At 43.2% G+C, this 71082-nt stretch overlaps 3 protein-coding genes across 5 annotated transcripts in view; 2 read left to right on the top strand and 1 right to left on the bottom strand.

Annotated features, from left to right (window-relative positions):
* Positions 1-238: 238 nt before the first annotated feature.
* BAG3 (BAG cochaperone 3) lies at positions 239-17307 on the bottom strand. The gene is made up of 4 exons (XM_075717804.1): positions 17137-17307; positions 5202-5558; positions 2670-3050; positions 239-1012 (listed from the first exon to the last, which is right to left on the bottom strand). The coding sequence occupies exons 1-4, from the start codon at positions 17305-17307 to the stop codon at positions 239-241; spliced, it is 1683 nt and encodes a 560-aa protein (XP_075573919.1).
* Positions 17308-37649: 20342 nt separating this feature from the next.
* On the top strand, positions 37650-58676 carry TIAL1 (TIA1 cytotoxic granule associated RNA binding protein like 1). 3 transcript variants are annotated; one of them, XM_075717503.1, is made up of 12 exons: positions 37650-37702; positions 44725-44844; positions 48262-48352; positions 48667-48721; positions 49032-49119; positions 51006-51081; positions 54279-54387; positions 54693-54788; positions 54874-54958; positions 55250-55373; positions 55859-55998; positions 56944-58676. In XM_075717503.1, exons 1-12 carry the CDS (start codon positions 37674-37676, stop codon positions 57059-57061), a joined length of 1131 nt encoding a protein of 376 aa, XP_075573618.1. In that variant the 5' UTR covers positions 37650-37673; the 3' UTR covers positions 57062-58676. The 3 variants fall into 3 exon arrangements, with proteins under 3 accessions (XP_075573618.1, XP_075573615.1, XP_075573617.1); XM_075717500.1 differs by having other exon boundaries at positions 44725-44821; positions 48203-48352; XM_075717502.1 differs by having other exon boundaries at positions 37651-37702; positions 44725-44821; positions 48254-48352.
* An 11284-nt stretch (positions 58677-69960) lies between these two features.
* Positions 69961-71082, top strand: part of RGS10 (regulator of G protein signaling 10) — a 20074-nt gene continuing 18952 nt past the window's right edge. The window contains exon 1 of the mRNA XM_075717721.1: positions 69961-70009. Within this exon, the coding sequence (XP_075573836.1) occupies positions 69961-70009 (49 nt within the window). The remainder of the gene's footprint in view (positions 70010-71082) is intronic.

Consider the following 71082-nt stretch of genomic DNA (forward strand, 5'->3'; position numbering starts at 1 on the left):
GTGATTAATGTACAGGGTTTATTTTTGAAACATGTCTTTTACATAGTGTAAGAATAAAGGATAAATGCATTACTTTCTTTCTAACTCCCTCCTTCCCCCACAAAGTGTTTACTGTGTCCCAAGCTGCTATGTTGATTAAAAACCAGTTGAAAAGAGCTCTGGAAATGCATGCAACTTAAAATTTACTTAAACACACTTTAAGTTATAAAGTCTGAGAGATTTTAATTTTGGCATGGGGCTACGGTTCAGTTGGATTATTAGATGTGTTTGTCGTCGTGGCAAGATTGGTAAACACTTCTTCCTTGGTTTCAGGCTGATGTCCTTCCATTTTGGTTTCATCTTTAGCATCTTTATTACTGGTATCTCCCTTGCTCTTGACTACCACAGGTTCAGTCTCCATGATTTCCTGTGGTGGTTTAGGCTCTGGCAAATTTGGCTGAAGTCCATCAACTTGAACTGGTTCCGGGACATCTTCTGCTTTCTGTTCAAGTCTTTCCAAAATGTTCTGGACCTTCCTTACACCATCTCTCCTGGCCTGACGCACATCCGCACGACCCTCAGGGTCCACTGAGTCTAGGGCTAGCAACTCTTTGGTCAAATACTCTTCAATCATCAAGTATTTTTTGTCAGTTTTCTTGCCTTCAAAGGAGTCGACTGCCTGCTCAAGCATTTGTACTTTCTCCAGAATTGCCTCCACTTTCAAAACACCAGGATGCTTTTGAGGTTCTCCTGTTTCCATTGTCTTCTGTGTCGCCGCTTCTTCAGGAGGAGGCCTTTCCTGTGGGGGGACAATCTTAGCTGGGCAGGGAACTTTTTTATCAGCTTTCTCTGCCATGGCTGGAGGCTTCTGGGGGGATAGTTTAGGATCCGGTTCTTGGTGGGTGACCTGAATTGGGATATATGATGACGGCACCTCAGTTTCGGGTGGTGGGACTGCCTTGTTTTCAGGTTTCATTTCAGGTGGTGGGGATGGTCTTGGTGGCTCTTGAGGTGGGACTTGTTGCTGAGAAACCTGGTGAGCAAGGCAAGTTTGTGTTGAGATACAATGAACAATGCTCCTTATTTCCTTCTAAAGAACAAATAATCGAACATCCAATTTGCTCTACTTCTAGAATTGCCATTTTTGCACACACCAGATGATTAACCTTTCCTATACATTGCTGAATTTTACTGTTTCAAAATAAAAAAAAGCACTGTGCTGAAGAGTTCAGTTACTGTTGTCAAGCTATTGCAGATTACAAGCACCAATCTACTCTCAAAGACATTAAACTTCAACCCACCAAATCCTGCCCACACTCACTAAAATCAGCCCTACGAGCAGCTTCCTAAGATAGGATCTCAGAGCAAAGCCCTCACCTGACTTAAGTCAGTCAGATTTGTTGCAGCTGACCGCAGCACGGTCAAGATTTCCTCCTCAGTGTGTCACTAGCTGAGAGGTGGTGTTTCTCAAAAAGCTAACTACTTTGCTGAGTTTGAATCACGTTTTGGCCGCATCCCTTTCCTGTTTTCAGGACATTCCTTTTTTTGCTGGTGCTTCTTTTTACTGATCTTACCTTTAGAGTATTTACATGCAGGGCTACTATGTCAATCTTATTACACTGTAGCGATTAGAGACAATCCCTGGGATTACTGTAGATCTAACAGTCATCAAATCAGAAATCTCTTGAAATTGAGAGTAGTTTTGAAATCTTAGCAGAAAACTGGAATTCGTGAGATCTGTATTTTCCTTCCCCTGCCACCTTCTTCACTTATTTGTGCACATATACAGTGATTTTGGAAAGGTACTAGATCCAGCTCTCATGGATTTAGATGGTTGAAGTAAAATACCTAAATTTATATTTAAACCAAATCAGTAACGGCCTGCACTGACAATCTGTTACTGCTTTATCTATTAAATGTAAAATGGTTACATTTGGTTAGGGAGCTCAAATTCTCACCCATAAAAATAAATTAGCATTATAACCTAGAATATGCCATTAAATCTGAAGTCTTCATTGTTTTGTCCTAGCACCTGGGTTTTCAAAAATATTAACCTAATTCTGCTCCTGTCATTTTCAATGTGAAATCTCTCCAGAGAGGGAAACCAAGGCTTTTTTTATACATACCCCCTTCCACACACTCACAGCTGTCAAATTCCCAGTAGTCTTTAACTGTAGTTTTAGTAAGGATTTTAACATGGAAAAAATGTTCAATGAGCAACATGTTCTATGAGCAAGAGCATGCTTCATGTAGGAAGAATAAAAAGCTCTAAGACTTTCTTGATAACTAAAATTACTTTGTGCATCTGATGCTATCCTAAATGGTTCTGAGACATCAACAAGGTGTATTTACATAGATGCCACAAATCCTGCAGACCCGATTTTCTTCTCACAAACATAACGCAACATCAGTGACCTCAGTGTAATTACACCAAATTATACCGTGATGAGAGGAAAAATCAAATCGTGTGTTAAGTCATATTTCAGTGATCCAAAGACTCCACAATCCTGACAGATGGAACGGGCAGCTTGCTGCCGGTATATTATCAGAGTATCTCCCCATTTGTTTAAATACAGAAATGGAGACTGCTTTATGTGCTTTCATGGACCTGTTAGCATGAGCCAATTTTTCAGCTCTAGCCACACTGCACAAAATACCTGGCAGGCAATTCCCTTCCCCATTCTACGTACCTGGGGTCTGTCTACAACTGTCTGCACTCTGATGGGAGCTGGGGGCTGTATCTGGGTGGTAACTCTGGCCGGTGAACTCTCGCGGCTCGAGGAGCCTCTCTGAGACACCCTGAACGGAGACTGTGCTCGCGTTGTCTTAGGCTCCCTCTCCTCGGGTTGAATTTTGTGAAACACTGGTTGGTGGGCTTGGTATTCGCTCTGCTGGGCAGGGTAGTGTGTCTTCTGTGCCTGATGGTAGACTTGCGTCGGTTGCCGTTGGATATTTTCGTGGATCACGGGAATTGGAATATAACCGCGAGGAAGCTGATGGCTTCCTGCGTTGGGTCTGCCAGAGGACTGAGGGGAAACCGTTGGAGAATCAGAAGCTCCAGGAGATTGAGGCTGCCATGAAAACAAAATCCATTATTAAACTTTAACAATTTTTGTGCTCCAGTACTTTTCATTTCCAAAGAGAAAAGGAGACGGTCATAGAAGCTGAACGTGTTTCCGGCATGCAAGGGATCCACTTCCGTGTTTTTGGCCAAGGGCCTCACTTAGACAAACCACAGAAGTTGTGAGAGCGCATCATTTTAACAAGTAGAAACCTGAGCTACAGCATTCCCAGCCCTCAAATGAGCAGGGAGTGGGTGCTCCGTCAGAATGTTTGCTGCTTTTGCATGGCTGCTCCTGTCTAAACCTGTTAAATTTGAGGCAAACTAAAGTTAAGCAAACAAATTACATGCTGCAGACAAAAACAAACCCTTAACAGAGGCACACAACATTTAGACTTCTGATCCCCACTGTCAGATTTTCTTTGTTTTGGTTTGTTTTCTTTTTTAAAGCATGTAATTTCCTAGCAGGCTATAGCAATGCACATACAGCTAAAGCCTCCTTTTACCCCCAAGGCCTTCTAACACCTTGGCCCCTTGGCACGAGCAGTGAGAGCTGCACTAGCTCAGACGTGCTGTTAGCAGGAGCAAGCACCAGGCTCGCTGTGGAATCCTGCTCCCAGTGCGTTCCAGGTTGTGGGGCTGCAGTTTGGGGAAAGGGCTGCTGCTCTGCTCACAGCTCGCTCCCTCCCTCCTGCTATGCCAATCCATCACCTCACCTACTTTGCACCAACTCCAGCAGCTGTCAGGCTATTCTCTGACCAGTTTCGCTCACTAAGTAAGAGGAGGAAAAAAAAATTACTTCCCTATGGGTTTGTTATACAGCTCAGTGAAAGGCCAGGTCAGACTGGAGCAGGACAACACAGCCAGAGGCAAGAGAAGGGCTGGCAAGGCAGGAGAAGGGGAACAAGACCCCTCTTTTGGTGCTGGTGAACTGCTCAGCTCAGCTGCCCACGGAACAGCAACCTTAACCATGAAACAGCAATCTTCAACAAATAAATCAATAAATGCTGTTTTTTATTATGGTACCCAGCACTGCCACTACCGGTGGCCTTGTCAACATGGGGTTTAAAGCACAATCACAGGCTCTGGTCGGCTGATAGCCACGCTGCGCTGCCTGAGTTCCTAACAGCGAGTTCTGAGGTCCTCAGCAGTTATCTCAGAGGACTTTGGTAGGAGGCACAGAAGGCATGTTCCTGAAGCCACTCTGCATACAAGATAAAGCGTATTCCCAACTGTACAGTGCCAGGAGAAGGAAAAGCCAAGCCTCTTGTCCCAGCACTGCGTGGACAAGGCATTGTTACTCAAGACAGCTGAGAAACCTGCTAACAGAATTTTAATTACATTGTTCAGACTCCGAACAGGTTTCAGAGCCACCACTGCAGAATTACAGACCTGATGATATACTGTCAGCTTGGTGAAGGCTGAATTTCCTGCTCACCTTACTTTGAATAAAAATGAGGTTGATATTTCCATGTATTACAAGAATACCAATTCTGCTCGTTCTTTAGAGAGAACAGGCAAACCAAAATCCTACCACCTTCCGGAATGCAAAGCAAGCAGGGTGACTTTTTGTTTTAGAAGTAGTTTGGAAGCATTTTAAGATGCCACTAAATGACAAAAATACTTTGTAATTAATTTTTAAAGCTGTATATATGTAAATCTATACACTTAATAGAACTGAAGTATTAAATTGGAAAGCAAGGATCACAGCAGTACAACTTCTAAAATGGCCTGGGTTGTTAGCCAACTGGCCACTTTGGTTTCTTTCTCTCTTTGTTCTCTGTAGTTTCTGACTCATGGTGCAGAACACAAGAGACTTGCCTGTATCCTCTGCTTGTGGGGGAACCGGTATAAACCCTAAAACGATCCTCCCCTGCTGCAGGACCTGCACGGCTCAGAGGCTCCCTTCTTGCAGAAGCCATTTACATGCATTTGTTTCTGCAGAATCATTCCAGAACGAAAGCGGGCAATGCTAGAAAAACCTTACATATTTACGTTGCCGTGACTCTGCACTTTTGCATTTTAATACTCTGGAAGTATTGGGAAAATGTAATCCAGTGGCAAGTTTGGCTTTCTGAAGGATAAACTACCCGCGTGACATTCAGGTCGTAAATGCTGCAAAGACCAATGCAAACACACCACAGCAATACCGACAAGTTACCTCGGGTCCGTGTGTGGCCGGCACTTGGGCTGCTGCAGCTGCCGTTGTCTGTCCGCTCTGTTTATCTGTCTGAGAAGCCTCCGCCGGTCCCCGTGGAGGGGACTCGGGGCCAGCATAGGCCCCCCTTAGAGGTGGCTGCGCCTGCACCGTGGTAGGCACCGCTTCTGTCTTGTATCGCTGCACCCCAGGCTGCGGAGCAGAAAAGCACGGGTGCTGCCGTCTGCCATCGATGCCCTCGTGGATGACGGGAATAGGGATATAGCCAGCCCGGAGCTTGGGGTATCCCATGTTTCCTTCTCTGGCCGGTGGCTGCTTGGGGCTATCACGAGATGGACCATTTGCTGACGACTGGCCTTCCTAGAAGTTAAAAACATCACACAGCGCTTGCTGGTAACTCGGCTCAATACACCTGGTGAGAAAAAGCTGCCCTAAAGGTCTGTCCTAAAAGCAGTGTCAGCTGCGTATGAGAAGTTCAGACCCCCCTGGGTCTGTGCAGGGCAGCTAACAGCGGGTGCTAACGCTCCAGATCTGCAGGCAAGGGAGGACAGTAAGCTGAAAAATCTGCTTATGTATGAGTCTTTCACCCCCACTTCTCGTAAATACCAACTCAGCCTTTAAAATACCTGCCTAATTACAACAGGATTTCTTACTTAGCATACATTACTCGCCTTCAGCCACCAGCCCACCCCCTTCAGAAGAGCTCCTCCAAACAAGTGCCTGTGGGACCGGAGACATTTCTTAGCACCTCTCAGAACCCACCCAGGGCTATAGAACATCTGACAAGGAAGCCTAATCCCATCAGAAACACAGTGTTTGCTGGTGGTGTTCTTCCCACTGGCTATCTAAAGAGTTACTAATGCTGCACACCGAATATATTCACTTTCAGCCATGGGAGGATCCAGTTCAGTAAATATTGAAGGAGAGGAGAGAGGAAGACAGGGTAGCGTAACGAAGAGGAAAAGCAAGATAAAATAAATCCCTGCGTTGCCTGAGTATGCTCACTGGACAATGTCAAAGCTCTGGCAAGGGTGGAAGTGGTTTGTACTAGGAGCCCTCACAAGTCCTCTAGTAAGTTCTTCCTGCATCGGTCATTCTATTTTGAGGCCCTGCGAGGGCCAAGTTCCAGATGTATCTCTAAGTCAGATCATATAACAAGCACCTCTGTCATTCAGAGGGTAATGTCATTATTCAGTAAGAGGAGAATTTAATAAGGGGACATATGGTGCAAGTGTTGGAAACCCTATTTTTAAAGAGGTGTTTAAGCTGCAGAAATATTTAATGTCGCTTCTGTACACATGAATATACTAATTCATTAAGAATTACCTATTTTACCAAGCAGATTTTCAGTGTTCTTCCTATACAACAGTATCCCCTTAACAAGTAATTTCTGAGAATTCCTATAAGCAAGGAAACCGCAGAGAATAAAGACTATTTAGATAAGCTAATAAAATAAAGATAACAAGTACTGAAAAGAACAAGTTCAAAGTCAGAGCCCTGATGTCGCATTTCCTTTTACGCATTTAAAAAAAAAAAACCCTCCACAAACAAAGGAACAATTCTGACAGAGGCATAGAGGAGAGCCAGGCCTAGAAAGTTCGCACAGAGAAGTAATTTGCAGTTGGCTTTCCAGTTGCAGAACAAGGATGATTTCACGCCAAGGTCTGCACCGGGATCCACTGCCGACAGATGACTCATTTGCAATTCACGCTACCGGGAAACCACATTGCTCTGCAGGTTGCCTAGGGGCTTCAGGACCCCGCGGACCAACGAGCATTTTGGCCAGTCCACCTTCTACCAGCACAACCCCGAACCCGCAGCGCTCCCGGCAGCCCCCTCTCCTGGGATCCGGAGGGACGCGCAGTTCCGCCAGCAAACCGCGTTTGCCGGAAAATAAATTTGAGGTGTGCTCAGCTAGCAACAACGTGAGGCCGCGTCAGGGCCAAAAGTCTGCCGGGTGAGCGGAGCCGAGCGGGCTGCCGAGCAGGGAGGGACGCTGATGATTCGACAGTCGGAAGAAGCGCCTCGCCGCTCGGCGCTGACTCGATGCATTCTGCGCCCGGCGCACGCCAGCTGCTCGGCACAGTCTCCCTGACGGAGGGAGCAGGCTGCGGGGGTAACCCGAGAGCTGACAGCCAGCCACCCCACCTACAGGCACGGCTCCCACAGCTATAAAAAGGAGATTCACTCACTTCCAGCGCTGTCAGACTCCCCGCGGGAAGGGTCGGTGCTGGGAAGGGTTGAGGAGCTGGGTGGCCCAGCAGCACCTACAGATGCCCTGACAGGAGAAGGCTCTGGGCCACGCTTGCTCCGCTCCACCCGGGCATACAACAAACCTGCCCTAAGGGATTAGTTGCGGGCTCCTCTCCCTTGGCATTTGAGGGGTCTGCAATGTTTTGAACTGCTCCATCTGGGGATAAGCCCTTCAATCTCCCGCAGTAATCCACGGCAATGAATCCTTGCCGAGGCTTCAACACGGACAGCGTCCCATTCCCCCCACCCTCCATGAACCCCCTCCCTCCTAGAAGTCCGACCCCAGGCTTCCCCTCCCTGTCTTCATTCTCAGCCCCCTGAGGCTGCCCTTCTTTTGAACCGTCTTAGCAACCTGAGGAATCCGCCGCTGCAACTTAAGCCCTGGTAAGAAATACAAAAGAAGCAGCCCAAAACCAAAGAAAAAGCAGGCTGGACTGCTTTTTCAAACCATTCAGTTTATATCTGAAGTGAAACTTTTGGCAAGTTTAATTTTTTTTTTTTTTTTTTAATAGAAACACTGGCCCCTCTAAGAACCACAGCATAAACTATACTCTCATAATCTGTCATTTATTCTTACAGCTTCAGACAACCTGTGCTGCCTCTGCGGCAAGTTAGCATTTCGAGTTAGTCCTTTGCTCCAGGCTTTTTTATTTCTCTGTAGTCAGGTCTGCTAACCACACAGGACTTTTTTTGTGTGTGCGTGTCTCTTAACAGTGCAGTCATATCGGAGCAGTCCTCAGTAAAGGAACAGATGCAGCATTCCTTTTTCCCCCCCCACTGTCAGTAGCTCTGAGGCAGACCGATCACAGATTTAGGAAAGGTGCTCTCATCACAACCGCTCTTCCTGATCCACGTTGTTCTCTCCAACACTTAATGTTTAACTGTATAAACAGTTTCTTATGTTAGCCAGTTTGTATCCCCACATCCTCAACATTCCTTCTTCCTTCCTGTTCCCGTTCTCCCCACCGTTTCGTATGTCCATGAACATGCACAATCCGCGTGCTTCGAGACACCCTGTGCCGAGGCGTGACACCGCGGCACCACGACCAAAGAGGCCTCGGAGCCAGGCAGACAGCTGCAAGTGGTTCAGGCTCATTTTTAGTGAGGATCCAGCACAACAGCGAGCGCACGTGGATCCCAGTACCTCCATAGTCAGACTTTCGGCCAAGGCAGTTCTGTTTTGTGCAAGGGAGCCTATGTTTCCAGCCTGGACAAACAGGTTCTGAAAGGCTTCAGGAGAAGCTCAGGTGTACCTGGGGACACTGTGGCAAGGGGGAGGAATGGAATCCAGCTCTGGCAAACTCTTGTGGTAATGCTACAGAGAAGAGATTTGTGGATTCCTTCTGAATGCTTTAATTCCTGTCTCACAGGACAGCCAGGCAGGAGACCAAAAATGGCCATTTTTTATTTGCCTTCTATCAAATACAGTTCTTGCTCCTTCTATTAACAAACACGTAATCTGAAAAAGCCCAGCGCTCACATTTAACATAAATCTGTACAAAGAGATACGACCAGTAAATGAATGACAAGCCTTAGTCCATCATCCTTCCCAGTTTAAGTATAAAAAACAGGAACCCAACTCAGATTTCTGCATTAAAAAAAATGAAGTAAATTTCTCCTGCCCTCATCCAAGGGAACAAGAAGTTCTTTGACAACAGAATTGAGAGTAATTATAAGCAGCAGAATATCGATGAATTTGCCCCTAAGTAGCAGGACTGACAACGAGCACTGCAGGAATTCCAGCTGTGATCACAAGCTTATTTTGCACTGAAGAGACAGAATCCCCAAAAAGGAGGGAACACAAAAATGCAAAAACCTCCCTCGAGCAGTTCAGAAATTTTGACAGCATTCCTGGCCTACACTTCAGGTAGCCTGAAACACCACCAGAAACTCAGACCCGATCCACCATTTCAGGAGGTGCTGAGCAAGAAGAAAGGAGTCATCATTGCCAGTCAAATGAGGAAAAAAAAAAAGCATCAAAAAAAAGCATCGCCGTGTTTTGAACAAGCTGCAAGTGGGACAGCCGAGCCATGCCAGGAGATCCGCTCAGAAGGAATGACAGCGCTCCCACCTCTCGGGACGAGGACATGCGTTTCTGTTGTGAGGCCATCACCATGATAAATAAAGGTGCAGCCAGCACAAGTTGTGCAACTGGAAAAAACACTTCATACCCCTACATCCTCCTCTTGGCTTCCCATGGGAAGGGCACGGTCAGGAGTGACGCTAAAATCCTCAAACTTGCTCAGATTTTGAGTGAGTTCTGACACTGTGTGCCATTGGAATGAAAAAAGTGACAGCAGGAGGGAAAAAGCATAACCTTGCAACAAACCTCCCGGTACAGCTGTACTATCCATCCGGAGTGGATAATGGCATAACTCCTAATGTGCCCCAGGGACTGCTCAAGTGTTACTCCAGACTGAAACACAGAAACCTGCAGATTCAGTCGCTGCTGATGCTAGCAAACTGCCACTGAAGTCATCCAGATGGCTGTACCAATAGGATGAAATTCGGCAAAATATTCTGTATGCACGCTAGATTACTTGAATAGTTGTATCGAAATTGTAATCTCCCTTTTGAGACTGCTTGCATAATGAATTTTTCACTCCTCTTACACTAAAATGGTCTACAGAAAAAGAAGTTAAAAAGCAAGTTTTGCTGTCATCACACTCTTGCATTTTTCTTGACCTGTACTGATATTATTTGTAGTACAGTAAATTCAGTTCTCTAAAGCATGTATGTACTATACGCACACGTAGCGCCTCTGTAGCCCTTGCAGAGCAGCAGTGCAAGTATTTAAATTGTACTTGTTCTGTAAACATTATCTAGAAAAGGAACACAAATTTCACAAACATTACCCAGAGATGAAATATCTCTTACTGTATGCAAACAAAAGGTCTACTGACTTCAGTACAGTTCTGAACTTTCAAGCTGCTGCTGTAAAGAGCATCATGCAAATAAAAGTATTCTGGTTGCTCAAATTGACTGAGAAAATGCCAGTATGTGACAAAATCTGACTTGAGAGCACACTTCCCATGATTTTAAGCCTGGATCCTATGTATTTAGGAAGAAGGGAGTAGTATGATTCTGTTCTTTCACAACAGTATACAACAATATAACTAAAATGAATGACTGGAATACAACAACCAAGTTTTCTTTGCACACGTACTCTAATTTTTATCAGAAATTGCCATGAATAACCAAAAAAGCCAGTAGTACCTAATATTCAAATCGAAGAATGATGTACTAATTCTATTTATTTAAAAAAATATATAAAATGGTGTGTGTGTGTATATCTATGTCATGGAAAGGCAAAACTTTCACCATTAGAACTGGATCCCACACCTGCTCGTATTTTACTTTTGGCCAGACTTTTTTTTTTTCTTCTTCTCTGTTACACTAACTAGACAAATCAAAACTATTACACTAGCTTTGCTACTGATAGAAATCAGCATATCCAAGTATACCTTGTAACTTGATTAAAGTACTAAAAAGTTTCTCAACAGTGCTTTGTGTTTAAGCATATTAATAGCACAACATTACCACAAAGTATGATTCATTAATACTTCCCAGAGAAGTATACAAGTGAGAAGGCGGAAAGTGATTTGCTCTGAGCGCTGGCCCCTAACTTCCTAGTGGCCGTGCTTCAGCCACGGAAGATTTTTACATTCTCACTCTTTTACTCACAATTTGTGCTTAAATATACACACTGAGCACATAGACATTTGAGCAAGATATCATTAGCTAATGACCGAAGGAAACCATGAATAAGCTCAGTCGCATGAGCTGTCTCAGTAGAACTTCGTGTCGGTCACATCATGTAACCCATTTATACGCCAAGCTGCTTTTGATGTTTTACTTGTTAAATGCTGAGTTTTATTTCCTAACGTACACATGTGTAGGCAATAGGCCTTTTGTTCTCTCTTGTAATTATCATGCTGTATTATACAAGTATTACATTAACGAATGCTCTAAGCGGTGAAGCGCAATGATGTCATTAGAAATAAATAAACACTATTAAAAATTGAAGGAGAAATCTAATCCTAAGCTTTCCAGAACAGAGCGCCTTCCTGGAGCAAATATGTTGGCCATCTTGCAGACCAATCTTGTTTCAGGATCGAAAACTGGTTTTGGTCACTAAGATGATTCTGTCTTAGGCTAAAACGCCTTGGCACAGACGTGACGACACTTGCCCTTTATGCCCGCAAGCAGAAGCTGGCCCGTGCACCGACAGCATCCACTGGGCCAAACCGAGCACGTTCAGAGAAAGAAGCAACGACTGCTCCGAAGAGCAGAACGCTCTCAGGAGAGAGCTGCTATCACCACCCATCCCGTCAGCTTTAATGGACCGGGTTAAAAAACCAGCCCTTTAGAGCGCTAACAGAAATATCCTTGTCAAGGGTGATGAGAATGACGTGCTTCATTCAGTTCTTTCTGTTCACTGCTTTCTGTAGTCATTTAAACTGCATTGCTAACTTACCCAAGAAGCAGGTGGTCAACCTGTCACCTTCCTGCCCTTAGCTGTGAGCCAGAAATTTCTAACAGGGAAGAAAGTACAAGCCTCAAGAATTGGCAAAACAGCGCCCCATGCAAAAGGAGACTAAGTAGCTAACAATTGAAGAGGCGGCTGTGAATTTCACAGATTATAGTCAGGGTCGACATTCCCATCGAAATTTCACTTTGCACACAGCAGTCTTCTGACTTCACTTCCTTGAACAGCAATTTTCCAACACTATAAGAACACTTGCTACACTGCACCCTATTTATTAATTATAAGGCTTTGCCATCAGCCATAAAAATGTACTTTCGTGTACCTGACCTACTGGGCAATGTTAGACAAGTCGCTTCACCACCCCATGTCTCATTTTCCTGTCTGTAAAACCAAGGAGGAGGGGGGAAGAAAAAAAAAAAAAAAAATCAAACTAACAGCTTCTGCAACTGCAATCAAATATGAAGATACAGCATTTTTTGTCTATAATTAAGTAAGGTAATTTGTGTGAACAAGCCATTTCTTCTATTTTATATTTATATTTAGCTTGGCATTAAGAAAGGGCGTAGCTGCCACAGAAGAAGGTGGAGACGGAGCTCTACCTAGAGAGTGATACTGTCTATATACCCCAAAGCGCGTTGCATTGTTACCTGCCTTATCATGGTTCAAGTGGGGAGAATTCTATTTTTGCCATGCGGTTATGGAACAGTCCTGCCTGTGTATATGTTGAAAGTGTTAAAAATATAACTCCTAGGTAAGAATGCTGCCACCTGGCACAGGTATTCTTCTTTTCTCCTTTAGATAAGGGGTACGCTGTGTCAGGAGTTACACGGAACCACGCAAGACCTTCCTTGCTTTTCCTCTTCCATGATTGCCCAGACACAGCCGCATTATTTCCAGTGTCATTTCTTCATGTTCCCTTCTCTTATGTCTGATTTGATCCACTCCTTGTTTTCAGATTAATTGGTGTCTTCATAAATTAACTCCCTGCTTACCGTGTTCTATCAAGGGGGGCTTTAAATAACTGCCCAAAGCAGCTCCAGGGAATCTGGACAAAGCCAGTACACAACCCTCCAAAAATCCCCTGCTGATAATTTTACCACTCCTATGTATTATGCCTTTTATATACAGTACCTTTTAAATCCAGTAACTATTTTATTAACCTGACTGTGACAGAATGCACATCAGCAGAAGTAATGTAAAAAACCACCCCAGGTTAGAGAGACCTAAATTGCTACCTAGTCTTACATTCCCTTCCACTGATGCGAACCACTGCAAAAGACGCAGAGTTTCAGAGAAGCTGTATTGAACTTTCAATGTAATTTCTAATTTGGTCTACCAAGAATTTTTCAGTCAACTCGAACGTGAGAAGTCAGCGCTCAAAAATAAGTTCACTGCTAAAGAGATGGGAATTGAGTGACTTAAGACTTATTTGGGGAAGCGGAGAGAAAAGAGATGCCACAGTCATGAAGGGTGAGGATGGAAACTTAGGTGTAGTTAGTTGTTCCCCAAATACCAACGGCGTAGTTAGTTGTCCCCCAAATACCAACGAAGCCACCAGTAAGAGGGTAAGATGGCCGCTTCTTCCTTTGTTTAGGCCTGTGCAGTCATTGTTGCAACCAATAAATCTATCACTTTTATGAGTGCTCCCAGACTTTGTGGCTGGCTGGTACAGCTTTTATCTCAAACCTAAGGCATCAGTGAGCTATCGATCATCGTAATATTAGTTCAGCGAAGCTCGGCACAGTCAATTCCTTTGGTCTATTTTTAGTTGCAGTATTTCCCATTGGGTTTACCGCATGTGAAAACAACATATGGAAGGGGCATCAATAAATACTTATACAAGCCTTGGTTTTGTTTTCTTCTTTAAGTGCAATCTATTTTTATCAACACTTTGGGGAATACCAAGTAAACAATTTAACAGTATATGACAATCTTGCAGAAAGTATGCTGAGCTGTGATGGTGTAAGTTAACACAGAAAATACCAACACCAGATAAGCATAGGAAATCAGTAATTCTACCAAAGAAAAGGTAGGAAGAAGAGTGGCATTGCGAGTAAACACTTTTTTAGTAAAAGTATGCATATACATGCTTCATTATATTGATGGTACCTTATTCTTTGAATGTCATACTATGATCTAATTAGACACCTGGAAGAAAATCATTAGTCTACCAACAGGCTTTGTTAATAAATGTTTTTCAGTCATTTGCAAAGTCATGGCTTGTTTCTCACTGGAGTATAGTAAGAGATTTTCTGTTCTTTCTCAGGCAGGTCTCCCTGCTCCAGCCTTATTCTGCAATGATTTCATACAAGTGACAGAGCTAAACGCGCAGAGGAAGGACACCCATCCTTCACGTGGGTAAAAAAAGGCCAGACTAAATGAGAAAATGAGAGCCATCTGAACTGATGAACGCATAGTTAAATACATAGTTAATACAATAGTTAATTAGAATATATAGTTAAATACAAAATCAAGGTCTGGTTCCGTTGATTTAAAATGGCTGTGTCATGGGTTAAAATTTTAAAAGAGCCATTTCTCCCTTTACCTGATTATGTATCTGGTACACTTTACTAGCCAGCACAGTTACACTGATGTCAAGCCTAGAGTACGTGAGAAGACCAAGACCAACCACTTGGCAAAAATGGGACTTCATTATCAATACTGTCTCAGCTATATTCCTCAGCTAAAAAAGCTCAGTTAGCTTTAGACCTGTGCTCTGTTCATTGGCCACTTACAGTGCAATACCTCATTTCGTTGCCTAGGTCTCTTCAGAAAGGGAACAAATATTTAGAGAGAGAATATTGATACATACAGTGTTAAGGGTTACTTAAAGACCATCAACAAACCCACTAATTGTGATCAACAAAATCGCTAGGGTCACTGGCTGATTTCAGTGGAAGCAAGGCAGTGGTAAGTCAGTGCAAGTTTGGTCTTTGTACAATTACCCTTGAAAAGATGAAGTCTGACACATATGGTCAGCTTTTGCAATCCTCTTATCACTTGCGAAAGTGAACCCCAAGTTCTCACTGGAGCTAGACTAACAATGAGGGAAATCAGGAAGCTGTTCACATCTAGTCTCTCTGCCAACATCTGTGATTTTGTCCTTCCTACCTGTTTAGGTGTTGTTTTTTTTTTTTTTAAAAAAAAAACCAGTCTAATGCCTTCAAAAATCACTGCTGGATTTGAAATTCAATGTCAGTGGGTAATCTGTCTTCTTTGGCATTGTCTAGCTAAGAAAATATTATTTAGGAAGAAATACTTTCACTGGATCTGATTCTGAGGCTCTTTTGCTAAGTACTACCAGTTCTTGTGAAATACACTGGCACTTCACACTTTCAGAAGCTGTCCATTAATCCCAGCAGATACTCCTAACTCAAGGCTCTGATAAATGGCTGCATCAGATCACAGTTACACGCAACTTCCATCACCATAAACCGGAGGGTTTTTTTTCTTTTTCCTTTCAGCAGCATTAGAATGGAACTCCCCAAAATCAACAATTTTCCATATTCATCTCTGGAAGCATTTCTCTCTCTCTCTCAATGAATGATCCCAAAGCATGCACACATTCCTGCTTATAGTGAACAGTAAGAGGTTTTCCCGTTTGGAAAAAAGTGTCTCCCACAAAAGCCGTTCAAAAGCAGGTGCAACGTTTTCTAGCTGTAATAACCCTTGCAGGCTGGCAGAAGAAGAGGCACTTTTCATTACCACAGATTTCACATCAGATAGGGGCGAAAATTGGTTTTGTTTCAGGCACCCACTCAGACAGAGTACTGACGCACCGGGGTACTTCAAATGCTCTTTTCACACAATTAGCAAAAGCCGATTAAAAGTGACTTTTCTGTTAAACGGGTTAGTTTCAAGTGCTATTTCCGTAACAAAAGCCTTGGAGTAAACAGCGCACTTGTCTTCTCAAGTATGTTTTATGGTTACACAAAAAACACACTATTTATTATTTTTATTGCCGTAAGAGCCAGCGTTAACAGGTGCCTCGTTATACCAGGAAGACGGTGTCTCCAAAAAGCAGTTAAAGCACTTTTTCCTCTGCCAGTCTCAATATTCCTATCATCAAATTACATTTTTCTAAGACGTCTTTGTATTAGCACCAGAATCGCGTCGTTTATTTACAGAGCAAATGAACCAGCCCTCAAGAAGCCGAAAAGGGGGTTAATTTGCGTCCCCTTCATTTCTCTGCAACACCAGGCTGCTCTGCTATTCAAGTTTTCTTTCAGTCACGGCCTGCACTCACGAAGTGGGCAGTTACTATTTTAAGAAACATTTAAGTTCTTAAAATAATAGCACTTATCGAGTGCTTTGATCCTCACGTTTCATCTAAGGCTACAGGAGGAAAAAAAGTTGCCACAGCTAGGGCCGAAGAGGCGTGGGGCAGCCAGCGGCTACCTCCCGGCTGCCGCATTTTGGGGACGCTCGGCAGGAACCCAACGGGGGGCGGCGGAGCCCCCTCCCCGGGGGCCGGCGGAGCCCCCTCCCCGGGCGGGCGGTGCTGCCCGGGCCGGGGGGAGGGGGGGGGGCAAGGAAACCCCGCGGGAATCCTCTTCCCCCCGGGCAACTTCGGTTGAAGTTTCCAGCACTTTCTGTCTCCAGCCATTGCGTTGCTCAAATACCAGCGCGGGTCGAAGGGCTGTATTCCCCAAAATCCAGGGAATTTGACCCGAAAGGGCCGCGACAACAATCACAAGGGCGCTCTCCTCCGCGCCTCGCCTTCCATGGACATATTTGGACTAAGACACGGCTTTCCTCGGAGCACGCTGAAGACAAAAGCGCACCAGACAGCTACCGAGAGAGTTTGTGACTAAACAAAAGAAAAAAAAGGGAAAAAAAGAAGGAAAGCAAAACTTGACAAGTCCGGGCTGTGCTTCTTCTTTTTTTTTTTTTTTTTTTTTAAGGGCAGTCACTGTTTGGGCTGTTCGCAGCTGAAAAATAAATCAAGGTTGGCGTCTTCCCTGGCAGGGCGGGTGGACTTCACCAACTTTAAATAAACATTACAGGGCCGAGGTATCAAATGATTTTAAGGCACAAAAAAGGGCCCTGCAGTGCGTCAGGGACAAAAGGCAGCTCCTTCCCTCACTGCATCGCCACGCGCCGGGGGCAGCGCCCGCCCCCCCCCCCCAAAACCCCCCGGGACGGGACGGGACGCACGGACAGGGACAGGCGGACACGGGGGTGCCGCCGCCGTACCTGCGGGGCTGCCCGCAGGCGCGGGTCGCTCCAGGTGGTGGTGCGGCTGTTGTGATCCACGAAGAAGGGCCAGCCCGTCTGCGGGTCGATCTTGATCTCCCAGCCGGGGGGCAGCGGCTCGGCGCTGCCCTCCATCTGCGGCGGCGGCGGGGACTGCGCGGCGGCGCTCATGGCGGGGCGGGCCGGGCCGAGCCGAGCCGGGCCCTGCCGTGTGCCCAGTGCCGGGCGGGGGCGCCGGACCGGCGGCTTTATCCGCCGCGGGGCGGGGGGGGGCGGCGGCGCGGGGCTGGAAGTGTCTGGAAACGGCGGCGCTGGGGGAGGGACGAGGGGAGGGAGGCGGAGGAGGAGGAGGCGGAGGGAGGCGGAGGAGCTGGCCGGCTGGAAACTTCTGGTTGTCTCCAGCACGGCTGGGTTACCGGACGCGTCTCCCCGGGGCCCGGCAGCCGCAGCCGCGGGCGGGGACGGGCGGCGCGGTGCCCGGTGCCCGGTGCAGGCCGGCTCCGCGGGGCAGCGCTCGGGCAGGCTCCGCGAAGAGGCGCCGGAGGAAGGGCCGCGGGAACGCGCTGCTGCCCCGCCCCGCCCGCTGCCGCCTGCGGCTCCGCGTCGGGCGAGGCGTGTGCGTGGAGAGCCCAGCGCCCGCCCGCCCGCACGCAGCTCGGGGCCCGGCCGTGGAGAGCCCAGCGCCCGCCCGCCCGCACGCAGCTCGGGGCCCGCCCGTGGAGAGCCCAGCGCCCGCCCGCCCGCACGCAGCTCGGGGCCCGCCCGCACACGGCCCGGGGCCCGCCCGCACGCAGCTCGGGGCCCGCCCGCACACAGCCCGGGGCCCGGCCGTGGAGAGCCCAGCGCCCGCCCGCCCATCACCGCCCGCTCGCTCCGTCCGGCGCCCGGGGCGGCCGGCGAGAGCGCAGAGCTCCTCCCCAAAAGCTGCTCGCCCCGTGACTGATAATCCGCGGGGGTGACGGCCGAGCACCAAAAGCAGTGCTTCTTCCCAAAGAAGGGTGCGGGCAGGCGTTCCTCAGATGCAGCTGGTTTGCACTTTCTCAGCTCTTGGCAAATATGTCACTGTCGTGGTTTCGGCTGGGATAGTTAATTTTCTTCCTAGCAGCAGGCACAGTGCTGTGGTTTGGATTTAGTAGGAGAAGAATGCTGATAACACACTGATGGTTTAGTTGTTGCTCAGCACTGCTTAATGCCAGTCAAGGACTTTTCAGCTTCCCATGCTCTGCCAGGGGCACAAGAAGCTGGGAGGGGGCACAGCCAGAACAGTTGATGCAAACTGCCCAAAGGGCTATTCCATACCATACGGCGTCATGGGCAGTATAGAAACTGGGGGGGTTGGCCGGGGAGCAGCGATCGCTGCTCGGGGACTGTCTGGGTATCGGTCGGCAGGTGGTGAGCAATTGCATTGTGCATCACTTGCTTCGTGTATCATTATTATTATGATACTGTTACTATTATCATTACTATTTTACTTTATTTCAATGATTAAACTGTTCTTATCTCACCCCAGGAGTGTTTCTCCCTCTCACTCCTCCGATTCTCCCCCCCATCCCATCGGGGCAGGGGCAGCGAGCGAGCGGCTGCGTGGTGCTGAGCTGCTGGCTGGGGCTGAACCACGACAGTCACTTAGAAGCACATCTCAAGGCAAAGAATGTGTGAGCTTTAAAATCATCTCTTTCTCCATGGGTGCTCTACCAGTGTGTCACGCACCTGGTGCGTTTAGTTCAAGGTAACTGTACTTTGCAATGACACTGCTCACAGTCATCTGGCAGTCACACGAACAGCCACAGACGCCTGTTGATAGTTACTTTAAGTAGAAGACTGAATGCACGCTGTCCCTCCAGTGCAGAGGGACACTTACTGCTGCAAAGCTATTTGCTTCAAGGAATTCAAGGTATGCATTCCTCGGAGACGGATGCTCGTTACCCGAGTATCTCTTACTTCAGAAAAACCTGCCTGTTCACACCCCTGGGGACGGTCAGGATCTGCTCCTGCTTGGGGCAGGATCAAAGATCTCTCCACACTGCTTGGTGCTGATGGTCATTCGTCTTTTGACAGAGTGGCTTTTGTTTATCGCGCTGACAAACCTAATAATTGCTCAAACTTGCTCCTTCATTCCCGCAGCTCTTCCATCCTGCACATCCCTTACCTTCTGAACCGCACTGTGATCCAGCACGGACCCGGTTTTCTCCCTTTCACTCAGAAGTATTGGAAACGGATCATTTTTTGCTGGAGCGCTTGCTTTCAGATGTCTGTACTATCACCACCATTACTGGCTTAGCTGTTTCCTACCGCAACAAGTCATGCACCTCGCACATCTCGCGATCCGTCCTGGACCGGGGTGGCTGTCCCTGGGCGCATCTCCCACCTCTCCTACCTCTTGTGCTCTCTCAGTGACACAAGACCTCTGCTCAGCCTCGCTAATGTCAGCGGTTGCCTCAAAGGACGTAATGTCAGAGATTTATTCCGCTTCCAATCTGTAGAGATCTGCAGAGGAATTTCACTCTGCCTCGTAACAGAAAGGCACGCTTAGACCATATGTTCTCTGTAGCATATGCCAGAGTCTTTGCCAAATCAACAAAAGCAGCTGATTCAGACGCAGGGGGGACAGATGTTAGAAGCTCTTGCAGGAAAATTACTCTTGTAAGTTGAGGAAGTGATACAGATGGGGTTTGTAGCTGATAGAGCGGCAACAGAGGCATGAAGAATGGGGTTTCTTTGTTTTGCTGCAGCTGACAGCTAAGCGTATATTCAGCAGAGGTAATGAGTAAGGTCAGCAAGTAGGTGAAAAAACAATAAAAGTAAAATTCAACGGGGTATCTAACAGGCTTAAGTTAGATATTTTTGTGAGGGCACGCCCTGCTAAGAAACAGAGGGGATTATATTTCACAGAAATTAGTATGAGCTGGTGGTTCAGGATTCACTTGAGCTGCGGCAGGAGAGAAACCCATGGGTGGACAAGCAGCCAGCTGGAGAGAGAGCAGCCTGGGCGGGGAAGGAAAAGCATTTTAGTGATTGAATTTAGCTGGCTAGACCTCGTGCTTTTTCTGTTAATTAAATTGTCTTCCCTGACAGGTAGGTTTTAGCCTGGTTTCTTGTGAAGGTCTTCACCTTCCCAGCTATGCAGGACAGCAGTACAGGGATTCACTTCTTGTTCTCTCGTACTGTGCTGTTGCTGGGTCATAACTGCAACCCTGAGGCAATATGGCTTCTAGTTTCTATTGTCATTAGCCATATTTCAGATCAGAATGATTTATGGAAATGTGCATGTAAGGAATACTGCCAAGCAAAAATCTTGGGTTCAGGAAAATTTGTTATTAAGATAAGTACGTCTCTGTAGTGGCTGGCTAATCTCAGATGAGACGCCAGGCTGAAGGTCTATATATTCCATTTCAGAAGGGAAAACAATCATGAAGCATTTGCTATTTTTTGCCTTCTTCATATAGGTGCAAAGACAGCACTCCTGACTTCTCCAGGTGCCTATCTGCGCGGTGCTTTGCACACCCAGGAGTACCGGCCCAAGCATTTGCTCCAGGGTGTTCCAATACAACTAGAAACCGTGTAATTGTAGTTACCCAGAGTTAAACTCTACAGGGTCTCATGTGTTTCTTTCTCTTGAAAATGGGCTGATTCTAGGTAAACCAGCTAGAAAATTATTAGGCTTGTATGCACAACTGGATTTCAAAGGAATAACCCAGGACCCCAAATCAAAGCCAAGCCGTTCCTTCCTCAAGCCATCAGTTGCATCATTTCTCAATTTTGACCTTAGAACTGTGGAGAGAATCGGCCTCAGCCTCTGAGTTATACGATGACCTGTGGCTACTTGAGTCCGTAGGTACGGCTACTTCCCAGAAACCTCGGGGCAGCGTACTAGCTAGGCAGAGCAGGGACCCCCCGGGGAGATTCTTCACTGCGTGCTGCCACATCTTCTTTGGTGGATGGATCAGTAGATGTCTGCAGAGGTGATCTGCTTCATCTACGGTTCACATGAGGTCTGTGGTTCCAGATCTGTCCGCGGTGGTCGGGCACGTTTGTGTGAACTGTCCTGCTGCAGACAGCTCCCTCCTGGATGCGCTCCAGCTCTAGCTCAGGTTGTACGAAGCAGCACCACTGTAGCAATATAATTGTTATTCCTTGCATAAACAAGTAGATATCTCTGGTGTGTCAGGAAACAACGCGTCTTGCGGTAAGCTCTAAATTGGCTTTCGACCTGCTGCGTACCCGTGGCAATTTAGCAGATCACCCGAACAGAAAAGGCACTGTTAATCAGGACTGTGAGTTGAAATGTTTGTTCTAAATCAGGTATTGTAGAACGCTGTTATTGATGAACCTGTGGGTAGGTGATGCATATGGCACATGTCTAGTGCTGTATTTCTAAGCAGGCGCCAGTCCAAGTTCTCTGCTGGATGCATTTAAGATTGAGTCATATGAAAGCTCTGTTAATGAATGCAGCAAGCACACAGACTTTCTCAATCTTCAGATTCGAGAGACATCATGAATCTACCAGCGTGATTTCCATAGCCCGATGGTCCATCCAAATCCAGAGTATCAATAATGAATAGCCTGGGACTTCACTGGTTGCATTTTGAATATCCTGCTCCAGGTGTACGAATCATTTCAGCTAAAAGCAAAAAAGTCTCAACTACAGATTCTCTGCAAACTATAACCAGAGAAGGGGAGATGTTTGGCTTCACGGTTTGTGCAGAATTGTGGACTTGTGTGTATCAACAGTATAAAAAAAGAGCCACTGATACAATTGGGCCCTGTATTTCAGAAAATTAAAGATGCAAAGTGACTGATAATCTTGTACCAATCTGCCACTTATGCTGCAGACCACTTTTGACTTGATTTTCAATGTTTGTTTGGTCCATGATGTAGTGTAACTGCTTGCTGAAGTAGATAACCCTCCACAAATGGTCTGATCTCACGCTGACTGCTGTACCGGTACAGACATTGCGTGGTTCATATGGCTTGATCGTGGCATCTGCGTATTGGAGTTACAGTAATAATATGCAAATTATTTGATAGATAAACATAGTTCCTATGAACTTTATCAGAAAATGCAAAACATTAATGAGAAAATAGAGTGCTAAGTGTACTGTCTAAATGGAGAAAAGCTTTTTAAATGTACCTGTTGTAATCACAGTGCAACTACACTAAATCTGGGCGTTCACAAAACACATACTCAGATTTCCAAATTTCAGCATTTTTGCCCCTGAAAAAGACTCCAGAAGCTAAATCCAGTACAAAAAATTTTTTTTTTCTTTTTTCTTTTTATTTCCACCTGGAATGCAACCCACCTTAAATAAGGGAGCGAATCTGGCTGTGAACACAGCGAAAACAGCTTTAATGCTGTTTTTTTATGTCTTTAATGCAGAGAAAGCAAAGTTCAATCCAGAATATAGGCAGCAGAAGACAACTTGGATTTTTAGAGCTCCTCATTTTCCTAATATGTTATAAATGGCCTATGTAAGCTGAATTAATATTTACAAAATAGGCATTGTTGGCTGACCGTTCCCTGTTCTTCCTGAGTCAGTCAGCCAGATGCGTAAGGAGACAGCTCTTTGGTGTAAGGTGTCTCCGTCTACCCAGGGAGCAGGATAAGCTTGCCTTACTTCGTTAGAAGTCAGGAGAATGAATTAGAGTCAATCTCAGCCGGCTTTTTTAATTGCTGCGGTGGTCATCAGCCATTAGCATTTACAGGCTTCCACCTAGTGGATAAACTGCTCTGCTCTACTCGAGGCTGCGGTGACCCAAATGTACATGGGGGCGCCTGGGGTTACTTTTTTGAGGTTTACTAGCAAATCTTGGTCCAAAAAAGAACCATTTCCAGAGCTGAGAGTGCCCAGTAGCGGGCACGGTACAGAGGCTGGGAAAAACAACTGAAAAGGGAACTTGAAAACCCTCTTTTATGAGTAAATTGATCCTTTTATAAGCAGTAGCGGAACATGGCATATGTGGAGGCAGAAGCGCTTCTCCAGTTTCTGTGGGTACTGCAACTGATTTCATTATATCAGTGATCTGTCCCTAATCATCCCTTCAAAATATTTTTATTCCCTTGAATTGAAGAAGCAGATGCACAGCTGATAGCATCTCTGTCTCTCTCCCTGGCACACTGGAGTCTCAAAGGAGGCAGCAGACTAAGAGGGAAAGAGAAACAAATGCATGTCCTTTAGTCTCTTCTCCTTCTGGCTCTCCTTCTTGGAGCAGCATCTGCCTGGGAATTCAGCTTTAGAAGTGCTAGCATTTCCCAGCCATACAAAGAGCTCTTTGGGGCCACGCCAGGAATGCAACCCCTCCACTTCTAGGAGCGTAGTCGGCTGCTCAAGGCTGGCTCTGGCTCACTGATAAGAGCAGTTGAGAAGAGTTGGAAGAAGCATAAGTGCCTCCCCCGCCCTTCTCCTGGGAGCTGCTTCCAGCTGAGATCTTGCTCCAGGCCCCCACCACCGCTACACACGGCCGCGCTACCATTATTACTATTTACCTAGGCAGGAAATCCATCATTCGGGGGCTTGACAGTTGTGTCGGCAGGATGGGCGGGGGCGAGGTGGAGGGTTTCTGGACAGCGTTACCAGTTGCATCAGCTATCTGATCAACGCAGCCATTTACACATCTACTCAACGCTGCAAACAAGTGAGCCGGTAAAACTCAAACTCCCGGGTGGCACAGAACGTACACGTTATTTTAATGGAGAATGTTACCTCGTCTGTGCTGAGCTTTGAACTAGCCAAGAAGCCAGGACAAATCTTCGCTTGCACAATAACCTTCAGAAGATGAAATTATATACAAAACCGTGCTTATAGGTATACTCATGAAAAAATTAGTTTTGCCATGGTGAATTTCAATACAGAGTTCCTCAGCGGTAAGGAAATCCAAGCAGAAAGTCTTAGTCTGTGTACTCCTGCAAAAAACAAAACAAATTCAGAGGACACATTTATAAAATTCTTCTGATCAGACGAGCGAATCCTACTCATTATAATAATTTTCCTCTAATTTCCTTGCTAATGGAGTTGGGTAAACATCCCATCTCTAGCAGTGGCTCCGACTCATGTTCACATGTGAATTTGGATACGATGGCTCAGTCATTACGGCTTATACCCATCAGCTTTGCCTCCTGCAGCATCCTACCCCTGCCACAGGCACACAGAATGAAACATCTCTGCCACGCTGCAGTCCACAACCTGCGGATTAATCTGAACTGGCACTAATTTCCTTCTTAAATTAGAATGGAGGACTGTAATCTGTAGCTCTTGGTCACATACTATCTTCTTGGGGAAGAGTGGCTGGAAAGCTGCCTGGCCAAAAAGGATCTGGGGGTGTTGGTAGACAGCGGCTGAACATGAGCCAGCAGTGTGCCCAGGTGGCCAAGAAGGCCAACAGCAGCCTGGCTTGTATCAGGAATAGTGTGGCCAGCAGGAGCAGGGAGGTGATTGTGCCCCTGTGCTCGGCACTGGTGAGGCCACACCTGGAATACTGTGTCCAGTTTTGGGCCCCTCACTACAAGAAAGACATTGAGGTGCTGGAGCGTGTCCAGAGAAGGGCAACAAGGCTGGTGAAGGGTCTGGAGCACAGGCCTTATGAGGAGCGGCTGAGGGACCTGGGGGAGTTTAGCCTGGAGAAGAGGAGGCTGAGGGGAGACCTTATCGCTCTCTACAGCTACCTGAAAGGAGGGTGTAGTGAGGTGGGTGTTGGTCTCTTCTCCCATGTAGTTAGCGATAGAACGAGAGGAAATGGGCTCAAGCTGCACCAGGGGAGGTTTAGGTTGGAAATTAGGAAAAATTTCTTTACGGAAAGGGTGGTCAAGCATTGGAACAGGCTGCCCAGAGAGGTGGTGGAGTCACCATCCCTGGAAGCGTTCAAAAAACGGGTAGATGTGGCACTTTGGGACATGGTTTAGTCTAGTCTACCCTTGATTGGTTCAGAGTGGACTTGGTAGTGTAGGTTAATGGTTGGACTGGATGATCTTAAAGGTCTTTTCCAACCTAAACGATTCTATGATTCTTCTGCCATCCCTGCTCGAGGGTCAGCGATGCCTGATAGGGCAGGGAGGTAGGAAGCCTGGCACTCCACTTCTGCCCAGCTGGCTGAGTCAGAACTGCGCCTCCGGAGCTTCAGAGGAAGACTGAAGCCTGGATAATGCATAAAACCTGTACTTCATTGCAGCAGTAGGACAATACTTTCCAAACTTAATCAATTTTCTGAAGTAGAAGATTAGATGGTGCTTATCTTTCCTTGCAGAACTGCTGTTGTTCTAAATGGCGATAACGATCTTTTTTTCCCCCTAAATTCCGGTCTGTAGTAGCTAAAAAGACTATTTTCAGTCCTTAGCTCATTTTAACCACAAGAAGGCTGTTTTCCTTTCCTGATGTTTATATTTCTAATTAGTCTGGGGTGCTGTAAAACTAGATTTTTGTTTCTAAGTGCATATTGCAAATTTTCACATATCTTACTATATTCTCATATTTTATTTTATTTTATTTTTGGCTGAACATCACCTCTTCTGTACTCTTCTGTGGTTTAAATATCACCTCTATTAAAAAAAAATTACAGATGGTGCAAAACACAAAGCCAGTGGATCTGATTTCCAGAGGGTTACACTGGCATGGAAATACCTAAGCTTTAGGACAGCCCAGCCCTCCTTTTGTTCCCTGGTGCTGGGAACGGGGCCTGGCAGTGAGCTAGAGTAGATCACTTCCAGTCTTCAGCAAATCTGGAGTTGCCAAAATAGTCTGCCTTGGCAAAGAGAGCAAGCCAGAGAACAAGTCTGCTGCCCTGGTCTCTCCTTCCATCCCCCAAAACCTTTTGAGATGTCTTAATTGTCGGTGATCTTCATTGAGAAGGAAATCTTTACTTTTTTTTGCATTTGCATGGAAAAATTAGAATATCATCCCAGAATAATCCCATGTTTAGGGCAGTCACTGGATTGTGGTTCAAGTCTCTTGGCTCCTACCCAAATCAGAGAATTTAACATTTATTTCTTACAGCCCAGTTGAGCTCTATACCACAAGATCATTGCATGTGCTTTTTCTGTCTTTTCTCTTGTCTGAAAATTTTACTATCAAAGCTTGTAGTCCCAAGAAAAGTTTGGTTTCAAGGAATCAGCAGGTTCTGATGAGAAAGTTGTTTGGGTTTTTTTAAATTCTTTGGACCATCTTGAATAGCCTCTTTTTCTTTTTTAGCCTGGTCCCAACGAAAAGGTGTTTATGCAATCCTGCTACCTGTCTGTCAGTCATTCCTTTGAATCCATGGCCGCTTTCCCATAAATTTGAGCAGGAAGAACGTTTCAAAAGCAATTGCATCCCAATACACTCCATGGAAATCAACAGCTGGGCAGAGAAGAGAAACCCATACAAACATCTCCTGCAAAGGGCAGATGAGCAGAAGCCAGCTGCTCAACAGCTGGTCGCTGGCTAATCAGCGTGGACGTAGCCCTGCCACGCAATACGGTATTTTTGCTCAGTGGAGATGTTAGCAGGAGCTTGGGAGAGGAAGGGAGACTAGAAATGACCAAACAATCCTTCTCACAATAAACTCAAGCACAGCCATATTTTTAATGTTAACGGTGTTTGTAAAGGTTATCTCCTGTAAGAAGGTGAGTGTGATCCATGTGCATGTGTTCGATGAGTTTCTTTCCAAGACATCAAAACATGGAAATATATGCAAAAAGCTAGCTCCATATCTGTGTTTGCTGAAGTCCAACCTGAATTAGGTACAAATTTTTGCTTTGAAAATCGTGTATTAGGCCTTTACCCTCCACTGCTTTAATCAATGGGAGCAGGACCAAGTTCTGAGCCTGAAGTTCTGCATGTTTCACCATGCTTTTTAGCTCCACATCTTCACTGGGAGCAATGCCAAGACTGAACATCCAGAAAGAACTTGCAAGAGAGGGAACTGATCACACAAAATCTGCAGTAATACCAAGCAGGCAGCAAGACTCAGTAGAGTAATAAACAGTTTAAAAGATAGACTCTTGCGTGACTGAGCCCTTGTACTGAATACACACTTAGTGTGGGATACTGTAACCTGGTAGTGTCTAGACAAATATATCATATACAGTTGTCTTTCTTCCCTAACATGAACGCAGCTAGAATATTTCCCAAAAGAAAACACATTAAGAGAATTTCAGGTTGCAGGTTTACACGCTCATTACTCAGAGAACATCCAGGTGAATTTTGCACAGAATCCCTATCCTGTTTTTATAATACGCAGTTGTCTGTGCACATGGTTCCTCTTTTTGCCTGTTCCAGGACTAAAATCTTAGAAACAAAATCTTTGTAAGAGTTTTTGAGGCAAGGTTGTACATTCATAGCACTGTGTATTCATGTGACAGGAAATTATGTTTTAACTGCACAATCAATGAGAGTGTAAAGAAGGCACAGGAACCTAGTGTAATATTCTTGTTCATCATCATTTATCATAATTAAACAAAAATATTGAGTGATTACAAAATACGCATAATGGACACAAACACGTTTTAAAAAAAATTAAGCCTTATGTCAGTAGTTTGGAGTAACATCTCTTTCGGTTCTGAACAGGCAAATAAAGGCATGTCTTATACAGTTCTGCATCATGGTTTTGGTACAATAAACTCTTAACTGCAAGAATCAAAGCTTGGGGTAGTTGTGATAAGCAGGTTTAAGGAAATCATGATGTAGTCCAGGTGGTGGGAAATTTTCAACAGACTGAAGTTACAGCAATTATGTGTTTTATAGCTTGGTTTGGAAAAATAATGTAACAGTTGTCAGTACATCTGGCAAGAATTTGTTGAAACCTAAGTCCTGTAAATTCATGTTCATTGAAGTCCTGAGTAGAAAGGAGTATCGGAATTGGCTCCTCTGGATAAGATTACCAGAGCTGCAGGCAAACAAAAGGGACGTTGGGACCTGGTCCATCTTCCATTCACTGCTCATCAAGCAGATGTCTGCTGTTAAGATGTCCAGGGAACCATATTCTCTCAGATTATTTTTGCTCAGTTTAACGACAGAAATGAAGACACTGTGAACATCCTAGCGTTTGAAAGCAGCTCCAGTTAAGGCAGAGATACGGTCTTCAAAGTTTCTTTTTGCTACCTTCAGGAAAGCAAAACTGCATCAGTCCATGTATTTAGCTCACTGATTTTGTCAGATCACATTTTGCTCCTGTTAGCCCTGTGGGATGACATCCAGTGTTTTTTCAGAGTTTAGACTATGATCAAATAGGAACAGGGTGACATAACAGAAGGTTTTGTTTTCTTTTATTTTAGGATATGTGTGTGTTTTCTTGTTGCAGACTAAGAGTTGACAAATAGATGACAAATTCTGGATGGCACTTGAACTAAATTTTCATTAGGCTGGCAGCCTCTTTATGTTTATTTTTGGTGGAATGACCTTTTGATGCGTAAAGGCCCTAGATGCTTCCTGATTAAGTTATACTTCCACGTGAGAAACACTTTCAGCTCAGAGGAATTGTGTAGGAACAATTGATGACGATATCTTCTGCTTTCTCACAGCCTCCTGCTCAAACTGTAAGATAAATGGGGGGGTGTTTACCTGAAACTTAAAGCTGGTATGTAATTTGCTTTTTCTTAGTTGCAGTTCCTAGTGCTGTCTGTCATTACAACCAGGTGTTTTAGAAGAGTTGAAGGGGTTGATGAGCTACATGGAAAAACAGAACTGACTCTTCTGGTTTTGACCTGTAGGTAAGATTTCTTCCTCTTAGAAAAAGGTAACTGAAGTTAAAATAAAAGAACATTTCAGGGCAGCTAATATAAAAGCGCATTTCAATGCAGCAAACCGAGCCTTCTTTGTGTTTTCTCATTTTTTACATTTTTAATCATTTGACTATTCCTTTTCCAGTTCCTTATGCACTACTGTTGATTAGTTTACATTGCTCAGCTCCCATCCTGACCTAGCTCTGGTCTCCTACCTGTCTGCTGTGAGGAAAGAGGCTTGGGCATGTCTGTATGTGTGTACTTAGCAGTTGCAAAATTCAAATAGCTCAGACTATTAGCCCTGTCTCCTTGTAAATGTCAACCTTTCAGCTAAGTCAGATAAAACATAAGTACATTTCATTTAGATGAAGCATTAGTTTTTTGGGAGGAGAAATTAAAAACAAACAAACAAACAAAAAAACCCAATCCCCCCCCCCAAAAAAAAAAACCCCAAAAAACAGGTCGGGAGTGGAAGGCATGTTCTCAGGACATGATTTAAGTTCAGGCTCCTTTCCTGGTTGTACTCCATAATTCTGTGCTAAATCCCAGTTAGCTCACAGAAGTCTGACCAGTCTGACCAAGAGCTGGGTAACAGTCCTGAGGAGACCTCCGAATTTTGCCCCAGGTGTTTCTATTAGACATCTGAGAACTTCCATATTTGAAGAGTTATTTTAAGTCTCACTGCACCTGCTGTTCTTTGGAAGGATAATTTGATCCATAAAGGAAGACAAAGTAATTAGATTTAAAAGAGACTGGATATCAAGACTGACCCTCTTGCTGTTGAAATGAAGACGACGGAGAGCAAGAAAAGATTGTCTTTAAGACATGTTTCCTTCCCCCTGCTTCTCAGCAGGGCTCTGACCTGGCTGCCCTGCACCTTACAGCGTCACTGCTGCGCTGCGTTGTGCTGGTTGAGAGTAGCCCCTCAAAGGTGCTCTCACGAACTGAACTCACAGAAGTGTGCTGCGCCCCAAATTTCTCCCCTCCTGCCCTGTACCTTCCTTCTTGCTTCTGGGAAAACAGCAGTGCCAGAGGCTGCACTGGCTTCTGCCCCGCGGGGTGTCCCCACTCCTAATTCCACGTTGCCCTCCTAGGGTAGCTTGCGCTACCTTCCAGGTAGACCTCCTGTGGTCTAAGGTAATGATTAGGAACTCAAACCTTTGTTGTGTCTTGATTTCCTCCATAAATCTGTAAAATGCAGGTTCTGTAGAATAATAAAAAAAAAACTTTAAAAGTGTTTTGATTTTAGAGCTGAGGTGAAGACAAGTTAGCAAACCATCTCTGCAAAATTTCACTGTCACAGTACAGCTTCCAGACTTGCCGTATGTAATTAAGAGTAAGGTATGCAAGCTAACAAGTTCTATTAGATAAGCTGCTCTGACAAAGAGATAAATCAAGAGGCTAGTCCAAAACAATTCCTTTGCTAGTCTATAGTTAGCGAAAACTGTTTGCAGGGAATGTTGTTGCACCATCAGCTGCCCAATGGAATAAGTAGAGTGGTGCTGGAAAACAGAGATAACTGGGTGACCACAGATTATAAATGTTGTCTTAATTTCTCATTTAACTCCTTTACCATTTGATAACTTCTTCATTTCATTCCTAATGCTTCCTGCCTTCTTCGTCAGTCATAGGTGTGTTGAAACAGAGGGCTGCTGACCTGGAGCATCGAGAGACTTTGTTTGCCAGCAGTTTCAGATGAGAATTGCTGTGTCTTACTTGAAAATATCACTGGTTCGTCAGGAGATGGGAGACATTACATTTCTCTATAGACTTAAGTTTCTGATTTCCATTTATAATACAAATTTAATGAAATACAAATTTGCTGAAGGTTCTTGTTATTAAGGAATGCTTCATAAAAAAAGCAGTAAAGCAGCACTGTAGAGAGGCAAAACACCACATAAATGTTGTTAGCTCTCATTAAATGGTACATGTAGCTGTTTGAAAGAGTCTCTTGCAAAATCAGGGAGTGTCCTCAAGCCTTTCTATATCAGTAGAGAAAACCAACCAAGTAGACCTGAAAAGCTGATTCTCTCGCTACAGCGCAAGGTTGACTCCCTTGACTGTGTTTGTCCGAAAATCAGATCCACTTATTTTGACCTCATTCTCAGGTAATAAAGCAGCTACGAGGTATCATTTAGCTCACATTATGCTCTGTCCAGATGGACTGTCAAAACTTCTCACTTAAGCAAAAATAATCATTTAAGTCTGACAAGTGGGATCTAGTGCCTGCAGTTGATACTCTGGCACTGATTTTTAAGTAGAACAATACATTTCAATCAGTGGGGAGCTCTGGTTATAAATAACTGCAAATTTATTTGCAATCTTTTGGACAAGTAGGGCATTGATTAGAAAGAAACATTTTAAAATCAGTCAGTCAGCCTAACAATTTTTACACAAGGATCTTCAAGGAATGGGCTGAAGTTTCTCATCCTGCTAATACAATAAATTCTGGAATAGCAGGGAAATTCCAGAAAATAGCTTAAACACCAATATTGTGTCAAAATTCAAAAAAGAAAGAAAGAAAAAGAAGATGATTCATGTAACTTTAACCAGCTCTAAATAAATTAACAAAAAGGCCACTGAGGTTTCAGTGCCTAAAAGGTGGTCATATGGAACATAAGCCTAGTCAATAGTCCTTACGGCATTTTTTAAGGAGACTGCTGCTTTGGTTGATAAAAATATAGAATCATAGAATCGTTTAGGTTGGAAAAGACCTTTAAGATCATCAAGTCCAACCGTTAATCTAGCATTGCCAAGTCCACCACTAAACTATGTCCCTAAGCACCACATCTACACATCTTTTAAATACCTCCAGGGATGGGGACTCAACCATTTCCCTGGGCAGCCTGTTCCAATACTTGACAACCCCTTCTGTGAAGAAATTTTTCCTAATATCTTATCTGAACCTCTCCTGGTGCAACTTGAGGCCATTTACTCTTGTCCTATTGCTTGTTACTTGGGAGAAGAGACCAACACCCACCTCACTACACCCTCCTTTCAGGCAGTTGTAGAGAGCAATAAGGTCTCCCCTCAGCCTCCTCTTCTCTAAGCTAAACAACCCCAGTTCCCTCAGCCGCTCCCCATCAGCCCTGTGCTCCAGACCCTTCACCAGCTTCGTTGCCCTTCTCTGGACACGCTCCAGCACCTCAATGTCTTTCTTGTATTGAGGGGCCCAAAACTGGACACAGTATTCCAGGTGTGGCCTCACCAGCGCCGAGCACAGGGGCACAATCACCTCCCTGCTCCTGCTGGCCACACTATTCCTGACACAAGCCAGGCTGCTGTTGGCCTTCTTGGCCACCTGGGCACACTGCTGGCTCATGTTCAGCCACTGTCTACCAACACCCCCAGGTCCTTTTTGGCCAGGCAGCTTTCCAGCCACTCTTCCCCAAGCCTGTAGCGTTGCATGGGGTTGTTGTGACCCAAGTGCAGGACCCGGCACTGAGCCTTGTTGAACCTCACACAACTGGCCTTGGCCCATCGGTCCAGCCTGTCCAGATCCCTCTGTAGAGCCGTCCTTCCCTCAAGCAGATCAACGCTCCCTCCCAACCTGGTGTTGTCTGCAAACTTACTGAGGGTGCACTCAATCCCCTTGTCCAGATCATTGATAAAGATACTAAACAGAACTTTTTCTTTTACGGCGGTAGCCAGATTAAGTTCTAGTTGGGCTTTGGCCTTTCTAATTGTGTCCCTGCAGAGCCTCACGACATCCTTGTAGTCCTCCTGAGTTGCCTGCCCCTTCTTCCGAAGGTCATCAGCTCTCCTTTTTTTCCTGAGTTCCAGCCAAAGCTCTCTGTTCAGCCAGGCTGGTCGTCTTCCCTGTTGCCCTGTCTTTCAGCACATGGGGACAGCCTGCTCCTGTGCCTTTAAGATTTCCTAAGATTTCCTTCTTGAAGACTGTCCAGCCTTCCTGGACTCCTTTGCCCTTCAGGGCTGCCCCCCAAGGGACTCTCTCAACCAGGCCCCTAAACAGGCCAAAATCTGCCCTCTGGAAGTCCAAGGCAGCAGCTCTGCTGACCCCATCCTTACTTCTCCAAGAATCAAAAACTTTATCATTTTGTGATCGCTATGCCCAAGGTGGCCTCCAACCATCAGATCACCCACAAGTCCTTCTCTGTTAGCAAACAACAGGTCCAGCGGGGTTCCTTCCCCAGTTGGCTTGCTCACTGACTGTGCCAGAAAGTTGTCTTCCACGCACTCCAGGAACCTCCTTAGACGTTTCCCTCTCCGCTGTATTGTATTTCCAGCAGACATCTGGGAAGTTGAAGTCCCCCATGAGAACAAGGGCTGGCGATTGTGAGACTTCTCTCAACTGCTTAGGATTCAGTGACTAAAAAATGGTTGTATGGACCATAAGCCTAGTCAATAGTCCTTACGGTATTTTTTAAGGTGATTGCTGCTTTGGTTGATAAAAATATCTGCAGACATTAAATGGGCCATTGTACTTAATGGATTGTTGTCTTTCCATAACACTAAATTATCTTCTGTTTAGCAAATTAGAGCTACAGAAAGTCATCAAGGTACATAGCAAACAGATTAAGACATGCTAATTAACAGATCTCAAAAAGGTACTTGTTAATGGGAAAACACAATTGCATAGCAGTGTTTCCGGAGAAGTTCTCCTGGGATCAATGCTATCCCACACTTCGAATGCTGCAAATCTGTCAGTCTTTAAACCTAGTAGAAAAACTTAGCTTTCAGTACATACTTGGAGAAGATTTCTAAATCAGTGTATGATTGCTTTAAAAAGCGCTTCACTCCTTGGATGTTGATGTAATTAAAGCTATACCCACTTTTTGTCTACAAGTTGCAGGAACCTTACGTATCTCTGAAACTGAAATGAACCTTAGTTGCATTTTAAACTCATGTCAAGGAGACAATTTTTGTGTCAACTGAAGTTTCATTTTCTAGTAAATTGTCCAGCCATTTCCTTGAACTTGTTCTCAGCTCGTTCTGCGACACCCTGGACTGGTGTAAGGAACCAATGCTGGGTTCCTACCAAAAGCCTCTTTTGTTTCATGGATGGAAGAGCATGATGTGGTTTAAGAAACTTCTTAAGAATTTTTTGTAGTCATTCATTTGGAGTCATTTGGCACAAATTATCTCCGTTATCAGCTCTTCATACCATTCCTGCACTCTCAAATGACTAACAAAATAAAATAGAAGCGCCAGTGCTGTAAGTTTTGATTAATACAATCTGGGAAGCTTGAACTCAGGAAATAATTTTTCCTGCACCTAAAAAAAATATTTTTTTATTACTGCATTAAACAAAAATACTTGCACTGTCAGGGACTTGGCAGTTATGACAGTGATGCACATTATTGATGCTAGTCAGTAATGGGCACCACAACGCCGTTCTGTCTCGCAGCACCTCATCTGTCACGCTGTGTCGTCTCCTGTAGCTGTAAGCGTTGGAAACTATCGTAACGCTCAGGGAATGCCTGTGATTTACTGCCTATAGGCCAAATAATCGAACACGTGAAATAAATCATTTCGCTTATTGATCTGGATATAAATATATATATATAAAAGTATATAGATCCAGACACGTATATCTGCTGACATGACCTTTCTCACTTGCTACTTTGGCAAAAGTTTCCCAGGCAAAGCTGGGAAAAAAAAAAGCAGAGAAAAACAAGGCTTAAAGGGCATGAAATAGGGATGGTTTGTGTGAAACTTTATTAAAGCTCTAGCACAACGTGTTTTTAAGGGAAGAAGGGAATAACATTTAGTGCTGTTCTGATTGTTTTTTGGCGATAGCTGGTCATTTTGCATATGGTGGAATAGTTAAAATATTTTGGTACCATAATATTTACAAAACTAATTCTCTCTGCAAGAGAAGATGACTGTTGTACATTGCTGCTGTAAATCAAGTGTCCCTTCTCAGAATAGTATATGGAATTAAATTATTTGTGTAGCTGCGTACTCTAGTTTCATTCACTTTTTTAGCCCACAGACTTTACCAGGAGGCATCGCTAATCCGCATGTACTGCGCCAAGGCTTCAGTCTGCCCAGCATGGGTCACACGGATCCAGTAGCGAATTTTATGGGACCTATAGAGCAGTGCAAACTCCTGCTGTGCTGTTGGTTAATTTGCAACTCGCCATGCAGGCACTCCTGAATGCCGCACAGATGGTTTGCATCAGGAGTCAGTTTTGTCTGTGCTGTAGAAATATGTGGTTTCTACCAGGTCTCAGGCTCGGACCCATGCAGGGTACTATGTGGGCCACTTCAAAGTGATACGCAGCTGGCGTTTGCCCCTGCCACCGGCACCTGCTGCCTCTCTCCCTGTTGTTCATGCCTCCTTCCACTGCTGTTGCCAGTGGCAGTATCTGACAAAAAAAGCGTTTGATCCCTGCTGGATATGCAGATTCTTCATATGCAGATCTTCGGCTATTCAAAACTCATGAATAGCATATTCCAGTAATTCCTTATGTATTCAACCTGCTGTGGTCTTAATACATTTTAAAAAGTTACTTCAGCCACCTATATCTGCATTTCCGAGCTAGAATAGCTTCTTCCAGAAATATATGCCTGGCAACAGTCTTGCGTGTTTAAGGTAAAGACAGGAAAACATCACTGTGTGAGCAGCAGGCATGAAAACATCTAGTTTGATAAGTATATAAGCAGTTTTCTCCATGATGTGACTATTTTGGAAGAGGGGGAGTATTTAAGAGTACTTGAACATTCAATACGCATACAAATTGAATTTCTTCCAGAGTAAGAGTGCTGTGATTATTCTGCAGTAACTGCGCATGAGGATACTTGTACTCCGCCTGTGCAGCTATTCTGATCCATTTCCTCATTGACAATTCCTAACTTAACTTCTCACTAGCTAAAGAGAAATTAGTTACCCTGAAAATTCTTCTATTAAACCTTTTTTTTGTAGCGAGAACAGTTTAATGATGTTAGGAAGGATTTTTATGTTTGATGTGAAAAGGAGAGCACTTCCAGAAGTTTCCCAAGACCGTTGCTCGATGCCTCTGCTGAAATTGCTGACGAAGGATGATAACGCACAAGACTTCTTCCTTCGAAACTACTCTGAGACATCCTCACCGCTCTGTTGTCCTTTGCCCTGAGTCCCAGTCACTGGCACCAAGTTCTGCTTTGCGATACCAACCCTATTTGGGGTTCTAAGAGCCAATTAATGGTGCTTTCCTCTGTGCCTGCAATAGAGGTTGGTTTCGTGATCCCAAATAACGGTGCCCTACAGTATGCTTCCTATAAAACACTGCATTATGGTGTACGTGGAACAAAATGAGACGGACAGGCCTCTTTCTTCATCATCTCTGCTCGTGGTGAGCCCCTTAACCATTACACATCTCGTAACAATCACGATATTTACAGTTGGTGCTGTACTTACGCACTGTGGTATCCAAAGACAGGCTGTATTATCGGTACCATATGTGGACAGTATGTAAAATCACGGTCTTTGCTCATGAATGTGACATGCAGTAACATGCTACAGTATGACTCAGACTCCCCTCAGGCAAGCACACGGCAGTACAATAAATATTTTCAGCATGAGCCCCCTGAGGTGTACCAGATGCTTTATTTGTCATTTCTGCACATCCTACCGCTGTACTTCTGCTTCAGTTCCCCAGAGGACTGAAACCCCCGGGGGCCTGCGGCTCAACACGGGCTTTCCCCAGCTACTCTCAAGGCAGTGCCCAAAGGGGCTGGGGGTGCCTGGGGCTGGGGCCGAGACCAGGATCGCGGCTGGGCCTTGGGGACGGCACCAGGGCTGGGCCTGGGGCCGGGGTCGGGGTCGCGGCTGGGCCTGGGGCTGTGGCTGGGGCCGAGGCCGGGGCCCGGGCTGGGGTCGCTGCTGGGCCTGGGGCCGGGGCTGGGGCCAGGGTCGCGGCTGGGCCTGGGGCCGGGGCTGGGGCCGGGGCCCGGGCTGGGGTCGCTGGTGGGCCTGGGGTCGGGGGTCGCGGCTGGGCCTGGGGCCGGGGCTGGGGCCGGGGCCCGGGCTGGGGTCGCTGGTGGGCCTGGGGCCGGGGCTGAGGGCTGGGCCTGGGGCCGGGGCCGAGGCTGGGGCCCGGGTCGGGGTCGGGGTCGCGGCTGGGCCTGGGGCTGGGGCTGGGGCTGGGGCCGGGGCCCGAGCCGGGGTCGCGGCTGGGCCTGGGGCCGGGGCTGAGGGCTGGGCCTGGGGCTGGGGCTGGGCCTGGGGCCGGGGCCCGGGGCCGAGGGCTGGGCCCGGGGCCAGGGCCGGGGCCGGGGCTGAGGGCTGGGCCTGGGCCCTGCCGCGCTCGGCCCCGGCGCTGGCGCTGGCGCAGGCGGCGGCGCAGACGGGCGAATCTTCCCGGGCTGGCGGCAGCCAATGGGCGCCGGCCGGGCGGGCCCCCGCGGCGGGGAGGGCGGTGGGCCGCCGGGCACGCCCGCTGCCCCGCTCCGGCCGGGCACGCCGGGAGCCGTAGTTTCTTCCCGGCCTGGCTCCCCGCGGGCCCGCGGCGCGGTGCGCGGCCGGGGGACTACAACACCCCGAAGGCCGGTGGGCCCCGCTCGCCGCCCCGCCGCGCTCTGCCCGTCAGCGCCTACGATCCCCAGCGCGCTCCGCGGGCGCGGCGGCCGGGACCGGGAAGGAGAATCCGGTCCGAGAGGGAGCGGGCCGGCGGGGCGCGGCTGCGCAGAGCGCGGCTTCCTGAGTGTCTGGTGGCGGCGGCCATTTTGTGGTGCTTCTTCCCTCTCCTGTTCGGGTTGCGGTGTCGGGACCTGGCGAGGGGGCGAGACGGAGCGGGGGGAGCCGGGGCCCTCACCCTCACCTTCCCTTCGCCTCCCTGCGCGGCGGAGCCCCCCCTCCGGCGCTGCCCCCGGGTGCGGCTGAGAGCGGCGCTCGCCCACCATTATGGAAGACGACGGGCAGCCCAGGACCCTGTGAGTGGGGAGGGGACGGCGGGGGAGCCGCGGGGCCGGGGGGGGGGGCTCCGGGGGTGGGGAGCGAGCCCCGGCGGGCCCTGGGCGGAGAGGGGCGGAGAGGGCCGGGCCGGCGGCGGGGCGAGGCGGGGAGGGGGATGCGCTGCCGGAGGCGTGCGTGGCCGGGCCGCGGTGGGGGCGGGGAGGCGCGGCCGGGCGGGAGCGGGGCCGGGGGGGGGGGGGGGGGGGGGGGGGGGCGCGGGGGTCCCGGGGGAGCGGGGGGAGGCGGCGGGCGGGAGCGGAGCGGGGGGCGCTTGAGGAGGGCGGGCGGGCTGGGGAGCGGGGTCCGGCGCTGGCCGCGGCGAGGGGGAGCGGGTGTCGGCCGAGGAGCGGCGGGGAGAGGAGCGGGCGGCGCGGGGGAGCGCGGCTGCCAGCCGCGGAGCCGGGGGGAGCGCAGGCTCGGCGCTGCGCCGGATTCCGGGCGAAAGCGGGGGAAAAGCGGAGCTGCCGGCGGCGAGGGGACGCGGGCTGAGCCGGGTCCGCGGCCGGGGCCTGCGGGCACACGGCTCTCCCGGGGCCGGCGGCGGGGGGAGCGGGCCGGCTCGCCCGGCCTCGGGTTCCCCCCTTCGCAGCGGTCCCGGCGGTAGGAAAGTTCTTTGTGTTCTCCCTGCGGCGGGTGGGATGGGGAAACGCCGTAAAACCAGGCTCTCTGTAGCGGGCAGGGTAGGAAAAATTGCTTTTCCCTCCAGTATTTTACAGTGTGGTTCAATAACAGTCTCTTGGGCCCTGGCAAAAGCAATAACTATGTGTTGGCCGTGTCTCTCTAGGCAGTGTTTAATCAATTGGTGGCTGTCATCTGTTTTCTGTTTAAAAAATATAAATTCGAGCTTTTTTTTTTTTTTTTTTTTTTTTTTTTGCGGTTGAGTTCTTTTCAACTCCGCAGGTATGGTTTTGATGGGTTTTCTTTGTCCTATTGACTTACATGAGGGGTGCGAGTATAAATGGTTAGGCACTCGCGAGCGCATAATTCTGTTGTTGATTATTTTAACTAGTTCATAGATTTTCAGTTTCCAGTTGCCAAAGGGCGTTACGTGCTGCATGAACAGTACAGTGGTCGGGCTGTCCGTATAAGAAAGGCGGTCTCATAGTACAACGTTCAGGCTGCCCATATGAGAAACACAGCTCCAGACAGTGCAAATGAAATCCTTCTCTATTAGTTTTTGGGACAGCAGCCTTCAGAAAGTCTTTCAAAGATAATTTGGATTGAAGGCCACTTTAAAGAAACTACTGAAACAGAGTAAAATACCTCTGAGTTGTTTTAGTTTGTTTCCACTACCAAAATGATGACTTGGCATTTAAGGCTTTTCAAGGCAATTTGTGTTTTTTCTCCTTCCTGTGTCTGCAGAAGTTCTTTCAACTTGTTTGTGGGGTAGTGTAAGTACTTAGTCCTTGCTCCCTGAGATGCATAGTTTGAATAAGCATATCTTCAATGCTTTTTGTGTTGACTAGCTATGGTCTGAGTTTGTTTGGCCTGGATAGCAGATGTCGTTTTCAGAGTGTTGCTTTAGAATGAGAGGAGGGAAAAGGGCAAAGGTATGCAGCGTTTTACTCATTTTTATTTTCAAGGTTCCTCTCTTCCTGATTGGCTCCTCTTTTTTTGAAATAAGTGTTGTGTTCTTTTGTATCTAGACTAAGTTTTAAGATGTTCTTTTACCACTAACAAGTTTTGGTACCACACTGGGAGTGGGTTCTTCTTACTAACACATCCATCGATGACCTGACTTAGCCCATAGTCGCTGACAAGAAAAAAATTACATTTGTACTAAGATGTCTGAAATAGCATCTCTACAGCTGCCCAAGATCTTTTACTTCACACATGTGACTGTTTAATTTGTCAAACTAATAAACAGCATATACACTCATTTCCTAGTAGTTTTGTAGTAACCACAGTCATGTAGGGTTACTTTCCTGTAATAGGGTTACTTTCCTGTAATTATTTGAGGGCTTTTTTTCATAGAAGACAAAAATTCTGCTGTAGCATTTCTTACATCTCTCTCTTGTCCCTACGTTTATCTGAAATACGTTTAAATTTGGAATTGCAAGCTGTGTTTTAAAGATTATTATCCTGGGTAATACTTTTCATGTAGAGCAGTTATGCTCTCACATCTAAATAAAGCTCACTGCCCCACAAGAACAACTAGTAATATTGTTAGTTGAACTCTGGTTTTGTTTGTTTGTTTTTACAGGGGGTAAAAAAAGTGAAGAACAGATTGGTTCCTTAGCTAGCTGACCATGTGCAAAGGCACTTGGTTGATAGTTTAAGTGATATTGTCTGAATATCTTTTCATGGATGTATTTCATTTATTCCTTCAGGAAAGAAAAACTAAACCTCTAGGTTAGTGAGGAGCTTTTTAACACTTGCAAGCAATTTTTTTAATTATAAAAAGAAAAACCCACCTAACCACTGTTCAGCTAACATTTATGTCCATCTTAAATATCTCAAGAATAATAATTGTTTCCATTTGCAGTACGTACAGGGCTGTTAACGTTGTTTCAGTCATGATAGGTCAGTCATGAACCTCTAAGAATTCAAAATATTTTCTGAGGCTTAATATAGAAAACAGACACCATTTGCATTTTTATTTCTCACATTTCATAACTAGTAGGCCTTCACAGAAATGTGAAGAGTAACGTTCAATATTTTCTGCCAAAAAGTTTTCCTTACTGTTCTGAACAATTTGAAGATAACTTGAGAAAGGGGGGCATTTTTGTAGGATTTGTCACACCCCTCAATTCAAATGCGATACAGAAAATTCACAACGTGGAATTTCTTAAGCTGGTCCTAAAATGAGCTGTGGGGTTCTGATTTTTTTTTTTTTTTTTAATAGAACACTTGAAAGCTCTCTTTTCTGTGAATACTGTTGGATCTCCTTCCATCAGAAGCTGTATTGAGAGTCCTTTTTCTACTTTAAGGTGGAAACTAAGCTATCAGAAACCTAATATGTTGCTAATGTTATAGGCTGTCACTGATAACCAGAAGAAAAGTTCCAAATTTGTCATGTTGTTCTCAGTGATAGTCACTGAATACCTACAAGTTGTACCATTAGCCTTGCCATGGTATATTCCAAGTGTCGTGGAATCTGGATGGGGTGCAGAAGTAAGACTTCCGTGAATCAGGAGCTGGATTCACTTCTCTTACACTTCCTTTCAGTTCAGCTCTCTTGTAGAGGAGTTATTGTCTGCTAGTGGAGTCTACAGGGAGGATTTTTCTTGGTATCATTTTATTTCCAGTAGCTCACTAGCACTAGGCAGAGATGCTACTAGAATATCTATGGGCTTTTCAGCACATCAGTTACCTTATTGCTTATCATACTTTCTTCATTTAAATGTGGAATCTGCCATTTCTTGCATGTTGTCTGTGTAAGTGTGAAAACATATTTACTATCTGTCCTTCGAGTAGTATGTAGGGGAGTTTTGTGGACCTAAAAGTAGCAACTGTAAATGTACTTTTCTTCCTTACCTGTCTAGGAAACAATGACAACCTGATTACCTTCACAGAGAGGATTTTTCTGTTCAAGCCAAAGCGTTTAATTCTAAAACTCATTACTTGCTGATATGTGCTTCTTTTATTCTTTAGATAATTTTACAAGATCTCTGAATTTCAAATACAGTTTCTTATTCTTTGTGTTGTCAGCAGCATTCAAAAGTGTAATATATAGAAATTTGTATCAGGAGGTGTATATATATATATATATATGGTTTGGGTTTTTTTTTTGTATGTGCTTATTAATTGGTATTTAAGTGCTTCAAACTTGCAGAAGGGAACAAACACTATTGCCTGTATGCAAAAAGCCACAACTTTTGCTGCCCTGTCACATTAACCGAGACAACAGCCTATAAAAGTATAGTAAGTGCTTCTTCTCTGTTGGGTTTTATAATTTTTAAAAAGTTTGAATAATATATCCTCTAGAATGTAACAAACCAAAAAGATTGAAATACCATGCAACAGCATGTTAAAAGCCATATGTTTTCTTTCGGTGTGGTTCTCCTTATTTTGATTTCATAAAGTAGAATAGAAAATACTATGTTATGTTATATCATCTATAAATGCTAGAAAGCTAGAAGGGGGAAAACTGGGTGCACCAATAGGCTGGAGATGTGTGGCGGGTGATTAGCATCAGCTGAGGAAAGTTTCGTGTTTCCAGAAAGGTAAGGTTTCTGTTCCTAATGTGTTGAATATATTTCTTTCCTTAGTTATATAGCGTTCAGACATTGTACACTGAAGATGTTTGCTTGTATTTTTTTTTGTCATCTTTAACTGTACTAAAGGAGGTAATGTTACTGCAACCTGCTTTACTTAAAGACATGAAAGTAACTATCAAGTCTTATTTTTTAGTGTATTGTTTCAAATTTGTAGAGGTTTGTATTCCCGTATTTTACATGCAGTTCAAGAGATTTGGGTCTCTGTGAATGTTGTCCTTGTTACATGAACCTTTTATTCTGAAGTATTCTCAGCCTGTGTATTATTCAAGTTTCGGAGTGTTAGCAACTTGTGAAAGGTATTAATGCCTTCTGACTGTGGTAATATTAAACATCAAGGCAGTATTTATCATATACATTTAGAGAATTAATGGACCATTAGGACTTTACATCCTGTTTGAATCTAGTAATCGGGTGGTCCAGAATTATGCTGCTGATTTTTGTGAAGAGGCAACCTGTTTCATAGCTGAAGTGTATGATGCAACATTCTCAATCACAGCTATCTTGATGAAGACATAGTGGTATTGGAAAACCACCTAGTATCTCTTCTAGCAGTTAGTGTAACTTATCTTACCTTAATTGAATAGATTTTTAAGGAATGGGTTTTCCTGGCTCTTTTGTCAGACCAAGAGGAATTCTTCAGATTGCTTTTCGGAGTTCTTGGTATTTCCAAAATCCATATTAATATTATGCAGAAGAGGCTAAGATTTTGTTTTTCTACAGTGTTAATTGTACTCCTTGCTGTATCTTATTTTGCAGTAGAAATAATGTTAATAGGACTTCACTGTATTTAATTCCATGTCAGTGCTGCTGTACAGATGCTTATATTAGTATGCTGTTAAGGCATGGTGTTAACTAATACTGTTCTACAACATAAAAGGAAACAAGTACTAGTAATAAGTTCACAGCAGTACTGACACTTTATGTGGGAATTCCTACTGGTAATTGTATTTTTCCATCTGATTTTAGTAGTATCTGCAAAGGTTAATATTTCCATTTAACACTATTAGCAATTTACAATTTAATCTTGGTGAATGATTAACAAAAATTTAGTGAAGGTTTCAGAAAGAAGGTGTGGATAAATGTTTAACTGCTGAGTTTTCAGAATAGAGAAGTGAAAAGTCAATGAGATGGGCAATTTGCCCTGTAATAGGTCTTACAGAATTCTGCAGTTTTAAACTTCTTTACTGAAATGCTTCATAACAATGCAGGCTGCAAATGTAGCTTCTATTAATGACTTCTGTTAATTCATACTTATTTAGTAAGAAAGTAACGAGTACATGAAAGCTTTTAAGGGATGTTTCTGTATTCAGGTGATGTGATATCTAAGAAACTCGTTCTGGATCTTGTGTAGCATTTAAGTCCTGACTGAAAAAGTGCAGAACGGTTTCATATTGAAAGAATAACAACATAAAACAAAAATCTGTTGATATCATTGTGTGGTGTTCAGATGAAAACAATGTCCATTTAAATTTTTGCTGAAGCTAGATGAAAGACCAGTTGCCAAACACAGAAATTGCTTTTCAAAATTTTTAAAGGGATGCCCACTAAGCAAAAGAAGTGCGCACCTAAATTGCTGTACTCAAAAGAATTTGGCGTATGCATAGACTAAGAAATGGTCGTTCACATTTATGCTCACTGAAGTGTATTAACAGCTCAGACTGCCTTTAGTTTACTGTATTATGACATTCTATAATAAATCAGAGTAAAATTAATAAAAAGTATATTGTTTCAACAGCTGAATCACAAAAGTTCTGCTCATGTTATTGGTTGCATTTGAATACTTTATGTCCTGACAGGCTTACCTGTAAAGATAACGAATGTCCCTGTGCTGATTTTTGAGTTCTGTTGCTGTGACAAGCCTTTCTCTTAACTGATCACTTTGTTTACAAATTAGTCACTTTTTTTTAATAATTGTTTTGCTTGCATGACTCTTTCTCAGCCATCTCTCTGACCTGGTTTTACTTTTTGTGACTGTAAAATGTAGCAGAGTATCTAGAAGTAGTTCTAAAACTCTGCTATTGGATTTCTGGCTATCTGGGTAAATCTAGGACTCTATCTAAACTTGATAGGTATTTCAAAACTTGGAATTATTTCTAAGGTTTTATAAATAAAAAAAACAGGAAGTATGGATGATATTAAAATAACACTGCCAAAATTTGAGGGAGTTTTACAGAGGTGCTAGCTGTTGAGATAGATGCTGTGCGGAGCGTTCCTACGGCATAATGCTGCATAAATTGCCCTGCCTATTGGTGAGCGGGCTGGGCTGTTTTTCCGAATGTTCAGGAAAACAGAAAAATTGAGTTGGTCGCTTGCAAGGCAGCACAATTTATGTCCGATAGCTACTACTGAACTAATAGGAGTTAGATGTGGGTTCATACCCAAATTCAGAAGTAGTCTTGATTAGATGCTCAGTGGGAAGTGAAACTTAAAACATCTTTACCCAGTTGGTTACTTGTTCTACCCAACATTCTTGAGCAATGTTCTTCTTACTTTTGACATTTCTTTGCCACAGAAACGATTGACACTAGATATTGGTGTCCAGTATTATGTCTGAATCAAGCTTCATGCTCTCAGTTGTGAGGCCAACTTTATAATTTAGAAACCACATGAATGCTGCATTAAAACTATATCATGAAATAACTTGTAAATACTGTCTTTAAGATACCTGGGTTATTTAAAGGGAGATTTTTCATAGTCATTTAAGATTTTAAAATCGTAATTAGATTTGAAAAGATGAAAAATTCTGGTTTAAAATGTTGGTTTTTTGTTTCCTTGTGTAGCTATGTAGGAAACCTCTCCAGAGATGTGACTGAAGTTCTTATACTTCAGTTATTCAGCCAGATTGGACCATGCAAAAGCTGTAAAATGATAACAGAGGTAAGGCCTTCCACATCCTGGGGGTAGCAAATGTAATGTAGCTAAGGATAAAGTTGTACAAAATAAAACTTTTTTTACGTTGACTGTGTTTGGCTTTGGGGGTAACTTTTTGCGGAAGAGACCTGGTGGTGTGTACAGTCCTGTACTTTTGCCTGTAGCCCTGATGTACCTTTTACTAGCTGATGATGAGATTCCACTTTATTTAAAAGACTCTTAGCCCCTCTTTTTAGAACCACGTTGTTCTGATGATCAGAAGCCTTACTGTTTTAAGTGTTGTTCATGGCTATTTTGTACATTTTTCACTTTATTTGAACATGAGCCTTAGTAATTCTTTTCCATCTCAAATAAATGCTTCTTCACTATGGATGAAAAGTAAAAAATCCTTCAAAATAAGTTTTGCTCTTCCTGAGCTGCTTCTGTGCCAGCACGAATAGCTTTTGTCTGCACCTGTCTGTTCTTAAATTAATTTTTTCATGAAACAAAGTGACAAAATTTCCATAGTGTTCCAGATAAGGTCTTTTGTACAAATTTTTGGTAAGTATTAATAATCTCTTCTCTCCGTTGTAAATACTCTGATACGTTTAGGGTTGGTAGCCATTTCTGTGTTCTTGTTGACACATCCTAGGCAGCTTCTCAGTCCCTAATGTTTTTCCTTCCTTATGCATTTACAACTGATATGCTTCAAGCAGGCAGGGACTAAACGGAACTTTTGCTAGGCTTAATCTTTGGTTCTTCAACTTGGTTTCTGTATGCTCTTCTTACTTTTTACTACTTCTTATGGTTCATGCTAACTTACAATTATGGATTTCCTGACTACAATCACATTATTTTTTTGTCAAGATTGTTAATGAACATATTAAAAGGCAACTCTTGCGACTAGACTTCTTTAGGAACGCTGCTAGTAACTCCTCTGGTCTTCTTTTCCTTTCAATGTCACACACTGCTTTTTTTGTTTTTGCTGCTTATTATCCACCTGATGCTTGTTTAATCACTCTCATCTTTGTCTTAACTAATAATTTCCCACGTGGCACTTTAATAAATCTTTTTAGTGAAGATAAGAGCTCCACCACATTTTCTATAAGGTTTTTGAAGAAAGATAACTAAACCGAAGCGTAACAGAGCGCAGTTAGGTTTTTCTCTGAAGAAACAGTTTTGATTGTCATACAGTCTTCAGAAATAAGGTACTGCTGCTCCAGCTGATTGAGAGATGTTAGCAGCAGTTCTGCTTCCTGAGAACCAGATGAGGAATTCCGCCAGTCATTTTACCTTGATTTAGGCTTTGTGGTTTTAAGATTTTACATAACCATAGAAATAACAAGTGAGACATCTTTATGAAGTAAGTAGATAACCAGAAAGCTACTCGCGGCTATATTCAGTCGTACAGAGGTGAACGCACTGGGCTGACCTTAGCACCTGTCACCAAGCAGTCAGCAGGTGCAGGTTGGGTTCTAGGCTGGAACTGGCCTGCAACTACAGCGCTTTTAACTGCAAAGTACCTGTCCGTATTGTCCCTCCTTCCAGTCAGTGTGTTGTGTAGACTCTTCATAGGCACCGAGTTACATTTAAGTGGTTCTTACCTGTCCGTGGTTCTTACCTGTCCATTGTTCTTACCGCCATCAGTCAAGTTTATACCTGAATGTTTTCCTTTCGTGATTTCCCCACCACCACCTTTAGCTAGGTGTATCAACTGTTTGCTCACTCTCTTTTTCCTTTGTAGAATATGTGACATGAACGTGTCAAGTGTTTAGAGATTTCGAGTGTTTATTTTGGGGTTATATAATACTCAGAGGGATGGTGTGGCTAGCATTTACAGGTATCTTGAACACCTAAAGATCTGGGCATCTGCAAAAGGGGCTCTTCCCGTGTTCAGACAAGTTCTTAGTGCGAAAAAAGACACCCCACCCCATACTGCCCCATATAAAAGTAAAATTGCACTTTAGTTGAAGCATAAACAGCACTAAATCTGCTAAGGCCTTAAATGGGTTTCCCAAACCTTGTTTTCATTGCAGCAGGAAGGTAGTGTGGGAAGAGGGGTGAATTAAGGCTTACTATGGTGGGGCATCTGGGGTGAATGTGCTTTTGGAGCACTTCATGGCTGTTGTGACTTAAACTCTGTTTTTATGATCTCAGGTGTATTTTCTTTCGTCAGTTCACTTTGCATCAGTTAGAGACACCTAGTACTGACAGTGTTTAGAAGGATGACTTCAGACCACTTTATCATTTTAGGTATATAAAGGCCTTGTGATCAGTTCAGCTGTTAGATCTTAATAGCTTCCCTTGTTCAGGTGAAGGCAGAACTGTGTTTGAAGATGTACAATCCAGTTTTACAGGGCAGAATCGGGATTTCTTTGTCCATATGAGTGTACATGAATTTTCAGAAGTTAAATCGTAAAACTGGTAAAGGCCTACTCTTAACTTGTGTTAGAGCTATACTCTCTCTGACACTGGGGGAGGTTGATATGCAAGAACACTGGTGCCGAAGCAGTTTCTTTACGTGCTAGACTCTTTCCTGTCCATGCAAGAAATAATTTTATTTTAATATTGCTGTTTATCATCTTTTGGTCCCTGTACATGCAGAGTAGTTAATGCAGGTATTTTGGTGTAAGGCTCTGGTTTTTGTACTCATGACATCTTTTAGGCAGATTAAATCCGATGTTAAAGTTGGCATTCTAATCATCATTTCCACTTGATGAACTTTTCTGAAAACTTATACAGTCTTTGCACTTAATACTCTGGTACATTTAATACTTCAGTGAGCTTTGTTTGTCAGTTAGTATTTTTAAAGGTGATTCAATAGGCCATCCTACAAAAACCGGTTATACCCAAGTTTTAACAAGAGTGACAATCTATTGATTAATATCTTTCTCCCTCAGTCAAACTGTTTGAGCCCTTATTTTAAAAGGATATTTCCCAGTTGCTGGGTATAACATTTTTCACTTGAGACTGAAAATATTCAACTTCTACGTTGCTGTCTGCTAGTGATTTGTCAGGCAAATAAAAGGAGGGACTTCTTAAGTAGGAGAGAGAAAATTGGCGAAAATGTATCTGGGGAACAAACCTTTCAAGCTTTGAGTGTCTATATATGAAGCAGAAGACCATTTTTGTTCTTCTCTCTGTTCTTCCCCTTTTTTCCCCCACTTCCATCCAGTCTGCAGATCACTTTTCTGGTAGTTGAATTATTTTTAGTTTAGTAAACTTAAAGTACTGAGCCCTCGTACAAAGTAAACTATACTTCAGAAATTGCTAGACCTTTAATAAAAAGTCCATCTTAATAATTCTTGCATTTAAGTGTAATGTCAAAGGCTATTTCATAAATCTGATGCAAATCATTCTTAAAGTTTCTAGCTATAAGTAATATATTTTCCTGGATTTTCTTCTCAGCAACCCGATAGCAGAAGGGTCAACTCTTCTGTTGGATTTTCTGTTTTGCAGCATACAAGCAATGACCCTTATTGCTTTGTGGAATTTTATGAACACAGAGATGCAGCTGCTGCATTAGCTGCTATGAATGGGAGAAAAATTTTGGGAAAGGTAAGTTGCTTACGTTGTAATCTTAGATTTAAGGACTATAGGTTTGTGTAAAAATATTAACAAAACTGTGGGGCATTCATTTTGTTGAAGATCTTTACCAAGGGTCAGTATTGTTAGAATAATATTTTAAAAATACTTATTTTAAAAAAAGTAAGTCTTGTTTATGAAACATATTGTTTGTGATGTTCTAATTACTACAGCATTTTATATTGAATGATGATTTGTAAACATTGACAGTTGTAACCCACCCTTGAATGAACTTATAAAATGTAAGAATTTTGTGAATTTATACTAAATCTTATACTTGTTTTCAGGAGGTCAAAGTAAACTGGGCAACAACACCAAGTAGCCAGAAAAAAGATACATCCAGTAAGTAAAGTAATGCCACAGTATAACTTCTACACAAATACTTCACCACGTGGTAATAAGTTGTCATAAATGCATTTAAACATAACTTTTCTCCTTCCTATCTTGTGTTTAATAGAATTTTGCAAACTAATTCTTCTGTTTCTGCTTTACAACTGGGGAAACTGGAGTGGACAGATTAAATTGCTGCTGCTCATCAAATGGAATCCTGGGCGTTCCTGGTTCCCAGTGCTGTGTGCAGAGCATCACTTTCTGAGGAGTTGAAATTTTAGATAGCAGTTAAATATTTGATTAGTAAATTATTTATTTTCAGATCACTTCCATGTGTTCGTTGGGGATTTAAGTCCAGAAATAACAACAGAAGACATCAAGTCAGCATTTGCTCCTTTTGGTAAAATATCGTAAGTATCATCGTAAACATTTCCAATATCAGTTAGAAAGTATGACAGTGAAAATTTGTTTCTGGGTTGAAATGTTATTTCTCATCTTTTTAGATAATTTTTCTGATGTTAATTTCCTTATGTTGGGTGGGCAGTAAAGAGGGGTTATTGTTTCATCTCGGTATCTGTCATGATTGTAAATACAGTAATGTAATTGTGCTACGGTTTTGCTGAAAGCAATGTGCTTTTAACCTAATCTATATGCTAATGTCATTCAACTTTTTATTAAAATTTAATTACTGTTCCTAAGTGTGACTTTTTGTTGTTCAGAATGTGTACAGAATAGTGACTTGACAAGTGGTGTATGTTGCATCCTCAGTGTATTTTGTATGTGTTCATACTGCATTTCATAGGCAGTATAGAAAACTGGGCAATTAGAATATAATTTCATGAAGCAGTTAATTGAATAACTTGTGAACGTTTTGAAAAAAGCTAATATTTATGAGAATGAAATCTACTTTTTCGGTTGATAACAGGGGATGAATTAAGATTATAATATTTAAATGAAAGAATGGTGGATTTACAATATGTGCACATTTCTGCCAGTTAAGAGAATGTTTCTTTAAACTTCTCATAGATAACTCAGGTGATACTAAATCACCTGGTGTTTTAATTGTACATATTTAACATTAAAAGAATCCTTGAGAGTACTGCTACAAAAAAAGTCAGTTAATGTTCTATGAGTTTATCTTTGTAAAAATATTTTGAAGTTGTACATGAACGTTTTTGTACTACTTTACAGGAATATATTTCTAAGAACAAAATTCTTATTTTTCTCTTGTTCTGTACGCATATTTTTAAATGAATCGTAAATCTTATTTCTTACCTCTGCTATTTTGTTTACTTTGCTTTTTGTCTCTTAATGTGGTAAGTAATACTGTTTTAAAAATCAATTTAAAGAGAATAATTCAGGTTTCTGTTTCTCAATCTATATTTATACCTGAGACCTGCAGTTTTTCTAAAGTCCAAGTCACAATTAAAAGTAATAGCATTCTGGTTATTTTGCAGAATTGCTCATAAGAATGGACAGGATCTTGAAGGCTAACTGCAAGGAACTGTGCACACTGGAACTCAGTTGTAGATTTTTTCTCATTTCTATTTATTCTTATTATACATTATTTATATATACATATTTTAGTATTTACATTTTAACATTCTATATTCAGTGCAGTTCTATATTTCCAATCATTTTAACTTACTCACTAAAATTTCTGTGTAAATTTGTTGTTTTCGTACTGGTGTGCTTAGCATTGTTGTTAGTTTTATTCTCCTTTCTTAAATTTCTGAAAATGTCAATTTTTCAAAATTTACAGCTACCCAAACTCCAAAATGATGGTAGAGAATTGACCAAGAAAAATAAAGAAATCTGTTAACAGGCCATGTATGCCTTTTAATTCCTATTTTTTCCTCTTTTTCGATTTTTTTAATATTTCATATATTTTGTATCACTAGGCAGAAGACATTTAACTATTTAGAAAATGCATGGTAAATTAGATAGAATTGTTACAGTAATTTATAGAACAGTAAACCTTAGAGGACCCTAGCCAATAGAATATTAGAAAAGGAAACTTTGTTTCTCTTATACTTCAAATTTGAACATTCTAGTTTTAGCCAGTATAGGTTATGTGGATAGGTTGCATGTTTATTACATGTTATTTTTTTTGTCCTACTGCTTTTTTCTAACAGGTAAAGAAGCAATAGGGAGAGTTCAGGAATGACTGTAGTTTTAGGGCTAACTGAATTTATAAGAAAAAATTATGCTCACAATACAGTGTGTGTGGTTCCTTTTAGTTTTTATTTTGCAGGTTATTACTATTACCCTCATATAGCTGTGCTTCTTTTCACAGGGATGCACGGGTAGTTAAAGATATGGCAACTGGAAAGTCAAAAGGCTATGGTTTTGTATCTTTTTATAACAAACTGGTGAGTAATCGCAGTGTGGATTTAAAATAATTGCCTATTTCCCACTTCTACTTTTGCCTCTTTGTTTGTATATTCACTATGTATCGGACTTCCCCAAGGGAAATAAATTTGCGTGTGCAGGACAAATTTACTTTCGTCAGAAGCGCCCATTATTTATGGTTAAGGGTTGAAACAATTCAGATGACAGTGATGCTATGAGACCATTGCGAAAAAAGATTGGAGAACGTTGTGAAGGAAGATTCCTGAACATGGAAAGCTTGTTTGGGCGCATTAGGGTAGTTCAGCTGAGTCTGTGGAACCACCTCTCCTACAGCGAGTTGGGTGCCTGGTCCGACCAGCAGTGCGTTGGGTCTCTTAGCTGAGGCACCGCGTAAGGTAGGAGCCCCTGCAAAACGGCGTCCTGCGGAGCGCAGTGCCACGCTGCGCAGCAGGGTTCCTGTTTGCCGGGTTTAGGTTCGTGCCGAAGCTCAGTCTTTCTGCGGATCTAATGCTACCACGGGTCTCACGCTGAAGTGTGGCTGGGTTTATTTGCCTGGGCTCTGCATCTCACTAAAGGTCTTGGCTGGTCCTTTGCTTGAGTTGTTAGAACACTTTGAAATCCAAAATGGTTCTTTGTATTGAGCAATTGCTTTGCAGCTAAGAGTTGATGGTGTACTTCTAAAGCGCTTTCCTTATGCATATTTTAAAACTGAGGGTTGTTCTTGGTTTTGTGTTGGACGGTGTTACATAACGGATAATGTTACGTATGCTTAGGAAAAAATTCTTCCGACGAGTGACTGGTATCCCTTTATGATACAGATATTAAAGATGTTATTTGTAGAATTTAATCAGTAATAGTAGTGATAAAAATAGTGCTATGCCCTGCCGTTTGTAACAGTACAATTGACTCAACAAATGATTTTGCTAATTTGGAAGTTAAATAAAAGTTTGACAGCGTGAGAAATTTGTGAAAATTATTTGGAAAATTGAGCTGTATGTGTTTAGAGGTATGTGTAGGACAACATGGGGAAACTGTGTAAACCTTTTTCCTTAAATATTTTGCATAGTAAAAACACACACAGTTAAGGATTTGGGGCATAAAAGCCTGTTTGTGTGGTCAGAAGTTCTGCATGTCAGGACTTTTTCTATCTTCTGGAACAGTTATCTGGGGCTGAATCTTACTTGGAAGAAAAAGTTGGAATTTTTTTCTTCAGATTTACAAATGCCATAAGATACTACAATTTCAGTGCCTTGATTTAGTGTATTTTTCCACTTACACTTCATTTATTTTGTGTTGCAGCTGAAATAGACACGAGGAATAGATGTCTTATTTCCTTGTACCCCTCTTCCCTTACCATATGGTTGTGTTCAGTTTCTGTGACCGTAGGGGAAATGTTGTAACAGTCATATGGAATACAAGTTACTGGATTCTTTTAAGACTGAGCCGTAAAAACTCCAATTAAAAATCTGTATTCATTCTGCAAAATTAATGGATTAATTCTAAATGTAATACTAAAAAGTACTTCTAAAATTTATGTCCTGATTGCTGTTCATTCAAACAGCAGCTGCACCTATATGGTTATGGCACAACCATCCTGAGCCGGTAGTTCAAGGCCTGTTTTTTAGAATTTCTTGTCATCCTGCTAGATTTGGGAAAGTGGGATATGTTCCCAGGCTTCAGGTACTCCAGCCTGAGGTCTTAATGCGCACCTGTTACGAGAAAATTAAGCTCGTACATTGAACTGGAACAGTTACGGCATGGCTCTGTTCTGATTTTGTCATAGCTATGATCCTCAAGACTGGCAGCAAGATTTATTAGAGCTAGTTTCCTTTCCTAGTCAGTTTGTAACTTACTCATTATGTTTTGGGAGCGAGGGTATTTGAATAAGTTTGTTTGTTTTGGTGTTTCATTTGCCTCCCCTCCTCTCCCCTGTTATTGGTCATCTCTCATAATTTCTTTTTTGTATTATTTATTGTCTTAAAAATGAGCACTGTGTAATTAGAACTTAAGAGGATCAAGGTCCCGAGTGATTTGAGTTTGAGGCTAGTCTGTTACAGCTGGAAGCCTTCAGCGCGAGGCAGGACAATGCTAGCTGCTCACCTTTAACTTGCCCACATGTTCTCTTTGTCCCTTGTGCTTGGCGTTTTCTTTCTTAAGCTTTGTGCCCTTGGAAAAGCATTTCAAACAAATGTACTATTAGCTCTGCCTCTCTTCTCTCAAAGAGGTTGTGGGAAAATTGCTTTTGCAAGTGTTAGCAAACTTACCCATTGCTTACTAGATGTTTCTGCTTACAGTGTGAACTTAAAGATTGTCTTCTAATTCATGCTCAAGATAAGAAGTTAAGCCCCATGGGCCATGGACTCTCTTGTGCATGTGTGTGTGTTCGTACAATGACTTTAATATTTAGAGAACTTACAAAGCAGTCTGTGCTCAGACATAAATCGCATGCCTCCAGAGGGCAGAAGAGAGGATGGGACAGGGGAGTGTGCAAATAATAAATAAAAGGAAAATTACACGCTCAGTCTATTTGTGTCTCAGCATTACAGTTTCTTAGTTGCTACCACTCAGCCTTCCCAGAACTTAGGATTTTTCTACCTAAACTTGGCCTATTATGTTGAGTGCCTATTAAGATTCTGACAAAACACATTCAGATCTTATTATACAGTGTCTTGCAAACACGTACTGCATGGTGTAAACTTTACTTGGGTTACATCTGAGAAGTTTTTCAGTGAGGGATTTTGATGGTTAAAAAGCCTTTCCTGACTTGTCATCTGTTACTATTAAATATACTTTTGTGTTTTGTATTTTTAATACAGTCAATCGGCAAAGCAGTTTGGGTTTTTTTATGTAGTTGTTTTATTTCAGTAATTGCTTCTGGCAGCTATATGGCTTTTGTACTTTTTGGGGCAGCCTTCAAATACTCAATACAGATGCTTGTATAAGGTAGTATATGTATGATTGTAGTTGGCTTCTAACCTGCATGTAGAAAATGGGGTGGGAGGAAGGTTTTACCAAATCACTTGAGACGGCCTTCTCTGTAACAGATTGACTTCATGTTACTTCTTTCTTGGCTGCTTGCTGTGGTTGTTCAGAATTTCATATACTTTTTAGTACTGTCATTGTTACAGAATTAACTGACAACCAAGTCTTTCTTAGAAGTAGACTTGTACGTACTTCTGGTTTAGATGTGCTATAATCTTTATTTTAATCTCTTTAGGATGCAGAAAATGCTATTGTACACATGGGAGGCCAGTGGTTGGGAGGCCGTCAGATCAGAACTAACTGGGCAACACGGAAACCGCCAGCCCCCAAAAGTACACAAGAAAGTAAGACCTTCATGTAATGCTGTGTTGTGTTTGCTCTCTTGCATGGCACTGTTCAGTGGAGGAGTAAAGCATAATGTTGCCAAAATCATGTCACTTCATTACATCTCTAGCTTGACTTCCAGATCTTAAAGAATAGATTTTTTTTTTGGTATATTGTATCAACGTAGTGGTGGCACTACTGGTCTGTCTTAAAACGTTGGATGTGCTTGTTAAATGTATAATTCATACTTGTGTACAAGGTAAGTATCTGGGACTTTGTGGTTACTGTTAGCTTACTGCTTAAAACCAGCCTTCTCTCTTTATAGATAATACAAAACAATTGAGATTTGAAGATGTAGTAAATCAGTCGAGTCCAAAAAATTGCACTGTGTACTGTGGAGGAATTGCCTCTGGGCTAACAGGTATGATTTGTTTTACTGCTTTTTTATTTTTGAAGCTTTTTGGACACAAAGATGGCTACTAATTAAAAAACATTGTATGTTGTAGATCAACTTATGAGACAGACTTTTTCACCATTTGGACAGATCATGGAAATAAGGGTGTTTCCAGAAAAAGGTTACTCATTTGTCAGGTATGGACAGAGAAAAATAAAATATGTGATTTTATTCATGTAGTAATGTTTCATCTTTCTGTAACTTCACTTGATTGAACTTCTGCTGATACATTAAAAGCTGTCACCATATGTTCATAGAAAAATTTGGAACTTTTAAAAGTGGCCACCAATGTTTTTACCTGAGAAGATGAATATCTGTGAAAGCAGATCTTTTTCTCTGGATTTCCTGTATGTATGGAGTCCCTGTTTTTTAACAGTCAGGTGAAAGTACTATAAAGCATAACGTTAGTTTGTTTTTATGTTCTTTAGATTTTCAACCCATGAAAGTGCAGCACATGCTATTGTTTCAGTTAACGGAACCACAATTGAAGGACATGTTGTTAAATGTTATTGGGGTAAAGAATCCCCTGATATGACAAAAAACTTCCAACAGGTAACTGCACTTTAACCTCTTCATTGTGTCACAAAAGCCATTGTGTATATACCTGTAATGCCTTCCCAGTTATAATAGCTAAATTTTGTGGTAGTGTTCTTACGAAACTCCGTGTTCTGTCTGAGTTATGTTCCAGTTGTTCATCAAATTGGGATACTGATTTTGATGGAATATCTGTTGCTGTCTTCTGGATATGATTCAAGATAGGGAGAAACTTTGAGGTACTTCTGATTCTTGCTAGTTCACATACTGCAGACTAGGTGACTATGCAAACAAATATTCTTTGGTGTTTCAAACACACACAAACATGTTTTTCAGTACAAGGACCTAATTAAGTCACAGCGATATCTTATTTATTTTTCTGATTTCATTATTGCTCGTTTTAGCCCTGTGATTGAGCACGCCAAAAGTATTGTCTTTAGCAGCACAAAAGGAACATACTCCATCTCTAGAACCGGAAGTACTATGAATTATTCTCTCTTTAGGTGGATTACAGTCAGTGGGGGCAATGGAGCCAAGTATATGGAAATCCACAACAGTACGGGCAATATATGGCTAATGGCTGGCAAGTACCATCATACGGAATGTATGGCCAAGCATGGAATCAACAGGGTTTTGGAGTAGAGTGAGTAATTGTATTTAATTTTTTAGAATATTCCAAGAATGTTGTATCTGAGTTTTGGGCTTATTTGGTTCAAGGATTGCACAAGGTTTCAAGCCTTAAGTGGACTCCTATGTGCTTAAAGCTCATGTTTAATGATTACCATGGACCACATAATGGGGTGAGTCACTCTGACTTGGACTCGATCACACATCTTATGTGTATGGGTGTTTTGAGACTCAAGGCACAAAGACTTCTGTGATAGAGTTTCGGATGGTATATTTTCCCATACCTAAAAATTTTCTGGATTGTGACTTGAGGTGGTGAATACTGGAGAGTCTGAACCAGGGAGCCCAGCTGTCTGCCTAACGGGCTCGTAACCCTGGAGAGAAGAAACTACATGCTGACATTTTAACTCGCGCAGCTTCAGAATTTGGGTGGGCTTTTAATACGTGATCTCTTGAAGACCGAAGTCTTCACAGCAACTTCTTGTTTGAACATACTTTTAAAGTAACTTCTTTGCTTACGTAATTCTTCATTATCTCTTGCCAATTAAACATATTAAGCCCTGATAAACCTATCACTGGTATTCATGCCAAGTAGGCATTGGGAATTTTTTGCATTTCTCCATCACTGAAGTTGACTTACAGCCACCTGCGTGTGTACATGCCCTTGGAGGCGGTTGTCCTATGCAACTAGTACCCAAGGTTTGTGGGGCTTTTTTTTCTTTGTTCTTAAAAAGCTTATGATATTTTCAAGAATCGCATGTTGTAGCACTTAACCTGAATCACTCTTTAGAGAGAAGAAGGAATTGTTCTATTTTGGTATGAATAATAGTGTAGGAAATATGTTTTTATGTTCTTGTTTTTAGTCTGTTGTCTCGTAAATAACTTGACTGGCTTGCGTGATTATTTTTCCTTTTTTTTTTCTTTCCGTTTCCTGTTTTTAACTATCCTGTTTCTTTTTAAGCCAATCTCCATCTGCTGCCTGGATGGGTGGATTTGGTGCTCAACCTGCCCAGGGACAAGGTGCTCCTGTAATACCTAACCAAGCTGGATATGGTATGGCAAGCTACCAAACGCAGTGAGCTGGGACTCTGTTTAAAAGTGTGTATTTCATGATAGGCTGCAGTTTCCAGTGACATTCTGAAGACTGGAATGTAGACAATGAAAAAAGAAAATATTTATTTTAAAAATGGAAATGTTTGGAACCTTTAGCACAGCTTTGCTTTGGTGAAGGACACAAATGTCTTCTAGTTCTGCCTTTTTAAGTTTTTGTTCATGATGGATATGAACATGTTTTTCTTTGTGTACAAAAATTAAAAATAAAGTCAATAAAGACAATTCTGACTACAAATTTTGATATAGTAGGAGAAATGGCTAATGAATTTGATCCTTAGGTTACCATTCCATTTTTTTGTTCTGTCTTCAGTGTTTTATATCACTGTGCTTTTTAAGAGAAATGACGTTGAAAAACAGCAAGTTGCTTTTAATTGAACACACATCCTGAAATAAACTGTGGACCAATCATTACAACCTGCTAGACAGTATTGATTTTTCAAGAAACCTATGGGCGTAGCTCAGAAAGTGTATGTAGGTCTTGGAATAATTTTTTTAAAAAATATTTAATTTTTCTACATGCTTAAAGAAGACAGTCTGATACAAAGAATAGCTCAGTCTAAAATGAAAAACAGTACTGTCTGAGTAATTTCACAGAACTTTTACTGTCCACATTCAGGCACACGTTAAAACTTTACAGAGCTGGTTTGCTTATTAAGACTGTAGTAATTTGCATTTAATTTTGAGAAGTAAAAACGTTTTTGCAAGTATGTTGTTTGTATTCAAATCAGACAGTCATACTTGCGCTTTTACATAAAGTTTGAAGGCTACACATTGTAAATATTTCATAATTACAGTGTTTCAAAAGCATGCTCAAACATAGAAGTAGCAATGTAATTATTCAAAGTAATACTTAATATACTCTACTGCTTTAAATGCAGTAGATTGACAAGAATGTGCAAGACTGACATTTCCAAAGTTGGCTATTATGTAAAGTTACATAAAGAACTATAACAAAGAGCCTTAATTTTAATTTCATAAATCTTTAATGCATCACCTTTTGGTCATTAGAAATACGAATTTTTTGCTTTACATTATTTGGTATGTAAATACCTTGGTTAACAACCTTGTAAACCTATTTCAAGGTTATTATAAGTTGTATAGTATCTTAAGTGTTTTGAAAAATCTTGATGTTTTTTAAGTCTAGAAATATTTTGCCCAAGAATTTTTTAACAAGATTGTTAAAAACATCTTATTTTAGAGAATATTCAATGTGCCATTTGGTAAATGAGATGCAGTTGAAACAGTACACTGAGTTGTGACTTATTTTTAATTAAAGTTTTTGTCTTTATGGGTGGTTTGCATGTGATGAACCTGTACAGAGGCTGGGTTGTTTGTGTACTGAGTGTGTAAATGGATAAATCATGAAGATGTTTAAATGGTATACTTGGGTTATTTCTGAATTATTTTATGGATACGTTGATATAAACTGCCTCAATAAATTTGAAGTTGAAAATGAATGTAAGTTAGATATAAGTACTGTGTCTTACCTGTGACAGCTAGGGGGTGCAAATGTTTCAGCTGTACACTGAAACACCCTGAGGCAGGCACAAGTAAAAAAAAAAAAAAAAAAAAGTAGGATTTGCAGTGATAGTTCAGTGAAGCAAACTTGCATTTTAAAAGAAACAGAATGTTTGATTTTAGAGATGATAGTTCTAAATGAGTGTCTGAGAAGCTGCATATTTTTTTCTTTTCTGTTTCTTGCCATGCAGGTGTTGCAAGTTAGAATAGATTTTGAAATGGAAACTTGCAGTTTTGTTAAACCCAGCCAGGTTGTGCAAATAACTACACTTAATGCTGTAGCAAATCACATGAGGTTTTTTCCTCCTCTTCTACTTGACATGCTTAATAGTACCTTGACCAGGTTGAAACCTTGATCAGGTTGAAAGTGAGATATACTGGAAGAGCAATTTAGTCAGTTGGCTCAACTGTACCCAGAGATACTTGTAACTCTGGGCATCTAATGCATGCAATAATGACTGAAGTTAGTGTGGAACCGTAAGTGCTTGTGATGACAGAATTGGCCCTTTATCTCTGTTTCTCCTTTATGGTATACGTAGTGTTTTTCCGCTCAAGTTAGGAATATTGTCTACAGGACTTTTGTTTTTCTATAAATTTTGTATATATGTGTATATCTACGCGAGGATCGGCCTATACATTGTAGTTTGGGGAAAAAAATCACAAGTAAGTCCACATTTTTGTTACACTTAATCTGGTTTTTAAAAAAAAAAATCATGAGTCAGTAGGTATCTGAATTGCAAGTTACTTTAGGATTTCTTGGACTTCACTTGAGATGTGGGGTTTCTACATAGGTGTTTGACATACGACTACGTTCTGGATGCATGCTGGTATGTAAGCAGTATGTTCTTTAGGCGCTACTGAAGATTTAGATGATGCAAGTACATTGCCACATAAATGCCCATATAAATGGGTGTAAGATTAAGGCAGTGATCTTTCAGGTCTCAATGTGTAGATCACCTTAATTCTGATTATTTAATATGCCTGCTGTGGAGCTGGGCCGTACCTGACCTGTATTTCAGGATGAAAGATAGGATATACTTTCTCATTTAAGTATTTTGTCATTGATTTTTATACAGCTTTTCTTTAATGGTGATATTTCTTCGCAGACTGCTCAAGATATGGGAATCTCCAGTGTCCTTTAATGTTTCTGTAGCACTGCGAGGAAGAGTTGTAACTTGGATTGCTTTCTACTCAGTAGCGTTCATAAATGCATCACTGACAATTTTTTGGCACCAAAGAGCCTCTTGCATCATACTGCTTTTACTGAGTGACTGTTACACTGTTGTAATTTCTCTAACTACAGAAATCAACCACTACCTAACCCCTTACCACTAGGTTTTGGATTTGAAAAAGTACTGATTTATCATGGCTTAAGTTAATGCGTGCAACCTGAAGCAAGGTTGTAATCTGCATTTGCAGAAAATGTTCAATAAAAGTGAAACATGATAAAGGGCTTATCCTGTATTGTCATCTGTCAAAACGTTGTCCCTCTTTGCTGTAAAACTGACAACAGGCATATAAGGCTGAACTTGTAAACTATGCACTTGCAATCATGTAAAAGATGTTTTATTTAAAACTTTTCGTACAAACCCATTTTGTATTTTGCAGAGTTGCAGTACTGAGGCTGTAAATCTAAGGTTACATGTAGCTTTTCATCAGTCCTGCCTCCTTGTGTATATTCGTTAACAGTTTTCAGACATGCTCTTCCTGGAGAACCTTCTTCTTTACTAAGATAACTTCATGAGAGCTATTCACTGTATCCGAACCATTTCCTTCATTTCACTTGCCAAAAAAGTCTCACAGTGAATAAGGCTTAGTTTTGCAGAAAATTAGTGATTTGTTTTTCTTGTGTTTGTACACAAGGAAGCAGACTTAAACTGTATGGACATGATTAGTGTCTGATACTACTTAAATTATCTGACTGTTTTTGAACAAGGGCACAAGTCTTTGTTTTAATCACGTGGAACTGTTTCCTGGTCAGCAATAAAAGATTTTGTTGCACTGTTCTTACATTGCAAGATACAGGCAATCTTTTATTCAGTATGCTTCCAAGAAATGGATGGGGGTTGTAAAGAACTGCCTTGTTCCAGCTTGAATTCTTGTGTATAGATACAGTTTGGGATCTGGATTGCTGCTGTAATAGCAAAAGGAAGTTGTTCTTTTGAAACTGAGTGAGAATTTGTTTGTTCTGATACATGTGGTGCCTGTTCAACATCGGTAGATTAAAGGGTTTCACTAGGCAGTAATGTTTCTGTTCATAAAAAGGCAGCTGCAAGGCAATAGCTGCTGGGAAGGTCTTCACTGTGTTTCATTTTGGCCAACTTTTCGTGAATCCCGTTGATTGTTTTTAAAAAACATTAAAAAGGTATTTGTGTTTTTCAGTATCATACGGATAAACCCCACCACCACCTTTACCATCACTTCAAATCAAAGAAAATGCTGAAATGTTTACCGAATGTTTTGCTTTAAAAAAATCCCCAGGACTTTATGTTGATGGGCGAACACCCATTCTGTCATCTTTCTGGGGATGTCTGCTGATCTAGATCATGGATGTGAATGACATGCTCTGCTCACTCACATTTAAAGGGTAACGACTCAAAGTTAATTTGACATCAGTAATGATTATTTCAATACAAGTAATTCTTGCTTAAATACACAGCCACTCATGCTTTGATTGAAGCTGATCTGAATCTTCTGTGGTTATTAAAGTATTCCTGATACGCTGTGGGAAGAAACATGGCTTTACCTTTTATCTTAGTATTCAAGCTGTCAGAGTTGCATAGTTGGTATTGCTTTGTTAGAAGAAAAACACTTAATGGAGGTGTGTCAGAGAATTCAGTGTAAGCTGACTTTTCTGTAGCGATGGGTGATAGCATTTGAATATTTCCCTTTGAAAACATGGGATCAGTTGCTATTCTTTGCACGGCCCAGGTTCTCACTGACCCCAGATACTGGGCAGCTGTCCTTCCCAGCTGCTTGCAGGGAAGGGAGGAGGAGGAAAGGGAAAAATGGTGAGACTAGGTGGTATGCACACCAGACTAGCGTGCATGATGCAGCAGCATCAGTGCCAAGTCATATTGTCAAAGATGTTTAAAATCGTGACAGGCTTACGCAGATACCCCGGTAGCATCCAAAGGATTGTGACCATTCAGACACAAACTTGCTTTATCTCCTTGTTTAAAATAACGTTGCTTTGAAATTACAAGCAATTTAAAATTACACATAACCTTTGGCCATTTTCTTTTTGGTTCCTGAGAAAACACGCACATCAAACAGCCAAGCTAGAATACCAAAGTTGACTAAACAAATAAAGAAAACTTAAAGGAGCAAATTGCATTAAGCATCTGAATTTGTAGACCTTTGTTTAATCTAGACCTCTCAGCTTGGCATTCTATTGTTTGTCTTTTGTTCTTTTAAATGTATAATTTCTGGAGCAGGGGTGGGTAGGAACTGAATAAGAACCACAAGTCTACCACATGAAGCACTGAATAATGCTTACATTTCCTAGACGGAAATTGACTTACTGGAGCCAACTCTGCAGAAGTTTAAATGTCACAGGTGAAGATGGAAAGCCGCTGTCCTCCATTTGGGTAGTTAGTTCTTTGACCTTAATAAATGGAGAATTATTATTGGGGTGCTGTTCCGTGACAAATGCTCTTTGTGGTTTCTTTGGTCCTTTCAGTAGAGCAGATCTTTTTCATTCCACAAATGATTTGTTTCCTCTTAATGCTGGATTATCAAGCATGATCAGAAAGACCAATTGATACAATTTATTGCTTAGCTCAAATTTTCCAACTCGGGTGCTGACTGCAGGGAAAATAACCCTCATAGTTATTAAAAGGACCATTTAATTTTGCAGTAGACCTTTGTAGAACCATTTCTGCTTGAGTTTTACTTGCACCTGAAGGCACAAGGAGGCTACCCGAATACACCTTAGACCGTAAAGATGGAATCAACCTCTTGGAGCTGCTGTTACATGCTGCCGTACCGGATCACTGTTGTACAGTCAAATGCTGTGGAAACATTTATGCCTTGCTGCTTATTTTAAGTGCAAAGGTTGTGTTCTGTACAGAATAAATCTGTCCTGTGTATGTGCAAATACTCAGAGAAGGCTGAGGTCCGACATTATTTTCTGAACTCTTGCTATCTTAGTGTGAATTAGGGCTTCTTTCATTTACAGGTATGTGCTACGGTTTTGTAGGAGAAATTTCTGTTGTATTTGTGGCTAATTACCTAAAAACGTGGCTAATTTCAGACAGACTTTAAGAAAAATAAAATATGACTATTTCTAGGCTATTACTCCTAGATGAGCCTTGCCCTCTACTTGGATTTATGTACTCCATGGAATAAGGATATGACAGTCCATGAAATGTCTTTCAATGTCTTTTCAGAAGTGAGCAAATTACTATAATCTTGCAGTACGCATATAACAAGACCTTGTTCTAGAAGCGTAACAGCTGTTCATATGTATTGCTAAGATAATTTGAAATGGTCAATACCTGAGGTCAGAGGACCAACATACTGCTGAATATATGTTGCATTTTGAAGAAGATTTAAGGCCAGTATACAAGGTGATGCTGTGTTCATGTTGACTTCTGAGGGCATTCCTTCCAGCATCTTTTTGCTTTATGGCCTTTTAAGAAACAATATAGAACCTGTCCTCCCAAGATGTATACATGGAAGTTTGGCGAGGTATGCGATACTGTGCTTTAAATACATTTTACAGGGTCGCAGCATCTAGCAACAACTGCCTGACAAGCTGCATAGGTTAGAAAACTGATGGTTTTTTTAAATGCTTCTACAGCAAAATCTTACTGGAAGGTATTGCTGCAGTCGTCTCTGTGTGTATGACTTTGAAATAAAAGGAAGGCAAGATGCAGTCTCATTAGAAGTATCCAAGTATGTCCAAATCTTCGTTTATAGAGCCTGTAGAAACAGGCATTCCTTCATAACTATTTTTGTTATAGAAAATACGTATGGATACGTAAATTGTGGGTTGTGATTCAGTTATTAAGGCTATATATCTCTCATTTTTCACACCCTGTCTATTGCTGTGTTTCTCACTTTTAATTATGTATGTTTCTAGTCAACAGAGTTGTACTTGCTTTTCATGCACAAGGAGCCAATCTGTTGCATTTGCATCTGGTTCTTAGCAGAAACACACGCTGACCTCAGGTATCATTTTTAATGTTCCCCTCTATTGCAAAAATCTTTGATTTCTGTACTCTATGCATGTGTCGATAGTTACAGATGGATGTTGACAGCATGTGTTAAGTACTTTTTTTTTTTTTTTTGGTATCTTCAGGTTTGTACCAGACTAGACATAATTCACAAAAACTGAGATTTCTTTACTGCGCCCCCCCAATCAGTCCTAACTACATATAATCCAGAGGGGCTTAGAATGCTTTTAAGGTTTTGATGATGATTTCTGAATTAATTTCTAGTTGAATATATGAATATTGTCTTACCAAGTCAAGTTTTTTATTGCTGTAAAATTGGTTATTGAAAACCATATTTCTTCATCTCAAGTTTTAATTCATGGTACTACTTTATTTTCTGAAAGCTGTTCTTAAATCCTGCAGGTACCCTGGAGGGTAAAAAAGTCAACATGTACCTTTCTTTTCTTTTTTTAATTTAAAGGCAATATAAAAGGAAAATAAAATCATTCACCTTAATTCTTCTTTATAGAAGAAAGTTGAAGAAAGTAAGATTAGTTTAGCTGTAAGGTTTTTGTCAAACTTAGATATGCATTTAATACTAACCTAACGAAACATTTTTACTTCTTCACTGTCAGATGCAAAGGAGAACATAAAACTTTGTTTTAAAAAAAATCACCCAGTTAAATTGCAAGCTTTGAAACTTGGTAGTGTTTTTTTTTCCTCAGTGCAATTTATGAAGAGGTCTAGGTATAACATAAAAGGTAGGAGCACTACTGGAATTAGCCTGTAATTCAGTTTCTGCATGTTTAAATGTCGCTGCTAGAGTTTTGCAGTCTGTGTTTTGGCGTGCATAAAGCTGCTGGAGTTGGAGGTATTGAGGAATGTTCCACAAGATTAGGGATAAAAGTTGACTCTGTGAACCTCCTTATACTAGCAAGTATTACAAAGGAGTGAGTTGGAGCTTTCTCTGAGTTCAAAGTGAGGGGTGCTGGACAAATTCCCCTGATTTATTTAGGCAAGCCTGAAACAGAATACAGTTTTCTACCAGAATTCTCTTCAAAGCTATTTTATGTCCCTGACAGGACGGGTATGTTTATATTTTCTGTGTGTATCTTATTAAAAGATTAAACAAAAAGTTTTATTATCTGCTCTTTTACTCTGGTATTTGTGAATCTTCAGATGGTAAATGCATTTAGCTAAGACTTACAAAACTTGATTTGAAACTAAAAGTGGCTTGCTGGTTTAAGGTTAATATAACTACAATGTGACTCTTGGCTTTGAACTGAAAAAAATACCGGATCTTAACGACATCAAATCACGTTGCTTTCTCCAAAAGGAGTGGGCTTAACCACACTCGTGTGTTCTAGCAGGGAGCCCGTCGTTGATTTCTTTGTGTTTAAACTGTGAAAACATAGGAGCTAAAATATTTAGATTAAAAAAAAAAAAAATCTGAGTCCCTCTAGGTTCATGATATTCTGTGTGCATTTCAGCATTGGCTGATTTGGAAGGAAAAACTTCAAAGCCGTGTTTGCCAACTCATTGTGAACACAAAGATGAATATTCATGAAGTTTGAAACCTGGTTTTATGTATTGAATCTATGATACTTCGAACAGTCTATGACTTCTATGCATGTGTTCTTATGGATTAAAATACCTTGTGTTTTCTGGCCAGAATAGTTTGCATTGTGGTATCTAGTCTTATTTTCTACTGTTAGCTGTAATGTCACATCACATGAGGTCAGGTTTGCCCATCTATAGAATGTATGGTGACGGATCACTTTCTGTTTAAATTCAGGTGAAAACATATTTGGGCAAAATGCTGAACTGTTAGCCATATTCAAAAAGTCCTTTGAAAGTTACAAAATCGCAGTACTGTTTGGGTTTGCTTTCTGAATCTCTTACAGAAGTGAGGCTGAAGTGGTTAGTCCTTGGGTTTAAGTGAAAACGAATTTTCTTAGAAATCAATACAGTCAAAAGCCATGCTCATTTGCTTTAGAGGTTTTTGAGGAAACTTAAACATCTTGTCCTCTGTCTTTTCAGCTCATAAAACCTCCTTGCCAATTATGAGCCAAGATTGTTAAAAGGAAAAAAAAATTCAAATTCTCACAAGGATGCTCTGGCTTCGGTATTACAAGCAGGAAACTTGCAGTAGAAATCCCGGCGCATGGGCTTTGGAATCACACTAGTCTAGTCGAACTTCTCATGTGAGCTCTGGTTTTTTGTAGCATCTGTTCTACCGCATGCCCTGGCAAAGAAAATGGTGCTGGGGACGGTGGTGCTGTAAGTCTTGTACTAAGCTGAGGGAGCCAGAGGACATTTCCAGGTGGGACGGGAATCTGACAGGGCAGCTGGAGAATGTGCTGAATCAGCAGCTCCTGCCGCTGTAGCTCTGGTAGGAGCTAGAGCGGTTCCTGGGTAACTGAAGGAAACTTGGCAGCAGAAACCCTATTTACTGGTGCGAGTGTCACCTCCAGAATAGGTGGTTGCAGTGTAATGTAAACCAAGGTCTGTGAAGCTGGCCTTTAATGTATATAGTAACACCCCTGCAGTGCCCTGTTCTTTGAGTGCTTTAGAAACACATGCGGTATAACTGGAAAATAAACTTTGCAAGTCTGAAATTAGATTCGCAAGGCTTTTTTGTGTAGCAGATGGGACCTTCCTACTTCGAAGGCTTCTCCTCATTGTTAATATTTCAGATTTTAAGTTCTTACAGTCATGTAAATAAGGAGTACCTCTACTGACATCAGTCATGTTATGTTGGTGTAAATGAAATCAGGGCTTTAAATCATGCGTCAGGTTTCTCATAGTCTGTTGATTAGTTTTGAGTCTTTCAACTGCAATTTGGCGTTGAAATGAGCTGCAAATTGTAAGAATTTTCTGTGATGTTATTCATAGTTCAGTCCAGAATAGATTTTTGCAATGGCAACAGCTAAGCACAACTGCTTCCATTTTTTTTCAAAACCAGCTATTTAAATTTAAGTCCACCAATTACTCTTCAGGATACAAGTAAAATTTTCAAATAGAATCTTCAATATCTTTGCCTGAAATCACAGATTTATCAAGTGTGTTTCTGCCTTTTTGGGTGTCTTGCACATTCTCATTTTCTCCACCGCCCTTGCCTGTTCCTACCAATGTCAGTGGGAAATTTGCTGAACTTGATCCAAATTGTTAAATCTGCCCTCATTTAGGATAACGAGCAGTCCAAGGTTTGCTGCCACACAATTTGCTAACAAGTTGTGTATGTACAGAATGGAGTGGGAGATACAAAGCTCACAAAAGCTTTTATGTTCAGTTTTAAGTGAACTTTTACTATTTGAACATTACTGAGTAGTGTTGAAAGCAGAAATAAAAGCTGAACGTGAAAATATAATCAGATGGTATGATTTCATTGACTAAATGTATCTCTAAATTTCAGTACATTTCAGTTTTAATGGTACACAATTCTGCATAGAGATGTAAGTGCAATGACTTGGTAAGTACGCAGAGTGCATCTTCTGCTGTGTATTATCCGGCATGGCCTGCTGTCTGGGGAACGTGTATTTGACAGCCGAAGGTTATCAGACCAAGTTGTGGGTTACGTTTAGCTTAATAATTTTTAAGGGACGCCTTACCCTGTGAAATTAAGGAAAATCTGGTAAGAGAGTTATGATGTAAGGTCTAAAAATCTATGTAAGAATGTATAGATTCAGCATGTGGATGCTGGCATGGTGTGATTAAGAGATAATTAAAGTTGCATGTGGCTATGTACTGGTATTGCAGCTTATTTGTGGAAGACCCCCAAAACAATCCCCAGCAAATGAACCACACCTGAATATCTCCACCAGATTCACCTGGAAGGAAAATTCCCTCATGTTGTTATGTCTAACGAAGCACAGAGTCTTAAGCATGAGAGCAGAACACACTAAGTGGGCGTCGGGAACAGTGACCCCGACAGAATAGGCACTGGTGTGCCCACCTCAGGGTACTGTCTCTGCGGGAGTAGTCCAAATGTTAATTTTTCAAGGAAAAGGGAGGAAAAAAAGAATCTTAGAAACATAAGTTTTGTACCAGGGGGAGGAAAGGAACAGAACATGTCCTGGCTTCTACAGGTCAACCTGTGGCAGACCCGAAGGTCAGGTTTGGCGGTACACGAATGGCATGCAAATGGACGGCTGGGCTCCGAGGGGATAGCAGCGCAGGAACGTGCACCACGGGCGCAGTCGTTGGTCTCCGAGCGTTCTCCTGTTCCTTACGTACTCCCATCTCCAAATCCATCAAGTTAACTCTTAAAATTACTCCAATAACCTGTTGCCAGTACATTAGCTTGAGGATGATGTAGTTGTCCTGGGAGTACTAGTTCTTAACATTTAAAATCAAAACCTTTGGGCTTTGTGACCTGTTTCTTCAATAAAATCTGGTGATATCTGTACTGCTTCAGTGTAAACGTACTGCCCCGAAATACCTGGTGTTATTGGATGTGACTGAGAAATCTCGAGCGCGTGTCCCAGCTGCCTTCTCCCAAACCCGGCGCCGTGTACGTTCCTTCCACTTGTGCCTGTCCAGGTGCCTTACCTGTCCCGGCTGTGCCACCTGGCCGCCGCTGCTGGCATGCTTTTACCCCTTGCTCTTCGGATGGTTGCACAGAAATGCCAGTCCTCCAAATATCGTCGTCTGCTTGGAAGTGCCACGTGCAGCTGTTGAGCAGTTTCCTTCAGCAGCGCAGCAAACTTTTCTTTTTAATCCACGCCAAGAGCCAAGAAATCTTTACCAGCTAACACAGCTTTTGGCCCTGGTACTGAAGGCAGGAGTCCAGTGGTGCGCAGGCCAAATCACTTCAGCTGGAAGGTATTGTGCTGTTGTTTATTTTGGAAGCACTGATGCAATTTATTCTTGTGTTCAGTGTTCCGGTGTCACCAATTCCCAGGAATTAAATCTTGGCCTTGTGCATGTAAGTGGAAAATATCCATATATTTCAGTGAGCTGGGGAGCCCATCCAAGTTCCCTCTGTGACCAGAGCTGGTTACAAATGCATTACTGTGCGTTCAGGATGGGATTGGGCTTGGGTGGAAATAAAACAAGTGTTGACTTGTCCGCTAGCGGTGAGTTCTGTGACATTTCAGGTACCGGTGCTATTTCCAGTGGAATTTAAGCACTCCTGTTGCCCTCTGCTTCCCGAGACAATTGTCTGTCGATGGTTTACAGTTTTATAGAATTACACAAATTTTGCACACTGGCTACATGCTGGATTTTTGATTAAGTATTTCGGTTAAAAGTTATTTCTGCAAGCGAAAATACCTTTGTTAAAAGCGTAATTGTGGTTGTCCTGTTGAGAAAGAACTGTTCTTCCACATCTTGGGGGGAGCCAAGGCCTTCCCCCCCCCCGGCACGAGAAACTTGGTGGTGCTGTTTTGGTAAGGAAGCGCACAAATTCATCAAGTGACCCACAACTTCATCGAGGTGACCCACAAATTCATCAAGGTGAGCGTCTTCGGGAGGTGGTTTTGTTTCTTGCACCTGTCCAGCAACCCCTAAGGGTGGCTGGTGGCCGAATGCCCGGTGGAGGTGGCTGCCTGGTGCCCAAGGGTGCGATGGAAGGCGCAGGGGGCTTGAGCCTGGGAGCCATAGAAATGGGAATCACAGAAATGGGAAGAGGAAGGAGAGGCGAGATGGACGTGGGTGAATTGAAATAGCGGTGGTGTTTGGGGGGTAGGGAAGGGGGGAAGGCTGGAAGCGGCGCAGCCGGGGCCCACAGCGAAGGGGCTCAGGCGGGGGGAAGGGGAAGGGGAAGGGGAAGGGGAAGGGGAAGGGTTGCCGCTCTCCGCGGGCGCTGGAGAGCCCAGACCCGCCGCTGCCACGTTGCATTTGCCGGTCTGCGCCTCCCGGGGCCGCGGAAAGGCGGCTGGTCTCGTCAGGCACCGAGCGAGGGAGCGCCGAGGGGTCGGGCCCGGCCCCGGCTCAGGGCGCTGGCGGCCCCGGGCCCCGGCCGGGCGCTGAGGCGGCTGCAGCGGGGCTGGGCGGGCGCCGCCTTCCCCTCAGGGCCGGCCGGCGGCGGGCAGGGCGCGGCCGCGGCGCCCGTCAGGAGGCGGCGGCGGGGGCGGGCGGCCGCGGGGGAGCGGGGCGGGCCGGGGCGGCTCCCCGGAGGGGAGCGGGGAAGGCCGGCCGCCCCCTCCGGCTCCGGGCAGCGCGGGGCCGCGCCGCCGCCCCCCGAGATGTTTAACCGGGCCGTGAGCCGGCTCAGCAGGAAGCGCCCGCCCTCAGGTAAGGGGGGTGGCGGCCGCGGACCCCCCCCCGCCCCCCCCCCCCCGGCAGCCGCTCCCGCCCGGGGAAGCGCCGGCGGCCGGGGAAGCGCCGCGCTTCTCTCTCGGCCGCGCCGCGGGGGACGGAAAGCGCGGCCGAGCCCCCTCCGGCGGCGGGGGGTGGGGAGCGGGGGGCCCGGCCGGGAGCCGCTCTCCCGCCCTTTCGGCGGCCCGGCGCCGCGCAGGGGCTGTGCCCCGCCGAGGGGAGCCCGGGGCCGCTACCCGGGGCCGCTACCCGGGCTTAAGCCCCTCCGCGGGCTGCTCCGCCCTGCTGCGGCCCCGGCCCTCGCCCCCCGCCCGGCCCGGCGCGGCGCGGCGCTGCCCGGGCTGCTGCCAGCGGCGGGGCCGCGTTCCCGCTGCCGGAGCTCCCCGCGCTTGGGCGGGCAGCGCGGCGAGGGGCAGCCGGCTTCTGCTCGGGCTTGTGCCTCATCAGCCAGATCTTTAATTGCCAGCTGCCGCCTGTCGCTGTTACTGGCGGCGAGGCAGTAGCCCGGAACACGGGAGCGCGATCGCTCGGGCTCTGAATTGGCTTGGAAGAGTTTGCCTTTGGAGGGAGCGCCTTGAACTGGAGTGGAAGCTGGCGCGGCGCGGCAGCTGCGGGACTTCGCAGCTCCCTCTGCAGCAGGCGCCGAAACGCCCTGTGCTCCGACCGGGCGTCTGACGGCGCGGCGGCTCGGGTGCTGAAGGCGTGAATTCCAGGGGGTGATGCGTACCGTCACGAAAGCGACTGGGCTGAAAGGGACGAACTCAGAATCGCAGAAAATAATACTGTGTTTTTCCAATGTGCAGTAAGAAGTTACAATCTTCTAAGAAAAGCCAAACGCGCTGTTTGTCTAGAGCTGCGGGCTGTTGTTTTGGGGTTTTTTTTTAAAAAAAAAGGATATGTGTCTGGTGAACGCTTCCAGAGATGCTACAAAAGCAGAACGTCCCTTTAGTTTCCTTCCTTATAGTTAAAAGTGGAATCCAGCAGCCATCTGGTGTTAGAGACAGTCAAAAGAGGATGTTGAGGCTCATGCGTTGAACAACCAAAGCGTG

The sequence above is a fragment of the Pelecanus crispus genome, chromosome 10, assembly GCF_030463565.1.
Source record: "Pelecanus crispus isolate bPelCri1 chromosome 10, bPelCri1.pri, whole genome shotgun sequence".
Classification (NCBI taxonomy): Eukaryota; Metazoa; Chordata; class Aves; order Pelecaniformes; family Pelecanidae; genus Pelecanus; species Pelecanus crispus.

Coding starts and splice junctions, on each gene's coding strand:
- TIAL1 (XM_075717500.1), top strand. CDS start 37,674: ATGGAAGACGACGGGCAGCCCAGGACCCT. Junction 48,722..49,031: donor CCAGAAAAAAGATACATCCA/GTAAGTAAAGTA, acceptor ATTTATTTTCAG/ATCACTTCCATGTGTTCGTT. Junction 55,374..55,858: donor TGACAAAAAACTTCCAACAG/GTAACTGCACTT, acceptor TTCTCTCTTTAG/GTGGATTACAGTCAGTGGGG.
- BAG3 (XM_075717804.1), bottom strand. CDS start 17,307: ATGAGCGCCGCCGCGCAGTCCCCGCCGCCGCCGCAGATGGAGGGCAGC. Junction 5,559..17,136: donor GCCTGCGGGCAGCCCCGCAG/GTACGGCGGCGG, acceptor TTTAACTTCTAG/GAAGGCCAGTCGTCAGCAAA. Junction 1,013..2,669: donor CAGTTGTAGACAGACCCCAG/GTACGTAGAATG, acceptor CTTGCTCACCAG/GTTTCTCAGCAACAAGTCCC.